This window comes from Barbus barbus (assembly GCF_936440315.1).
Source record: "Barbus barbus genome assembly, chromosome: 22".
NCBI lineage: Eukaryota > Metazoa > Chordata > Actinopteri > Cypriniformes > Cyprinidae > Barbus > Barbus barbus.
The window spans coordinates 30931618-31003706 of NC_136750.1; the positions used below are offsets into that span (position 1 = coordinate 30931618).

Sequence of the window (72089 nt, forward strand, 5' to 3'; positions counted from 1 at the left end):
CTGTAATATAATCAAATCCAAACTAGTGCTGTCAAACGATTAATCGCTTTCAAAATAAATTGTTTTTCTTCACATAATATATGTGTGAGGTGTATATTTATGTATATATAACTACACACACATGCATGAATATACAGTATTTAAGAAAAATGTTAAATATAAATATATTTATATATAATCTCAATTAGATGAATACAAATATATTCTAAATATGTGTGCATTTACATAAATATAAACAGTACACACACACATTATGTAAACAAAAACTCTTATTTTGGATGTGATTAATCGTTTGACAGCACTAATCCAAACTAATTTTGAGCCTGACTTTATCTTCATATTTTCACCTGTAGTGTCTCATCTTGCTGAATCTGTGAGGAATATATATATATATATATATATATATACCCTGCAGCCCAAGACTGGTCGTCCACTGAAGCTAAGCAGGGTTGAGCTGGTCAGAACCTGGATGGGAGACCTCCTGGGAAAACTAGGTTGCTGTTGGAAGAGGTGTTAGTGAGGCCAGCAGGGGGTGCTCACCCTGTGGTCTATGTGGGTCCTAATGCCCCGGTATAGTGACGGGGACACTATACTGTAAAAAGCACCGTCTTTCAGATGAGACGTCAAACCGAGGTCCTGACTCTCTGTGGTCATTAAAAATCCCATGGCACTCATCGTAAAGTGTAGGGGTGTAACCCCGGTGTCCTGGACAAATTCCCTCCACTGGCCCTTTTCTATCATGGCCTCCTAATAATCCCCATACACTTGATTGGCTCTCTCTCTCTCCTCTCCACCTGTAGCTGGTGTGTGGTGAGCGCACTGGCGCCGTTGTCCTGTGGCTGCCGTCGCATCATCCAAGTGGATGCTGCACACTGGTGGTGGTTGAGGAGAGACCCCCACACATGATTGTAAAGCGCTTTGGGTGTACAGCAATACACAATAAAGCGCTATATAAATGCATCATTCATTCATTCATACAGAATCATCATCAACCTGACGGAGTTTTAATCAGAAATCACCAGTGAGAAACAATGAATCATATATATATATACACACAGCAGAAATATTACACAGAAACAGAGGAGTTTAGATACATATTGTACATGTTTTAGACTCCAAACCGTAAAGCGTCTTCCTCCGACGGCTTTGTAAGACGTGCAGCTGAAGGCATGAACGCATCGGGAGCAGATGGGAATCTGCCGCAGTGGGAGTTTGGACGCGACACGTGAGAATCAAGCTGGAAATCTGGGATGGAGGAGTCACAGTCACGCCATCTGAACCCTCAGATGTAGAGAGAGCCGTCGGCCGGCCCCACGTATCCCACGCCGATCAGCAGCACGTCGATCAGTGTCCAGATGCCCAGGCCTCCGAAGCTGAAGAGCTTCCCCAGCCCTTCCCTCCACTGGCCCAGATAGAAGCGGTCCGCACCGAAGCCGCCCAGAGAGATGCTGCGCACACAGAGCGTCCGGTGAGCATGCACCGGGACCACAGCCACAGCAACGTGCCTTAATGCATTACCAGCATGCCAAACTCAATAAGCATTCAGCGTTTTCCTCACGTTGTGTTCTTATTCTGAACTCATATCTCATACGAGTGTTGATTTTTGGAAAAATGCTGGATTTTTGACATCAAGATTTTTTTAAGCTCTTCTTGGCTTGAAAGCAATTAAAGATAGAGATCTACTGTAAATTAGAAAAATGTTGGGCATGACCGAAAGTTTAAGTGGGGTGTAAATATACTCATCTAATTTGCATATTATGACGTCATCAGGGCGGCCATCTTGAATTTCATAATATTCCAACAATATATATAGTTTATAATAACACCAACAATAAAACTGGAGAAAGTACTAAATTATTACTATATTACTATACTATACAGTAGTAAAACGCATGTGAACAGCAGCCTACTTTTTGATCAGTTCATCAGTAATATTCAGGAAATAATAGATATTGAATAGCCTAAGGGAAAATCCATATTTATTTGTGTTAAACGCGGGACTACTTTCAGGAGCTGTGTAATATCACTACGCCTGCTGCACTCAGTAAAGTTCCTTGATTATTACGCAGGAACGAGAGTATAGTTCCTGGCCACAACGGCCTAGAAAATCACAACTTTTCATTTTCCGTCGGTCTTAGTACACGATGTAACTACAGAAGAGTCAAGCTTTAAATAGGAAAATTATGAAAACTCTTTGGTCATTTTTGAGCGAGATGCTAATGGTATAATCAGATTCAATGATCTATGCTAAGCTAAGCTAAATGTCTTACCCGGAGATCAACTGAATGGATTCAAAGACGGTAAAACTCAACTGTTTAACTCTAGGGGAGGTGTAAAATGAGCCTATTTGCAAAAAAAGTGCAGTGTTCCTTTAATATTATTAAAGAGATTTTTAAACAACAACAAAACAATACCGCAACAGCAAGAAGCGTCTCTGTAATAAAACACGAGTTTGTTTGTTCATCACAGGATCACAGAGAGCGAACAAAGAATTTAAACCTAAATCCAATCCAGATGAAAGTACTGAAGCTCAAACAGATTTATCACATCATACTAACACACAACTCTCATGCTTGTGATTGAAATGCGTGTGAAGTGGATCACCTGAGGGCCAGAGCCGTGGACCACTTATATCCCCCCGTCCAGTTACAGAACAGCCGCTTGTGAAACAGCCGCTTACCTGCGAACACAACAGCACAAACACACCTGAAGGAAAACAGCACTCAGTCTTCAGCTGAACACAAAAGAAGATATTGTGAAGAATGAGGGAAACCAAGCAATTGCCGGTAGCCACTGACTTCCGTAGCAGGGATAGAAATATAATGGAAGTCAATGGAGACAAGCGACTGTTTGGTTCCCAGCATTCCTCAAAATATCTCCTTCTGTGTTCAACAGCAGGTTTGGAAAGACATGAGAGTGAGTAACTGATGATGGACGTTTGCATTGAGTCATGACGCTTTCCTCCTCTCATTGCATTTAAAGGGGTCATCAGATGCAAAATGCACTTTTACATGTTTGAACTCAAATGTGTGTTGGTGTGTGTATACAACCACCCTATAATGATAAAAATCCACCCTGTGCTTTTTTATTTAAATCTCCATAAATCAAAACCCCTCTCTCAGATCAAGAATGGCTCCTAAGTGATTGAAGTGATTTGTTGTTGAATGTAATAATGAACACAGCAGACTGATTTACTCCCGACACCTGAGCCGCTGAAGACGCAGTGGATTACGATTGTTTGTGAAGGGAATGCACCGATCCCGATCTACTTAAATGCGTCTATGGTCACGTAAATGATTCGTAATCCAGCTTCACCTCCAGAAGAAGTGAGTATAAGGTTATTTTATGAATCTTTGTGTGTGTGTGTGAGTGATTGAGTGAGTGTTAAGTGTGTGTGTGTGTGTGTGTGAGAGTGTGTGTGTGTGAGTGAGTGAGTGAGTGTGTGTGTGAGTGTGTGTGAGTGTGAGTGATTGAGTGAGTGTTAAGTGTGTGTGTGTGTGTGAGTGAGTGTGAGTGATTGAGTGTGTGTGTTAAGTGTGTGTGTGTGTGTGATTGAGTGAGTGTTAAGTGTGTGTGTGTGTGTGAGTGAGTGATTGAGTGAGTGTTAAGTGTGTGTGTGAGTGAGTGTTAAGTGTGTGTGTGTGTGTGTGAGTGAGTGTTAAGTGTGTGTGTGTGTGTGAGTGAGTGTTAAGTGTGTGTGTGTGTGTGAGTGATTGAGTGAGTGTTAAGTGTGTGTGTGTGTGAGTGTGAGTGATTGAGTGAGTGTTAAGTGTGTGTGTGTGTGTGAGTGTGAGTGATTGAGTGTGTGTGTTAAGTGTGTGTGTGTGTGATTGAGTGAGTGTTAAGTGTGTGTGTGTGTACCGAGGCAGTGCACGTGCTCCAGAGCTTCACAGCTAGCGTTATAGCGTCTGCGGGGACACGACACAGTCATGCAGCTGGTGGAGTTTGAGCAGCGATACTGTGACGGATCCAGCTGCCAACAGAAGCGACAGTCCAGCGTCAGCGTGAAGTTCTGCTGCGGCAGACTCTGCTCGTTCTGAAACACACACGCAGAACAACAGACTGGAAAACACCTCTTAACTAATGCATTAAGCATCTGAGCTCTTTATTTTCACTTATTATTAAACAACCAACAGATTATTTATGAACTCAAATGCTTTAAAATATGGTGATCTTGTTGATTTCAGAATTGCACAGATTATTTATAAAGCACATAATCTACTTCCCAAATGTATTTATGGGCTTTTAGAAATAAGAAACTCATTCACATATTTAAGGTCAAATATAAATAATAGATATGTATCCATCAAAGTGTAGAATAACTGTGGTGAGGAATTCAGAACGTGTTCCTCAAACAATGTTCAAAAATAATCTGATAAATAATATATAACTCTAAATGAGTAATCTGTATATGGAATATGTAATATAATTTAGGGTTATTAAAGTTAACAAAAACATGTTCATTATTAGAAATACAATCAATGTTAACTGAAATAAAATAAAACAAAACTTATTTTAAGATAGCTGACAAGCATTTCTCATTTTTATTTAGTTTACTTTGTGTACTAAAATAACAAATTAAAATAAAAACTATTTTAAATTATATATTTAAAAACAACAAAAACTAATAAAAATGAGAAAATTAATAGAAAATGTCATTCAAAATTTTGACAAACTGTAACAGTATCACACTGATATAAAAATAAGACTGAAGGTGTATTTATCTACTAAACTAAATTTATTTACGTAACTGTCATTTTCAGTTACATATAGAGGTCTTTGTATGTTTAATGTGAATAATTAGTATGAATAATTTAGAATAATTTATTTGTTGAAGTGATACTTATTAAAAAAGGGTCAATAAAACAAGCTTTTTCGTTTAATATGTAAATAAGTCTGAAATTGTGGATGAGGACAGAAATAATTTCTTGACGGTTTTCTAATATTAAAAAATGATCCAATAACTATTTATTTTCCAAAAATGAAGTTTCAAAATGATTTCAGTGGACGACACAGCAATGTGTGATTTATAATGGAGCGAGGCGAGTGTTACGGGTCAAACTGGACACTCTGAGAGGATCTCACCACACAGTGAACGCCGGCTCTGGCTCTGCAGGTGAAGTTGGCCGGCCGGCCGTAGCTGCAGTTGTGATGAAATGCGCAGATCATGCAGTCGGCTGGGAGTCTGGAGCACAGACCGCCGCTGGGACACCTGGACAGGTAGCTATCGGTCACCACCGGAGCAGCTGAGCACACACACACACACACACACACACAGAGATGTTTATGCTGGATGCTCCGTATGAATCTGATGCTCTGGACGGTGCTGGAGGGTCACTCACCGGAGGAAGCGGTCAGGGCCACCGGGCTGCTCATCACCGGGCTCTGCTGCGCTGTATACGGCGGCTCCTGACCCACGTGAGGAGAGCTCAGATACGCTGAGAGAGAGAGAATCAGAATCAGCTTTATGGCCAGGTATGTTTGCACATACGAGGAATTTGTTTTAGTGACAGTAGCTCCACAGCAACAGAGAGACAGCAACAGGACACAGATAATAAATAAAAAAATTACAAATAAAATAATGTACAAATATACAAAAATGGACAATGTGCCAAATAGCACAAACACAATATACAAAATAGACAATTATGTATGTACAGGTATGTTAGGGGCAAATTTGAAATGTAATAAGTATGTGTGTAAAATAAAAAAAAGACACACACACACACAGAAAGAGAGAGAGAGACACACACACACACAGAGAGAGAGAGAGAGAGACACACACACACACAGAGAGAGAGAGAGAGACACACACACACACACACACAGAGAGAGAGAGACACACACACACACACACACACACAGAGAGAGAGAGAGAGAGAGAGAGAGAGAGACACAGACACACACACACACACACACACACACACACACAGAGAGAGAGAGAGATTCATTATTATCATGAATTAATTTGTATTGTACAGTACAGTAGTACCGTGGTAAGAGTGCTCCTCATCCTAGTGTAAATAAACCGTGATAATATTGATGAACTGTAACAGAAACACGGTACTTCCACGGTAACAGAGTCCAGAGGCAGATAACGAGGAGTTTAGCGAGCTCTTACCGATCACACATTTGGAGTAAATGTCCAGCAGCAGCAGAAACAGCATTAAATACGAGCTCATGGTGTTCCGTTCGCGATTAAAAACACATTTCAGTCCGTTCTCTAGCGTCCAGATCCACAACTCCGCTGACTCTACTTCCGGCTTCCGCTCCCGTAAAAGTCCCAGCGGCTCATAGTTCAACATAAAAGTCCCATGAAGCACGTCTTTGCTTTAATGAGAGAAAAAATAACGTCCAATATTTTACTGAAAAAAATTTGCTATCTTGATAAAAAATAAATAATGAACCCCAAAACATTTCCAAATAATATAGTTTACACATGCACTAGATGTAAACAAGGAAAAGAGCATGGTTACTACCGGAAATAAAGTAAAGAAAGAAAGGAAAACATTGTGCTATGAATTGCTCACACGTTCTAATTTGTTACACTAAGTTTAAATTGTTATAATGTTTTCTATTATTTTGATCTATTCATTGTTATTATATTTTTCCACATATATTGCCAATATAGCAATTCTGAATTTAATTGAAAGAAAGGAAGACAGAAGTAGATTTTAAGATGCATAATATCTATACAGCTAGCTCCAGATGTTAGGTCTCTGCTGATGTTTCTAAACTGAGGAAGAAACTTTGCTTCATTAAATGTAATTTGTACACTGGTTTAATGTGACAGCGATGAAAGATTAAGAGAGAGTTATAATGGTCATTAAAACTAAATTGCTTTGATATAAAAGACATTACTTTATAAACTCACACATTATTAACAGACTGAATTAGTTTTCATTTGTAAAAAGAACAGACTAATTTGGAATATATTGTTTTGGTATTATTTATATACTCATTTATATTTATTGATTTTTCTATAAATATTAGATAAAGACGAGCTTCCAAAGGAACAAACGATAAACATGACAGTGATTCTCTGAGTCTTTATTTCTAACCGTCAGAACACAAGACACTTCGACACCAAACCATCATCCAACAAACACAAGCCTTCACTTTCAGAGCATCCTCTTCTCACTCCATCTCTCCTCCTCCTCCTCCTCCTCCGACTCAGACTCCTCCTCCTCCTCCGACTCAGACTCCTCCTCCTCCGACTCAGACTCCTCCTCCTCCTCCGACTCCTCTTCCTCCTCCATCTCAGACTCCTCCTCCTCCTCCTCAGACTCCTCCTCCTCCTCCTCCTCCTCAGACTCCTCCTCCTCCGCCTCTTCCTCCTCTTCCTCCGTCGTCTCAGACCCCTCCTCCTCCATCTCAGACTCCTCCTCCTCCTCCGTCTCAGACTCCTCCTCCTCAGACTCCTCCTCCTCCTCCGTCTCAGACTCCTCCTCCTCAGACTCCTCCTCCTCCTCGTCCTCCTCCTCAGACTCCTCCTCCGTCTCAGACTCCTCCTCCTCCTCCGTCTCAGACTCCTCCTCCTCATCCGTCTCCTCCTCCTCCTCCTCCTCCGTCTCAGATTCCTCCTCCTCCTCCGTCTCAGATTCCTCCTCCTCCGTCTCAGACTCCTCCTCCTCCTCAGACTCCTCCTCCTCCTCCTCCTCCTCAGACTCCTCCTCCTCCTCCTCTGACTCCTCCTCCTCCTCCGTCTCAGAAGTCTTCCTCGGCGCTGCGGCAGCGTGAGTGTCTGAGGAGCATCAGTCTCTGCATCACCTGCTCCACACTCAGCTCTCCGTGCACTTTATTATCTCTGGTTCTGACGTTCACGCTGCTAGCGGCGCGCTCCTTCTCTCCCACCACTGCCAAACAAACACACATCAGCGCATGCCTTCAGAGAAGAGCCTCAAACTCTCTCAGACGCTCAGCTCTCACCCAGGATGAAGTTATACTGCGCCAGCTGCGCGTTACGAATCTTCTTATTCAGGAGACAACCGGAGTCCAGATCAGCATCGGCCATGAATCCAGCTTCAACAAACCTCTTACAGACCTGCAGCGGGAGGAAGATCACTGATCAGATGAGAACAATTCACTTCAGCTCCATTAATAACACAGTATTTCTGCAGCATCAGTATTTGATGAAGCTTGCAATGCAAGAATAGCATTAAATATCCTCCACAGCTACAACACATTTGGTAACACTTTCTATGAAGCCCGTATTTTTAAGGCATTATAATGAATGCATAATGCATTATAAAAACCTTAAAATTATATCTCAATGAATAATCATAACAACAATTATAATACTTTATACTTACATATTTGTGGTTATAACTTTTAAGAGTGATTAATTATAACACACAATGAACACCTTATTAAATCTATTTGATTTGTAATGGATTATATCATATCTTGACATTAAGATCTGCACAGTATCTCACTACATCTAGTGTTTCCTGAGAGGATAATGTGATCAGAGCTAGTTAATACTTTCAACCATATATATACACACACATATACACACAGACATATAGGTATATACACTACTAAAAATAGTTACTTATATTTGAATATTACATATTTTACAAACAAATCTAAATTAATATAAAATATATTTATTTTGCTGAGATTTGATGTTGTGGCAAAATTTAGCATCATGATTACGCAATGACATCATAACGTGATTGATCAACTTTTATCAACAAATCGACCTTCCTTTAGCAACTTTCTCTGAAAAGGAGTTGTCAACACAGCTGCCTGATCTCAGAGCAGATGCTGTACCTGTTTGGCGTATTCTTCAAGAGACGGGTTCACAGGCACCAGCATCACCTGACGTGGAGACAACCACAGCGGCCTGACCAAACACAACACACACAGCTCGAGAAGGCTTTCTGAGAACACACACCTTCACTCTACAAGCTGTCCACACTGCAAATGTGATGCAGGTCTGCAAAGATACGGCTGTAATGCAACTACATCTCATTACATATGCACAGAGGTTAGCCAATGGCAACAGACTTAAGACATTAACATATAGGAGTCTTAAAGACACAGCAGCAAAAGTGCTCTTAATGTAGCAGTGATTTAAGGTGAAGAGAGACGGTTGTAAAGGGTCAAATAATACATTGTTTTGAGAATATTGTATTAAATTTATTTTTTATGAATTTTGTATTTTCAATCTTCATTTTGAAAAGTAATTGTTATGTGCTTCTGCCATATTAGTTTTTGCCTTTAAATTTAGTGTCATTTTATCGTCTCATTTTTACACTGCAAAAATTATTCTTAATTAGTATTTTTGTCTTGTTTTCTTTTATAAATATCTAACCATTTTTGAAATCAAGATGAATTTACTGTACAAGTAAAATGACTTAACATATGTCTTGTTTTCTGTAAAAAAAAATTATAATTTATATATATATATATATAAATAAATAAATAGATAAAATAAATATTGTTAGGTTTTTTTCTTAAAACAAGCAAAAATATTTGCCAATGGGGACAATAATCATGTTTCACCTTTGAATCGAGATTATTTTTCTTGCTTTTCTTGTTTAAAGCAAAAACTAACAACATTTTTTTTCTTCAAAAACAAGACTTAATATCTTAAATCACTTGTCCAGTAAATGCATCTTGATTGAAGGATGTTTAGATATTTATACTAGAAAACAAGACACAAATACTCAGTAAGTCATTTTTTGCAGTGTTTTAGTGCTTATTTGGCTGCTTCTGATGACTGTTACTGACGTTTGCTTACAGCTGATAGTTCAAAATAAGTCTCATTAAATTTCATAAAACACCCCTACTATACATCCATAAATAATATGCATCTTGAACGTGCTCTAAGGAAAACATTTCATTTCTTTCCTTTCCAGAATATGTTATTAAATATGTTTAATAATGTATTTTTGATAGTGCTGTCAAATGATTAATCATATCCAAAATAAAGGTTTTTGTTTACATAATATATGTGTATGTTTATTGTTTATTATATATGCACAGTAAACATACAGTATATATTTTGGAAATATTTACATGCATATACATTTATTTATATTCTTAGATTTAATATTATATATAAATATATTTAATATATACACAACATATTTTTCATATATATATATACACACACACACACACACACATACATACGCATGTGTTTGCATTTATATATAAATAATAAATATACAGCACACACATATACTATATAAACAAACTTTTATTTTGGATGCAATTAATCGTGATTAATCGTTTGACGGCAGTAATTTTTGAATTAACGTTTACTATCAACTAACAGTTTCAATCCAATATAACACTTGATTATTTGCCCAACACCAAAAGTCTTATGACATCACCTGATCTGCAACACTCACATATTAGTTATGATACTAGTATTAATTACTAATGTTATCAAGATGTTTACACAGTTAACAATCTGAATGAGAACTGTAAAAAATATAGTATTTAGTTATTTTCTCAACTTTATTTCAATTACTGAAATCGATTTCTTAGTTTTAGTAAAGACTAATGGAATATATACAGATAATATCAGTTTTATCACCATTTCCCGGCGTAGTTCTCGGTGAGGATGGCGATCATTCTCTCCACGGAGCCCAGGATGGCGCGGTGAATGATGACCGGTCGGTCCTTGTCGTCGCCATCTCTCCTGCAGCGGGTCAGACGATTAAACTCTGAATCACAGCTGTGTGAGCTTCCACAGATCATCTGAGCTCTACTCACCCCACATACGTCAGATTGAAGCGGATGGGCAGCTGGAAGTCCAGCTGAATCGTGGCACACTGGTGATAACGGCCGATGGCGTCTTTAATCTTAATGTCAATCTACAACAAGAGATGATTATTATTCCTGCACGACAAACGCCTGCTTCAGAGGATTTATGTTTGGAGTTTAAAAAACCCAGAATAACATGGAATCAGTGTTAGTAATGTATGCAGACAAACCAAAACTTATTCAGACACCCTCAGCATTTCTCACTTTATATCACAGTTTATTTGCTATCATTTAGAAAATGGTAATAAAATATGAGAAGAGCTCAGAGTTAAACTGCGTCAGAACAAATTGATCTTGATAATGTCAGATAACTTTGATAGAAAGGTATGTAATGAATTGGGTTGAATAGCTGTCCGCTGTTAAATTTAAGAACATAATTAGATAAAACCAATTTAGCTCAACTAATTACCAAGCAATGCTTCATTTAGTTCAGTCTGTGGTGGAAAAACATCACATTAGCAATTAAAGAAAAACACTGAAGCAAAACATGATCAGATCAAAGTGTCTGAATAATGTTTGATCCCAGATTCTTATCAGTTTTACTGGTAGTCCACCGTATGAAGACACAGTTTACTTTATTTTGCTCTCCTCATTTGCATAAATGAACTATAGTGTCCTGCACCCACTAAAAAATATCAAAATCTATATCTGGTGTCTGAATCATTTTTGGTTTGACTATACAGTATATATTCATTTTAGTTTTACCAATTTTATTATGTGCTTTTGGCATTTTTATTAAAAAAAAATATATATATATATATATATATATATTTTTAGCTTTAATTTCTTTTTATTAGTTTTAGCAATGTTAGTACAAGTAGTTTTTAATTTGAAGTTTTTGATCTAATATTTATATTTTATTACCAGCTGTTCTCAAAACCCAAAAAACCCAAATGAGTGAAACTACAGCAATACCACAAAATACTGCTAATAGCATCCAATACAATGCTTTCCAAAAGCTTCTTTTCTATCATTGTTTTTTATTTTTGGAATTTTTGGAAAAGAAATGATAGAAATTAATACTTTTAGTCAGCAAGGATGCTTTAAATTGATTAAAAGTGCTGATAAAAACATGTATAATGTTACAGAAGTTTTCTATTTCAGATAAATGCTGTTCTTCTGAACTTTCTGTTCATCAAAGAAACCTGGAAAATACTACTCAGCTGTTTTCAACATAATAATAATAATAATAATACATGTTTTTTGAGCAGCAAATCAGCATATTAGAATGATTTCTGATGCTAGAAATTTAGCTTTTGAAATCACAGGAATGAATTACTTTTTAAAATATAATTCAAGTAGAAAACAGTTATTTTAAATAATAAAAATATTTCAAAATTACTTTGGATCAAATAAATGCAGGCTTGGTGAACTGAAGAGACTTCTTTAAAAAACAAGAAAAATATATATTTTTTATTTCAGCTTAATTTCAATTAACCAAAACATTTGTTGATTTATGAGGAGCACTTTCCTGACCTTGGGTCCATAGAAAGCCCCGTCTCCTGGATTAAGCTTCCACGGCTCTCCGAACTCATTCAGGCTGTTCTCGAGTTGCTACAAAATACAAACTCAGTTAATATTCCACAGAAACATCTACAACACTCCAATCTTAAAGACAGCAGGGAAAATGCTATTCTGGAACCTTCTCAGCCTGATTCCACACAGCGATGTCGCCCAGAAACGTCTCCGGACGCGTGGAGAGATGCAGCTGGAAGGAGAAGCCGAAGACATCATAGACGCAGCGCAAGAAATCCAGACAGCCCTTCATCTCCGACTCGATCTGAAACACAAGCAGCAAACAATCAGGTTCTGTCTCTGCAAAGATCTAGATCAGCTGCTGAGCTCTTTATTAAAGGCACTGTGTGTCTCTGTGGGATTGACAGCGGAGTACATCAAGCTTTTATTATTCATTTAGTGTGCTAAAATAACTAAAACTGAAATAAATAACACTATATAGAATAAAAAATAAAAAAAAAACTAATAAAAATTACAAAACCGCACAATAAAATTACTTTAAAATTTTACTAAAATTTAAATGAAAAAAAAAATATATATATTTTCTAGTATCTGAAAGACAGTGAAGCGTCGCTGCACCTGATCCATAGTGCAGAATATATGAGCGTCGTCCTGCTGGAAGCGGCGGACTCTCGTGAGGCCCGTCAGTGTTCCTGAGAGCTCGTTACGATGCAAAACACCAAAATCAGCCAATCTGAGGGGAAGTTCACGCCAGGAGCGCGGCCGATGGCCGAACATCAGACTGACAGACAGAGGAACAGGTGGACAGATGAAGGACGGACACAAGCAGATAATGCTAGGTTCAAAACATGAACATTACATCAGCATTCATATACAATCAACATACAGCGGCTAAGTATTAAACACCTCACTATTTCTATCAGTAAATATATTTCTAAAGGTGCTGTTGTCTTGAAATTATCACCAGATGTCGGCAACAACCCAAGCTATCCATACATACAAATAAAACAGAACAAATGGTGAGGTGGTGAGGTGTTCAATACTTATGTTACCCGCTGTATAATTAAAAAAATTAATACAACAATATATGTATTTTTAACTACAGTTTGTCAGTAATGTATTTTAACCATTGCTTTAAAAAAAGTACATATGATTTTCAGCTTCAGTCGGACATTATAACTTGCGATTTCTAGTACAATAATCTAAACACTGGATGATGTCAGTTTCAAAATTCGGGTTTAATTTTTTTGACATATTAGAGTCAAACGTTTTTCTAATTTTTGTCACTCCATAATTCTGAAAATGCTTAGAACGGACAGAAAACACTGTATTTTCTCTGTATTTTGGGGAGATTAAAATGTTGTATATAATCAAGCAAGTTCTATATGAACAAGTCCCTCTGTAAAACCTTCAGGATACAGACAGTGTGGTGTGTGCAAGTGCTCCTGAAGCAAAGATGTACGGCTCAGTGTAGGAGAAAAAACTCTTTTTGAGAAAACAGCCTTTAAATATATGTACTGTAATTGAAATCTATGGACACAAATAGATATAAAATAAACACATAACAGTGTCTTTTGGATGTTTTCTTTCCACTAGTCTGAAAAAAACACTATGAAAAAACTAAAATCCCCAAATCTCAAACTTGACAGATACATGAAAAAACAAACAGTGTTTTTACCTGCAGTGTCTCCCCTTAAACATAAGAAAACTTGCAATACATGCCAATCAACTGGGAAGTATGGCGAGATCTATTATTTAATATTTGAACCCTTATTACATCTAATCCAGCTCAGAGTTCTGGTTTACCAGTGTCCAGGGCAGTTCATGGGCTTCAGAGCGAAGACGTCTTGCTCCACGGGGAAGGAGAACATGTTTTCACTGTAGTGCTGCCAGTGACCAGACGTCTCCCACAGTTTACTGTTATAGATGTTCGGAGATGCCACCTCCTGGAAGCCACGTCTGCTGTACTCCTCCTGCGCGCACACACACACACACACACACACACACACACACGCACACACACACACACACACATCATGAACGGCGCTGTGGGATTCAGCGTTTGACTGTACTTTATACTGAGCTTGTTTGCTGATGTACCCTGATGAACTCCGTCAGCGTGTTGTAGATGTAAGCGCCTCGCGGCAGAAAGAAGCAGCTTCCTGGACTCAGATCATGGAAGAAGAAAAGTTCTTGATCCTGCAAATCACACCACAAGAGAGCGAGATCTTAACAAGCTCCTTCACTCATACTTGAGGAGGAAGTGACATGCATCGCCCCACGGGAGGTGAAGAGACACGTCTGATCAGACAAACTGTCTCCACAGTAAAATACATGATAATGACCTAGAGACCATACGGCACGGCTGTTATATGCAGTATAGGGGCGTTTCATGAGGTAAGAGAAGTCAAAAAGCAAAACCCATTAGCTTTGTGTAATTTAGGAGCTTTCAGCTGGACTGAACACGACGGACACCGACTGATCCTCACAGAAGCCGAGAAACTCACTCACGGTCATTAAGAGACGCATGTCACACGAGGGGAAAAAACCTTCAAGATGAACAATGTGAACGGCCCATTCTCAAATAACATTATGAAAAGCAACTGCATTTTCTGAACAAAATTCATTTTGCATTTCTTTACAAAGCTGCAGTCCATGAAACAGGGTCTGGGGAAGCCAATAAAGAGCAAATAATAGACAGATAATAATCATTAACAATCATAAACATGTCCAATTAAAATAATTATAAAATAAAACACTAACAATTCATGAAATCATAAACATAAAATTAAAATAAAGAATTTAGAATTAAAACAATAAAAACACTACTAATTAATTAAATCATAAAAATGTAAAATTACAATAAAAAATAAAACAACATTCCAAACAAAACACTAAAAGTAAAAAAAAATAACATTTTAAATAAATGAAATTGTTTAAAACATCCAAATAAAACAAACCATAAAATGACATTTTAAAATAAAACATTAATAATCAAGTCAGAAAAATGAAAGTAAAACACTTACTAAAAATGAATTAAATGAAATCTGAGAATGCCTTCCAGTAAATATTCAGCTCAGAGGGGTTCGGCGTGATGAAGAGTTTGTGAATCTGTGGCTAGATCAATAAACCAGAGGCTCTGACTCTCACGCACCTTCCCGATCTTGCGGTGGTCTCTGTTTTTGGCTTCTTCCTGGAAACGTTCCCATTCCTTCAGCCTTTTGCTGTCAGGAAAAGAAATGCCATAGATCCTCTGGAGCGTCTCCATGTCCGAGCGGCCTTCCCAGTACGTGGATGAATTCTGAACAACATCACAATAACATCACACGACAAAGCAGCTTCCCAGCAGAACTGCAGCTCTAAAGCATTTCTACTTGCATTTATGTCACAACCAAGTTGCTAGTGCTGATACAAACAGAAGTATAAGATCATATTGAAACCTGTAAGAGTGATATAAAGGTGTCTGAGTACCTTATAGATCTTGAGTGCCTTGATTTTGCCGGTGTGTCGTACATGCGGTCCGCGGCACAGATCGATCAACGGGCCGCACCTATGAGAGGAAGCGCATGAACTCATGATGGGAAGAGGCTTATAGCATCCGTACGGAGAGATCAGGCATCCCTGCGTTACCTGTAGACGGTGGTGGTGGGACTGGACACCTTCTCATTCAGGATCCGACACTTGAACTTGTTGTACTACAATAATAGAAGCAAATGTCCACAGAAAAACACAGGGAGCAGGTTGATCAGATGATAATACCATGTGATTTAGTTTGGGATCAGTCAGATTTTTAATGTTTCTTCTGCTCATCAAGGCTGCATCTATTTGATCAAAAATACAATATTGTGTGAAATATTATTGCCATTTAACATAACATTTTTCTATTTTAATATACTTTCAAATATAATGTATTTCTGTGATCTGCAGCTGTATTTTCAGCATCATTACTCCAGTCTGTCACGTGATCTTCAGAAATCATAATAATATACTGATTTATAGTCAATGTTGGAAAGCGTTGTGCTGCTTCATATTGTTTTGGGGACCTGTGATATTTTTTAGGATTCTTTGATTAATAAAAAGTTAAAAAGAACACCATTTATTTAAAAAATACATTTTGTGTTACAATATACAATGCTATTCAAAAGATTGGGGTCAGTAATGTTTTGTTTCGGAGAGATGTGTTAAATTAATAAATGTCATAGTAAAGACTTATATTGTTAGAAAAGATTTCTATTTTGAACAAATGCTGCTCTTTTTAACTTTGTATTCATCAAAGAATCAAAGCAATTATGAGTTTCAACAATAAATCAGTATATTATTATGATTTCTGAAGATCATGTGACACTGAAGACTGCAGTAATGATGCTGAAAATACAGCTGCAGATCACAGAAATAAATTCTGTTTTAAAGTATATTAAAATAGGAAACCAATATTAGAAATTAAAATAAGATTTCACAATATTACAGTTTTTTCTATATTTTTTGATTGAATAAATACAGCCTTGATGAGCAGAAGAGACATGAAAAATCTCTCTGATCCCAAACTTTTGAGCGCGGTGTATTTACCATGATAGTAAATAAATAACATCTTTATTTGCAATCTGAAATATGGTACTTTAAACAAGAACATGATTTAAATAAAAATGGTTGTAAATGTAGGGTGGTGTTTAAAAATGATTGGTTTTCTGTTTTTATTTTTCTGAATTACATTTTAATTTTTAATAATGCATTAAAATTGTAACAATAACAGGGACCTATGAAATGTGTTTCATGTTTTCCCAAATGTTGTTTTCTGTTTTTATTTAATTTTTTGGGTTGGGTTCTGTTTTAATGGCTTAATAATTTAAAATTGTAACAATAAAAGGTCCCTATAAAATGTGTTTGAATTTTCCCAAATAATTGTTTTTCCCCATTTCCATTTTTCTAGATTATTCTTTAATGGTTCAACTAACCAAAAAGCATATCGAACCAAAATATGTTTTTCTTCCATAGAAAAACTTTTAATATTAATTTTTAATAATTTATTAACATTGTAAGAATAATAGAATTAAAGGCATTTTATTTTTTACACCAATTTATTTTTTTTTATATATTTTTTCTGGATTAATTGTTTAATTAAATGTTAATAACCAAAAGGCATGTTTAATCAATAGAATTAATACAGATTTTTAAAAAATTATTCTAATTGTTTTCCAGAAATTCAAGATTCTTTGTTTTATGATTTAATACAAAATTATCAAAAATGGTGGTAAACAAATGAAAAAGTAACAAGCTTTTAATTTTTTAAATGAAAGAAAACAAAAATGGAGTGATATTTCTTAAATAATGTTTTAATAAATTATAGTATTATTCTTCTCATCATTAGTTTGAGAAGGACAGTCTCCTGTAAAACAGTAATATATTTCTGCACTAATTTCTACAATGTATTCAAACTTTTATCAGTAGTAAAGACATTAGTTCCCAATAAATGGCCCTTTTGTTCAAGCGATGAACTATTAAAGTGATTCCTCACCTTAAACATCTCCAGCAGCGTCTCCTTGCGGACCTCCAGTCTCTCGAAGGGCTGCTTGTCCTTCATGATGCTCCTGCAGATGTTCTCCAGATCTCCAAACTCGGAGCTGGACACTCCTCTGAGAACAAACAGCAGATACGCTGAGTTTAAAGCAGCTGTGATCAGATCAGATGGACGTCAGACAGCTCCACTCACTTCTGTCCGTCCAGGAACATGTCGTAGTAGAAGCCGTTCTCGATGGGCGGCCCGTAGCACAAGCATCCGCCGTAGAAGCGCTCCATAGCCTCTCCGAGGACGTGAGCGCTGGAGTGCCAGTAAACCTGAGACACAACACCATCTGCTCAAATATATTCACATACAGGAGTCACGCATGGCTGTGTGGAGACTGTAGAGTTACTGACGGCTTGTGCATCCTCGTGATCGAAGCGCAGCAGCTCCAGACTGCAGTCGGCCTCCAGCGGACGATCTAGATCCCACAGCTCTCCGTTCACACACGCGATCACACAGCTGTCTGCCAGAGCCTGACTACACACACACACAGAGAGACACACACACACACACACACAGACACACAGACACACACACACACACACACAGAGAGAGACACACACACACACACACAAACACAGAGAGACACACACACACACACACACACACACACACACACAGAGAGAGACACACACACACACACAAACACAGAGAGAGACACACACACACACACACACACAGAGAGACACACACACACACACACACACACACACACAGAGAGACACACACACACACACACACAGAGAGACACACACACACACACACACACATAGAGAGAGACACACACACACACAGAGAGACACACACACACACACACACACACACAGAGAGAGACACACACACACACACACACACAGAGAGACACACACACACACACACACACACACACACAGAGAGACACACACACACACACACACACACAGAGAGACACACACACACACACACACACACACACACACACACACACACACACACACACACACACAGAGACACACACACACACACACACACACACACACACACACACACAGAGAGACACACACACACACACACACACACACACACAGAGAGACACACACACACACACACACACACAGAGAGACACACACACACACACACACACAGAGACACACACACACATCATCAACACCATCAGAAAGTTTTAAGACACGTGTCACAGAATTAAAGTCGTCGTGACGTATTGTCAAGTATGGTGACCCATACTCGAAATTGGTGCTCTGCGTTTAACCCATCCAAGTGCACACACACACAGCAGGGAGTAGTGAACAAATGCACACACACACACACACACACACACACACACCGTGAACACACACCCGGAGCAGTGGGCAGCCATGCTGCGGCGCCCGGGGAGCAGTTGGGGGTTCGGTGCCTTGCTCAAGGGCACCTCAGTCGTGGTATTGAGGGTGGAGAGAGCGCTGGACATTCACTCCCCCCACCTACAATCCCTGCCGGCCGGGGACTCGAACCCACAACCTTTGGATTACGAGTCCGACTCTCTAACCATTAGGCCACGACTTCCCCAAAAGCTGAATAATCAATCAAAGTTTAACAAAATATGTGCAGGAACGTTCCACAAAACAGTAAGAAATTCACAAAAGTCATGGGTTCAGTTCCCAGGGAATACATCGTCTGATAATAAATGCAACACGTCAGTTTGGATAAACGCATCTGCCTAATGTAAATATGAAATTACAGAAACGCTTAAAAAAGAGTGATGGATCTATAGACCTCAAAAAATAAGAGTGATAAATGTGTATATAATGTATATGTATATATATATATAGAACTAAAACCATAAAAAAACATTTGCATTCCATTACTTACAAATAAAATAAACAATAACAGAAATAAAGAAAACAAAAAAAACTGCCAAACATAAATTGAAAAGTATGTAAAAGCAAAATGAAGTACTGAAAACACTGATAATATGTAGATTTTTGTGGGACAGGACTATCATCGTTAATAAAACCATAAAAACATTTCTGTTACTTCAAATAAAATAATTAACTAGAAAATAAAAACATACATTAAAATAACTAATTATCCTTATGAAAATGTTAATTGTTTGTCCACCTCAGAAGGTTTTTATTTATTAAAAATATTAAAATTAGAAAAGAAATATTCAACAAAAAAAGAAATGTATTTTATTTCAGCAAGCTGCCAAGCAGTTTAACTCGACGTAAGGAAAAGTACATAGACTACATAGACATAAAAACAAAGCTAAAACTAATAAAAATGCTACAAATGAACAACAAACTTAATACAAACACAAACATGTGTCCCTGCAGCACAAAATCAGTCATGAGTAACACAGGTATATCTGTAGCAATAGCCAACAATACATTGTATGGATCAAAATTATACATTTCTCTTTTATGACAAAAATCATTAGGATATTAAGATCATGTTCCATGAAGATATTTAGTGAATTTCCTACCATAAATATATAAAAACTTCATTTTTGATTAGTAATATGCATTGCTAAGAACTTCATTTGAACAACTTTAAAGGAGATTTTCTCAATATTTAGATTTTTTTGCTCCCTCAGATTCCAGATTTTCAATAGTTGTATCTCAGACAAATATTGTCCTATCATAACAAACCATACATCAATGGAGAGATTATTTATTCAGCTTTCAGATGATGTATAATGCTCAATTTTTAAAAATTGACCAGGGTCATATATAAAAAAATATGGAAAATATTATTTGGAAAATATAAATGGAAAAATAACAATTAATTTTAAATATTGAGTAGAAAAACACAGTAATATCTGACGCTGAATAACAGTGAATTGGAGCAGTTTGTGCTGGACTGCTGGAGAGCGAGAGCAGAGCATCATGGTGTGTCAGGTTTGAGAGAGGAGCAGATGCAGGTGGAATGGTGTTTTAGCTCTCACCTGATGGAGCAGGCCAGCTGATACGGGCTACTGACCCAGGCTGTGGCCCTCAGCATCTGACCATCGGGCAGCTGGACACTGATGGAGTGACCGCCAGCCGCCCGCTCCGCCAGAAGAGCATCGCTCTCCTTCTTCAGCCGCTCATAGAGCTGCAGACGCTCAGAGACGAACACCGGCCCCGGGTCCAGCTGCTCCGGTCAATGAGAGAGAGAGAGAGAGAGAGAGAGAGAGAGGGAGGGAGAGAGAGAGAGGGAGGGAGGGAGAGAGAGAGAGGGAGGGAGGGAGAGAAAGAGAGAAAGAGAGAGAGAGAGAGAGAGAGAGAGAGAGAGAGAGAGAGAGAGAGAGAGAGAGAGAGAGAGAGGAGGGAGGGAGGGAGGGAGGGAGGGGGGAGAGAGAGAGAGAGAGAGGGAGGGAGAGGGAGGGAGAGAGAGGGAGGGAGAGAGAGGGAGAGGGAGGGAGAGGTCAGTGGTCAGTATATGGTCTAACATGAGCTCTGAGAGCAGCTGAGCTGTTAAACATCACATGAATGACACTGATGCAACGACACAGCAATCACACTGACCTCATTAGTGTGTGTGTGTGTGTGTGTGTGTGAGAGAGAGAGAGAGAGAGAGAGAGAGAGAGTGTGTGTGCGTTACCTGTGTCTGTGTGTGTCTCTGTGTGTGTGTGTGTGTGTGTGTGTGTGTGTGTGTGAGAGAGAGAGAGAGAGAGAGAGAGAGAGAGAGAGAGAGAGAGAGTGTGTGTGTGTTACCTGTGTCTGTGTGTGTCTCTGTGTGTGTGTGTGTGTGTGTGTGTGTGTGTGTGTGTGTGTGTTAATGCACCTCTGCCTTCACCTTCTCCTTCTTCTTGTTTTTCTCTTGAGCATCTGAAGCACTGGATCGAGACGGAGCAGCATTCTGCTGAAACACACAAAACAAACCAAAAACACATTCAAACATTATACTTGGGTATTAATGAGCTTATTTCTGGGTTTCTAGTTTTGCAGAATGACACGAATATAAGCTTCCACTTTTACATTAATGCATTTAACAATGCTTTCATCCAAAGCAACTTACAAAACAGGAACCAAGCAAACTAATTTGTTATTTTTGGATTGGATTTGTTGTTGTTGCTTTTTAAAAAAATATTATTTTTAATTGCAGTTGGTTTTTATTATTCTTGCTTTTAAAGATAAAGATTTAAGATGATAGACAGACGATAGACAGATGCACCTTTGCATGTTTTTTCTCCTTTTGTTCTTCAGGTTTGTTCGTCCTCTGGATCTGATTCTGGTTCTGGATCTGGTTCTGGGTCTGATTCTGGATCTGGTTCTGGATCTGGTTCTGGTTGTGCTCAGGTTTGTTCGTCCTCTGCTCCAGCAGCTGCTGTTCCTCTCGGAGGCTCCGGTGGAGGTGCAGAGCGCGGTACCGGAGCTTCTCGTTCTCCGCTCGCAGCGCGTCCAGGCTCGGGTCGCCGGTCAGTCCGTCCTGCAGGCGGTGGATCTCACGACTCAGCGCCTCGATCTGCTCCTCCTGAGCGGACAAACGAGCGGCCATGCTCTCCGCCATCTCCAGCCTCACCGCAGACCGGATCCGCACCGAGAACACCGGATATAACCGCTAATAACAGCCGGTGATTCCAGCAGAGAGCGCTCGGTGGCTCAGACTCATGCATTACACGATCTGTTTCTGTTCTATAATGCTGCTGTTTTTATTTTATTTTACCTGTTTGCTAATTCTATTTAATTTGGCTATTTATTGCATTGTTTTCTTGATTGTGAAGCACTTTGGTACAACATTTGTGCTTTATAAAAACTTAAAATTCACTTTTTTTGTCTGATTGGAGACACTTGAGAAGCATAAAACAATTGCTATCTGAAACACAACCGGAACCCCCCCAGCTAAATATACCAAATATTATTTATTATTTAAATCCTATTTTCTTTAAATATTGTCAAAAATCCAAAGGCTGATACAAATACAGAACAATTATCCACATAAAAAAGCATTTTAAAAAAGCAAAGTAATTAATTAAATTGTCTATTGTTATCAATTGTGACCGGTGCTGAATAAAGTAACAGAACAACAATTTACACCTAAATAGACTTTAATAGTCATTTATTTTAAAACACAGTAAAGAGTTGAAAGTTAAAGCATTGCGTAAACAACCAATCAGAGGCGACGCCCCGCCCATTTTGACAGTCTAGCGCATAGACATAAAGATCTCTAGCGTCCACGCGCTCCGCTCTATGATGCGCAGCTGTCACGTGACGCTATTAATAACCATAGCGTGACACACGAGATCAGAAACACGCTCCAGAGTCATTTATAGCCGTTTCTCTCCTGTGATCAAAATAATAAACACTGACAATAATGACAACAAAAGTGAAATGTTTATTTATAAACTGCAGTAATTGAATTTATTGTGTGTGTACGTGTTTGCATTAATCGATATTAGGCTCAGTTGCAGTACTCGATCTGGCCGGCAGGTGTCAGTGACGTGCGCGCTCTCGATTCCTGTGCGTGACAGCGGCGATGACGTCAGCGCGCGGAAGTAAACAGACTGCTGCGCTTCAAATTAAACACGTTTATGAAATGTTTACGATCATCTGACCGTATATTAAATAATGCGTGGTTATCATTCATAAAGTCAACGGTCCGCGGTTGAATGACTGTGATCAGGGCAGAAGAAAGCGCTGTGAATGTGATTGATTATCGATTATTGATTGGGAATGGCTGCTCCTCCGAAGCTCAAAGACTTTATTCTGACTGAGAAACTGGGAAGCGGCTCATATGCGACAGTTTATAAAGCTTTCAGAAAGGCGAGTGATGATCGATCTCTGATTATTGATAGTCTGTTATTAGCAGAAGAATAGATGAGCTGCTTCAGTTATTAGTGTGGTATGATTGTTTGATTGATCACTGGCATGCTCTGATTGGTCAGACTGACAACAGGGAGGCGGTGGCTGTGAAGGTGGTCAGTAAGAAGAGCCTGAATCCAGCCTCGATGGAGAACCTGCTGACAGAGATCGAGATCCTCAGAACAGTCCGGCATCCTCACATAGTGCAGCTCAAACACTTCGAGGTACAAGACCCAGCCTTCCCTCACCCTGCAGCAGAACACTTCCTCTGGTATCTGCTGTTACTCACAACATACATATCATCATACTGTCCCTAATGTAACACATTACTGTAACTGTTAGGTATCTGCTGTTACTCACAACGTACATATCATCATACTGTCCCTAATGTAACACGTTACTGTAACTGTTAGATATCTGCTGTTACTTACAACGTACATATCACCATACTGTCCCTAATGTAACACGTTACTGTAACTGTTAGGTATCTGCTGTTACTCACAACGTACATATCATCATACTGTCCCTAATGTAACATTACTGTAACTGTTAGATATCTGCTGTTACTTACAACGTACATATCATCATACTGTCCCTAATGTAACACGTTACTGTAACTGTTAGATATCTGCTGTTACTTACAACGTACATATCACCATACTGTCCCTAATGTAACATTACTGTAACTGTTAGATATCTGCTGTTACTCACAACGTACATATCATCATGCTGTCCCTAATGTAACATTACTGTAACTGTTAGGTATCTGCTGTTACTCACAACGTACATATCATCATGCTGTCCCTAATGTAACACATTACTGTAACTGTCAGATATCTGCTGTTACTCACAACATACATATCATCATACTGTCCCTAATGTAACATTACTGTAACTGTTAGATATCTGCTGTTACTCACAACATACATATCATCATGCTGTCCCTAATGTAACACATTACTGTAACTGTTAGGTATCTGCTGTTACTCACAACGTACATATCATCATGCTGTCCCTAATGTAACACGTTACTGTAACTGTTAGATATCTGCTGTTACTCACAACATACATATTACCATACTGTCCCTAATGTAACACATTACTGTAACTGTTAGATATCTGCTGTTACTCACAACGTACATATTACCATACTGTCCCTAATGTAACACATTACTGTAACTGTTAGATATCTGCTGTTACTCACAACGTACATATCATCATACTGTCCCTAATGTAACACATTACTGTAACTGTTAGATATCTGCTGTTACTCACAACGTACATATCATCATACTGTCCCTAATGTAACACATTACTGTAACTGTTAGATATCTGCTGTTACTCACAACATACATATTACCATACTGTCCCTAATGTAACATTACTGTAACTGTTAGATATCTGCTGTTACTCACAACATACATATTACCATACTGTCCCTAATGTAACACATTACTGTAACTGTTAGATATCTGCTGTTACTCACAACGTACATATCATCATACTGTCCCTAATGTAACACATTGCTGTAACTGTTAGATATCTGCTGTTACTCACAACGTACATATCATCATACTGTCCCTAATGTAACACATTGCTGTAACTGTTAGATATCTGCTGTTACTCACAACATACATATCATCATGCTGTCCCTAATGTAACATTACTGTAACTGTTAGATATCTGCTGTTACTCACAACATACATATTACCATACTGTCCCTAATGTAACACATTACTGTAACTGTTAGATATCTGCTGTTACTCACAACATACATATCATCATACTGTCCCTAATGTAACACATTACTGTAACTGTTAGATATCTGCTGTTACTCACAACATACATATCATCATGCTGTCCCTAATGTAACACATTACTGTAACTGTTAGATATCTGCTGTTACTCACAACGTACATATTACCATACTGTCCCTAATGTAACACATTACTGTAACTGTTAGATATCTGCTGTTACTCACAACGTACATATCATCATACTGTCCCTAATGTAACATTACTGTAACTGTTAGATATCTGCTGTTACTCACAACATACATATAATCATACTGTCCCTAATGTAACACATTACTGTAACTGTTAGATATTTGCTGTTACTCACAACATACATATAATCATACTGTCCCTAATGTAACACGTTACTGTAACTGTTAGAGATAGTCTGGTGTCAAAACCAGGCACAAGACAAGGACTGAAATCAAAGAGTTTCTTTTAATAATCTAATAACTGAGAAGAGCACAACCAAACAAATCCAAAGTAATAGCAGACAAAGAAACAGGAGATCACAGGCTTTACATACTGAACGAACTCAGGGACCCACAACTAATTCATCAAAACCAAGGAAACAAACGAGACATAGAGACTAAACTATCATACATGTAACAGTAACACATTAATGCTTACATATTTACACAGTGTCATTAATGTTAATGTAATATAGTCATTGAAACATTTTTACGCAATTAATTGCATCCAAAATAAGAAATTTTGTTTACATAATGTGTGCTGTGTATATTTATTATGTATATAAATCCACACACATACAGTATATATTTAGAAAATATATACAATAATATATTTATATTCATATAGTTTATATTATATATACATATTTAATATATAAACGTTTTTATGTATATGCATGCATGTGTGTATTTATATATAGATAATAAAAATTCTCAGTACACACACATATATTATGTAAACAAAAGCTTTTATTTTGGATGAGATTAGTCGTTTGACTGCACTACTCAATAATGTAAAATACTACATTAACTGTTCTATTTAAAATGATATTTTGACCATTTAGTTGAATAATTGAATAACCAACGACAGACAAAGCTGTAAAAACTGTCACTCCACAAATCCAAAAACACAGATGTGTCCGAAGATCCGAATAGACACAAAAACTTTGATAAATCAACATAATACATGATGTCATGGGTCACTATTTTCCAGTGACACACAATTAGATCAATTAACCTCAAAACTGTTTTGACTGAATAAATCTTTCAGATGTACTTATTCAGATGAATGACAAAACTGGACCCAGTGTAGCCATTCACCAAAACTGCTGATATGAGCTTTTGTGCCAGCAACTGAAAAAATGAAGGAGGGTGGCTCATCTTACCCCCTGTTACCCTGTTACCTCTTAATGCCAAATCCTCATTCCTCTGTCTGTCTGTCAGTGGGACAGCGAGAACATCTATCTGATTCTGGAGTGGTGTTCAGGAGGAGATTTGTCCCGATTTATACGCAGTCGCCGGATTCTTCCAGAGAGAGTCGCCCGTCGCTGCTTACAGCAGATCGGTACACACACACACAGACACAGACACACAGACACACACAGACAGACACACACACACACACACACACACGCACAGACACAGACACAGACACAGACACACAGACACACAGACACAGACACAGACACACACACACACACACACACACACGCACACACGCACGCACATGCACGCACGCACGCACACACACACACACACACACACAGGCACACACACAGACACACACACACACACACACACACACACAGACACAGACACACACAGACGCACACACACACACACACACACGCACACACGCACGCACATGCACGCACGCACGCACGCACGCACGCACACACACACACGCACACACACAGGCACACACACAGACACACACACACACACACACACAGACACACGCACGCACGCACGCACGCACACACACACACACACAGGCACACACACACACACGCGCACACACACGCACACACAAACACACACAGGCGCACACACAGACACACACAAACACACACAGACGCACACACACACACACACACACAGGATCTATATTGATAAAATGACTGATACAGACTGATTCAGATAAGAAGACATGATGTGTCTCGTGTGTGTGTGTGTGTGTGTGTGTGTGTGTGTTTAGCATGCGCTCTTCAGTTTCTCCATGAGAAGAACATCTCTCATCTGGACCTCAAACCACAGAACATTCTGCTGAGTGGAAACGTGCTGAAGCTCGCAGGTGAACCTTCATGACCGTTATGAGCTTGCTGTCAGCAGCACTGTTATTACACCTGAAGAAAAGACAGTAGAAATCAGGTCTAATGCACTGTTAATATGAAGCAGGGATTGATTTCTAGAGGCTCACAGGGTGTTCTGGTCACATGTCTGATGCAATTTTGACTCCTCATCATCTCATAATAACATGAATATCCGGCTGTGTGTGTAGATTTTGGCTTTGCGCAGTACATGAGCCCCTGGGACGAGCAGCAGGCTCTGAGAGGCTCTCCGCTCTACATGGCTCCTGAGATGGTGTGCAGACGCCATTATGATGCTCGTGTGGATCTGTGGTCCGTCGGGGTCATTCTATACGGTGAGACACAAACATCAAATTTAATAATTGATAAGAAATATTAATAAGATTTAAAGGAATAATTCGGTTATTTCATCCCTTGCTTACCCTAATGTTGTCCCGAACCTGTATGACTTTCTTCCTTCTGTCAAACACAACGATTTTTGTGCTCATAATGAAAGTAAGCGTTGTTTGCATTCTTCAATATATCTTCATTTCAAATGTATTACAGGTTTCTGCAAAAAATATTGTGCAGCACAACTGTGTTCAACATTGATAATAATCAGAAATGGCTCTGGAGCACAAAACCAGTCATATGGGTCAATTTTTAGAAATTTGTATTATTTGCTTAATAAATAATCTTTCCATTGATGTATGGTTTGTTATGACAGGACAATATTTGTCTGACATACAACTATTTGAAAATCTGGAATCTGAGGGAGCAAAAAAATCTAAATATTGAGAAAATCTCCTTTAAAGTTGTTCAAATGAAGTTCTTAGCAATGCATATTACTAATCAAAAATGAAGTTTTGATATATTTACGGTAGGAAACTTACAAAATATCTTCATGGAACATGATCTTAATATCCTAATGATTTTTGTCATAAAAGAGAAATGTATAATTTTGATCCATACAATGTATTGTTGGTTATTGCTACAAATATACCTGTGCTACTGATGACTGCTGTTGTGCTGCAGGGTCCTATATATTATTATGATTTCTGAAGATCATGTGACACTGAAGACTGGAGTAATGATGCTGGAAATACACCTTTGATCACAGAAATAAATGACAGTTATTCACATAGAAAACAGATATTTTAAGTCGTAATAATATTTAATTATTTTTTATGGATTTTTGATCTAATAATTGCAGCCTTGTTGAACAGAAGATACTTCTTTCAAAAACATTAATAAATGTTATTATTCCACATTTTTGACCAACTGTATGTGTGTTTTTTGAGAGCAGAAGCTTTATTTGGACGAGCTCCGTTCGCCTCTCGCTCATTCACTGAACTAGAAGAGAAGATCCGCAGTGAGAAACCCATCGAGGTGAGAGTCAACATCTGACTCACATAAACAAAGGAGTTTCCTTAGCATAATCAATGGTATTTACATTCAAAATAATGTTACAAAAATCTAATTTTGGTTAAAGGAATAGTTTACTTGAAAATAAAAAAATGCTAAAAATGTGCTCTCCCTCATCTGAGATGTAGATGAGTTTGTTTCTTCATCAGGTTTGGAGAAATGTGTCTCTGCATCAGTGTCTCAGCAATGGATGCTCTGCAGTGAATGGGTGCCGTCAGAATGAGAGTCCAAACAGCTGCAGAGCACCCATTGCTGAGACACTGATGCAGAGACACATTTCTCCCACACTAATGAGTGGCCGGGCACTAGATGGTGCGGCTGTACCAGTCATTGCTGTGATCTGCTCTCTGTGTGTTTAGCTGCCGTCTGGAGCTCGAGTTTCTCGTGACTGTCGAGATCTGCTGCTGCGGCTGCTGGAGCGAGTCCCCGACCGCCGCATCACGTTTGACGAGTTTTTCCTGCATCCCTTCGTGGATCTGGAGCACATGCCCAGCTCTGAGAGCCTCGGGAAGGCTGTGAGTGCCACAGAGTCAGCGCAGATGAACTCACACTAACACTCTCACATGTTTATTTTAGTCCTGAAGAGGCAAAGCCGCCGCTGCTCGTCTCGTGTCAGACCACACTTCAGCAAATGTGTCTCGCAGATGCTGCTCTACAAACACTGGTTCAGTGCAGTTATATCACACGAGTCTGTTGGTTTGTTTAGAGCTGCTTGCTGCCACTGATTTCCTCTTTCAATTAGATTCTTATTCATAGGCTCTTGATTCAATTCAGATGTATTTATTTATTATTTTGCATCATATCATCATCAAAGGCTATACTTGTGGCAAACTCAAGAATTTTTTTAACAAAATTAAAAAAATAATAATAATAATTTTTATTTTTGAGTAAAAACGTTTCCTAGTATTTTATATAGCAAAACATTTTATATATAATATGGATTCTGTTCAGACTATAAGTAGGCCTTTTATAGTTATTATTCTAATTAGCCATACTCATTTAGAGAAATGTCTAGTCATCTGCATTGCAGTTTTTTTGAGTGAAACTGTTGTCAAATCCACTTAAAAAGGCATTGCTTTTGGAATCTTAAGAATCAAATGTTGCAGTTCAAATCACAATTAATCAAAAATGAGTTTGAGACTTTATTTCTCTGTTGATTTAGTTTGTTAGCATGCACTTTTCTCTAAATGCATGTGTAATTATGACAAACGTCAGATAAACTCGTTTTTCAATACAAACATCTAAAATGTCTAAACTCTAGATGCCTTTACATTAGAAGCAAAATGACTGAAGATATTACATGTTGTTTTCTGAAAGATTTTTTAAAGATTTTGTTAGTTTTGGCTTAGAACAAGAAAAATATCTGACAATGACTTAAGAAAAATCATCTTAACTCAAAAGGAAAACAAGATTTTTCTTGCCCCTTTTTTCTCATTTTAAGAAAAACTAAATTCAACTAAATATTTTTTGTCTTGTTTTTCAAAACAAATATCAAATTTCTTAAGTCAATTTACATTTACTTGGAGCATAATTATTCAAGATATTAAATCTTGGTTTCTGAAAAATGAAACAAAATAAAGTTAGTTTCTGCTTAAAACCAGAGAAACATCTGTCCGTGAGATCAGAAAAAATAAAATAAATTTAAAGGGAAAATAAAGGGACTTCACTGACACGTTTGCTCTTGTTTTAAGTGTAAACTAACTTCATTTTGTTTCATTTTTTCAGAAACAAAACATATGTTAAGTAATTTTGCTTCTCAAATAAATGTATTTTGATTTAAGTATGTTTAGGTGTTTTTACTGGAAAGCAAGACAGAAATACTGAGGAAGAAAGTTATGTTTTGTGGTGTGTGACCTGTATTTGTCCTCTAGAAAGCGCTGGTGTTGCAGGCGGTGCAGAAGGACCAGGATGGAGAGCGATCGGCTGCGTTATCTCTCTACTGTTGTGCACTCGAACACTTGGTTCCTGCCATTCACTGTAAGACACCAGCTTCTCCGTCTCTCTGTTACTCCAGTCTCAATTCACTCTCATCATCTCTGCCTCTGCTTTCAGATGAGACAGACAGACAGAGGAAGGAAGCACTGAGACAGAAGGTAAAGAAATCATGTCGTTCCAAACCCCTGGGAACTGGGGCTCAAAATAATAAAGAAGCAAAGTTAGTTCATAACAATAATCTAATTACTAAGAACAGTAGATGTGACAGATTTGTTTTCTCTCAGGTGAATCAGTATGTGTCTCGTGCCGAGGAGCTCAAAGCGCTGGTCCGGTCAGACAACAAGATCAGTTTTGAGGAGGCAAAATCAACCAGGAACATATTAATAGGTAAGCAGTGCTGCATTATTAATATTTAATATCTCAGTGCAGTTCTGACGTTCAGATCTTCGGTCGTTCACAGAAATGTCTAGAGATCGGCCGCGTTTGCTGACGGCGCTGGAAGTGGCGTCCACTGCTGTTGCCCGGGTAACTGTTGCGATGGCTCATTTGCATGTGTGTCATGTGAGCTGCAGTGTTGCATGATGGGTAATAGAGTTGTGATGTGTGCAGGAGGAGAGCGGCGCCGAGGACTACGATACGCTCGATCTGTACCAGCAGAGTCTGGGCGAGCTGCTACTGGCGCTGGCGGGTAAATCCTCATAAAAACTCACAGTGCAGAAGTTTCACTTGACTCATTTTATAAAACACAGATGTCTTACCATCCAGAACACCCTAGCAACCACCTAGAAGGGAAGGGGAGTGGTGTGTGGCCAAGTATGGTGACCCATACTCAGAATTTGTGCTCTGCATTTAACCCATCCAAGTGTACACTCAGTAGTGAACACACACCCGGAGCAGTGGGCAGCCAATGCTGCGGCGCCCGGGGAGCAGTTGGGGGTTCGGTGCCTTGCTCAAGGGTCTCACCTCAGTCGTGGTGTTGAGGGTGGAGAGAGTGTTGGCTATTCACTTCCCCACCTACAATCCCTGCCGGACCTGAGACTCGAACCCACAACCTTCAGGTTACAAGTCCAACTCTCTATCCATTAGGCCATGACTGCTCCTCGAAAAAAGCCAGAACATCAGAGCAACCACTGAGCAACAGCCTAGCAACCATCAGAACACCCTGGCAACTGCTTAGCAACGGGTGTAAACATTCAGAACACCCTAAGACCCACCTAGCAACAGCCTAGCAACCATCTTGAACACCCTTGCCACCACCTATAAACAACCCAGAATACGATAGCAACCTCCAAGCAACAGCGTAGCAACCATCAGAATACCCTTGGATTTGCTAAGCAATGGGTGTAAACTCTCAGAACACCCTAAAAACACCTAGTAACAGCACACAATACCATAGCAACCACCGAGCACCAGCCTAGCAACCATCAGAACACCCTAGCAACTGCTTAGGAACAGGTGTAAACACTCAAAACACCCAAGCAACCACCTAGCAACAGCTTAGCAAAAATTCAGAACACCCTAGAAACGACCTAATAACAACCCAAAATACCATAGTAACCATCAAAGCAACAGCCTAGCAACCATCAGCGCACCCTAGACACCACCTTGTAACAACCCAGAAAGCCATAGTAACCACCAAGCAACAGCCTAGCAAACATCAGAACACCCTAGCAACTGCTTAGGAACAGGTGTAAACACTCAGAGCACCCAAGCAACCACCTAGCAACAGCTTAGCAACTATCCAGAACACCATAGCAACCACCTAGTAACAACCCAGAATACCATAGTAACCCTGGTGAGTGAGTTTTGAACAAATGTAAGATGTGGCTCTTCATAATGTGATCAGCGGAGGCCGTCAGGCGTCCAGATGTAGGGGTGAGCGGTTGCCAGGTCAGCGTGTGTGGTACGATCATCTGGATCTCATTGAGAGCAGCTCTTTATTAAATACTGTTAGTCTCAAACTCCTCGAGAGCTCTTTGCGCACCGCTGTTGATCTGTTATGACGCTAGTGCAATCAAAACAGCCGCTGGCTGCCTGATAATGAGACTGCTGGTGAAACATTCCTCCATTACTCGCTTTACTGTTGCTCGTTAGTGAGTTAAGTGTACGGGTTTGTTTAGATCACTAGGATTTACTAATAACAAAACCAAAACAAATAGAAAAAAAATCCCACAGACTGAAGAAAAGACTCTTTCATTGGCCTAGCAACCGCATAGCAACATGCTAAAACCCTCAGAAAACCATAGAAATTAGCTGAAACCCTCAGAAAACCAAACCTGATGTGTGTGTGTGTGTATGTGTGTGCATGTGTGTGTGAGAGTGATGATCTGATGTGTGTGTGTGTGCATGTGTGTGTGTGAGTGATGATCTGATGTGTGTGTGTGTGCATGTGTGTGTGTGTGCGATGATCTGATGTGTGTGTGTGTGCATGTGTGTGTGTGTGCGATGATCTGATGTGTGTGTGTGTGTGTGTGTGTGTGCATGTGAGTGTGTGTGCGCATGTGTGTGTGTGTGCGATGATCTGATGTGTGTGTGTGTGTGTGTGTGTGCATGTGTGTGTGAGAGTGATGATCTGATGTGTGTGTGTGTGCATGTGTGTGTGTGTGCGATGATCTGATGTGTGTGTGAGTGTGTGTGCGCATGTGTGTGTGTGTGTGCGATGATCTGATGTGTGTGTGTGTGTGTGTGCATGTGTGTGTGAGAGTGATGATCTGATGTGTGTGTGTGTGCATGTGTGTGTGTGCATGTGTGTGTGTGTGTGTGTGTGCGATGATCTGATGTGTGTGTGTGTGTGTGTGTGCATGTGTGTGTGTGAGTGATGATCTGATGTGTGTGTGTGTGTGTGTGTGCATGTGTGTGTGTGTGTGTGTGTGTGATGATCTGATGTGTGTGTGATGATCTGATGTGTGTGTGTGTGTGTGTCTCCTGCAGCTGAATCTCAGGGCCGGCGCAGGGAGCTGCTCCACAGCGAGGTGAGACTAACATCATCTGACTGTTTATTCTGTTTATGAGCTCAGCCACTGTCACATGACTCACACGCATCTGACGCATTCAGCAAAATCTAAATAGGAAACTAAAATCAAATTTGAAATGTTAAATAAAAACCCTAATAGTCTATCATTGATACTAAAATTATACTGACCTCCTGAAGATGGGCTGGACGTTCTGTTCCTTCAGTGAAGGAGGTGGAGACAAACTCAGCTCAATGAAGAACCTGTTGTTTTAATGATCTCACCGCTGTGATATTCAGTTAAACGTTGTGTTCCTCAGCTAAAGAAACACCTCCATGCTCCGAGAGAAAACAGACTTTCACAAACCCTGCTCCTCGCTCGCTTAAACCATTGATTACGGTCTGCTAGATCTAGTGGGGTCATGTGAATCTCACAACCATCTATTACCTGACCACAAATACCATGTTCGGAGTTATGAGTTGAATATGATATAAAAGGAATATATCAGTTCATTTATGCCCTGATTTTCTCTCGCAGATTAAAAGTCTGATGAGTCGAGCTGAATACCTCAAAGAGCTGATCAAGGTAACCGCTGTCGTGTCTCTCGCTCTGCTCGTTTACTGAAGCATCATCTAAAGCGTGTGTTTGCAGATGCGGGAAACTCAGACGGATGAATCGCTGAAGAAAGACGCCGCTGCTGAATCTGTGAGATCCTGTAAGTACAGATCATATTCATATAGAGAATAACATGTCCTTCCCTAGCTTCATGTTTCATAATAAACCTTCATAAACCTTTGCTAGGGAGAACAACTGCTCATCTAAACCATTTCACGTGTTCCTTAAAGTTACAATTACAATACATAATAATAAATACATAAATGTGAATAAAATAAATATTAAATATACTAAATAAATATTTTTTCCATTTGTAAATGAAATACCAAACCAAATAAATTAATAAAATAATAAATAAATGTAAAAATAATAGTAAAAAAACATTTAAATAAAATAAATACATTTAATAATTAAATAAATTTAGAACACATCTATCTTTGATTTCGAATCACTTTGTATTTTGTTGTGTATAAACCTGTTCATCCGTACAGATACGGTCCCTGATCTCTCTCTCTCTCTCTCTCTCTCAGCCTGTTGTTTACAGTGAGCTGCGGGTTCTCGCCATGGCAACGGATGCCGCGTGTCACATGACCGGAGGATTCACAGCATCTGATTGGCTCCTGGCAGACGGTCAAACGCAGTCACTCTCACTGAACTGTCTGATCTGGTTTGTGTTCGTCTGGACCAGATCTGAAATCTCTGTGCTGAGAAACAGACCTTCACACCTGAAGGAAAAGATTTAAACCTTAAAGGATTTAAACGCACTCTTCACTTTCTCTCACACACACACACACACACACACACACACACACACACACACACACACACTACAAAGGGAGTGTTTAGCGTCAGCAGAATACTGTGTTAGATAAGCTGTGATTGCTGATGATCGTGGGGTTATTTATTCAGTCTGATTTGAATGAAAGCATCATCTGTATCTCTCTCTCTCTCTGAGTGAATATTTTCTTGCGTTATGAATTTCTGTTGGCCCTAAATTGTCATTTCCTCTCTGCATTCCTCCAGTAATATAATTCCTCCCCTGCGTTCCTCTTTCCTCTCTGGAATAAATCAGCCTGCAGAAACCATCATCATATTCACTCGCAGCACAACAACCAAACATCAGTAACTCTTTACTGCACACGAACTAACAATGAACAACACTTCTGAAGAATTCATAAAGCTTTGTTCATTTCACCATTCACTAATGCATCTTTCAGATCAAAAGTTGTATCTGTTAATATTATTTAATAGTCTTGAACTGACCGTTGTATTTTTATTAACTGACATTAAGAAACATTAACATGCATTAACTGTTCACTAATATTAACTAAAACTTTTAACAGATTTGACTCAAATAACTTCTACTGTATCTTCTGATCAGTGCAGAAAAGTGAGGCTCTTCCTCTGGATTGTTGTCTTGTTTTTCAGTGCAAATGTTTAAAAAATGAATTGATTTTATGATTAAAACAAGAACAAGATCTGTCATTGGGGTCAGAAAAATCAACTTAATTCAAAAGGACAACAAGCTCTTATTTAGCATTGACAGATATTTGTTCTTATTTTAATCAAACTCACTAATCATAAACAAGACTACATGCTTTCATGTTGCATCTCCAGTAAATGTATCTTGATTTAAGGATGTTTAGACAGTTGTACTGGAAAACAAGACAAATATTCTGAGTAAGATATTAATGTTTTGCAGTGCATGCAATATTTAATGCCATGACTTTATGAATTTCAGACTTTCTGCTCTGATTTAAGAGATTTTAAGTCCTTAATTAAAAAATTTTAAGACCTGCAGAACTGCATGCTATTTATTCAAACTACTTACCTTCAGCAAGTATGACATTAACAAGAAAAAGCCAAAACCTGGACATTTTAGACAGTTTAGAAACCCTGGAAATATGGTCACCCAACAAAACATTTCAGGACAAATATCTAAACATCCTTAAATCAAGACAGAATCACGTAGGAAGTAAAATAACAAGTCTTATATATATATAAAAAAAAGGCTTACAACAAGAAAAATGTCTTCCAATGGGGTCAGAAAAATCATCTTGGGTCACACTTTAGTTTAAGGAACCAGTTTTACTCTTAAGTAACTATTAACTATGACTTTTGCCTCAAACTCCTAATTTGCAGCTTATTAATAGTTAATAAGGTAGTTAAGTTTATAGGTGTGGGGTTTAAGGATTGTGGGATCTAAAATAAGCCCATGCAGAATAATAAATTAATTTGCCCTTTATAAGTACTAATAAACAGCCAACATGCTTGTAATATGCATTCTAATAAACAACTAGTTAATAGTGAGAATTGCTGCTTAAAATAAACAGTTTTCCCTTGAATTTATTTTTCTGAGCCCATTTTCAGATTTTTTTTTTTTTACAAGATTTAATTTAGATTCTCAAGTAAATGCATCTTGATTTAAAATATTGAGATATTTGTCCTGCAAAAACAGACTGAAGAGGAGCGTTGTTTTTTGCAGTGTAGTGATGATTTACGTAACAAACGGCAGTAATTAAAGGCTTCTTCAACGGAAAGGTCAGCCTGCGGTTTAATCAGATCTCATGAGCTGGAGTTTCATTCGAGAGGACAGGTACGGATCGCAGCTCTCAAACACACAACGGCCCTCTGTGTTCTGCCTGCTCTGTCTCAGAGAAGCCTTGGCAGCTCTACATCAGATGAACTGAGGACCGATTGTGAGAGTGAGGAGAGACATTAATCCTTCAGAGACTCTCACACACACACACACACACAGAGAAAGATACAGACACACACATGCACATAGAGAGAGATACAGACACACACTCTCTCTCACACACACACACTCAGAGAAAGATACAGACACACACACACACACACATAGAGACAGATACAGACACACACTCTCACACACACACACACACACACACACATAGAGAGAGATACAGACACACACTCTCTCTCACACACACACACTCAGAGAAAGATACAGACACACACACACACACACACACACACACACACATAGAGACAGATACAGACACACACTCTCACACACACACACACACACACTCAGAGAAAGATACAGACACACACACGCACATAGAGAGAGATACAGACACACACTCTCTCTCACACTCACACACACACACACACACACAGATACACGCTCACAGAGCGATACACACACTCACTCACTCACACACACACACACACACACACACACACACACACAGATACACACTCACACACACAGAGATACACACTCACTCACACACACACCCACACACAGAAAGATACACACTCACACACAGAGATACACACACACACACAGAGATACACACTCACACTCACACAGATTTACAGAGACACACACACAGAGACACTCACACACACACACAGAGATATATACACACACAAGCTCTCCTTACATTGACGTGCACGTTGTGAATGGGACACAATGCCGTCTCTACAATGGCTGGTGTGGGGGTTGAAATCTGGGTCACAGATAAATGAGAAACGGGGCCCCGAGCTGCTCCTCCTCCTCCGACAGTCTCCCTGCTTTTGTTTGTTTTGATTCTGTTCCCGGCCGGTCGGTGGGGGTTTCAGGAGGAAAGAGGGGCTTTAGTGTCGAGTTAGTCGGGTTCCTGCTCGTTGTTTTCCAGAAAAAGCCAAAGAGAGCCTCTGGCATCCGTGCTATGGCTTTCCACAGACTTCCAGCACACAGACGCTTCGAATTAAAACGTGCAGCATTAAACACAGCTCTCCAATCAGAACATTAGATTGTGTCATGAATCTGAAGCAACAGAACAGAGCAGAATATACAAATATCTCAACATTCTTAGATCAAGATGCATTTATGACTTCACATATTACATCTTGTTTTCAGAGGAAAAAACCCCCAAAACAAAATTAAGCTTGTTTAAAACAAGACAAAATATCTGCCAGTGAAGTAAGAAAAAGAAACTCAATACAAAAGGAAATGGCAAATATTTGTCTATTCGAGTAATTTTGTTTCTTCATTAAATGTTTCTTGATTTAAAAAGTTTATATATAGTACTGGAAAACAAGACTAAAATACTCAGATTTTTTTTTTTTTTTTTACTATATATATATATATATACATACACACATACAATACAAAAATTATATATATTTTAATTTATTTATATATATATATATATATATATATATTATTTATAATTTTTGTATTGTAAAAATGTATTTCTTTGAGTATTTTTTCCTTTGCAGTATAAACAGACACAACATGAGGAAATTTGTTAAATTGACAGCGAAAATACATACATTCTACATTTTGGATTAATGTATATTATCTGTGTCCCTGCAGCACAGAAGCAGTCATCAGTAACACAGGTATATCTGTATCAATAGCCAACAATACATTGTATGGATCAAAATGATACATTTCTCTTTTATGACAAAAATCATTAGGATATTAAGATCATGTTCCATGAAGATATTTTGTAAATTTCCTACCGTAAATATATCAAAACTTCATTTTTGATTAGTAATATGCATTGCTAAGAACTTCATTTGAACAACTTTAAAGGAGATTTTCTCAATATTTAGATTTTTTTGCTCCCTCAGATTCCAGATTTTCTAATAGTTGTATCTCAGACAATATTGTCCTATCATAACAAACCATACATCAATGGAGAGATGATTTATTCAGCTTCAGATGATGTATTAATCTCAATAAAAAAAAAATTGACACTTAAGACTGGTTTTGTGCTCCAGGGTCACATATAGCTATATGAAAGAGGATTTTGCACCAATGACCTCATTTACCAACAAAATGTGTTGCTGGTTGTTGAAGTAACTTTTATTGATATATTTAATTTATCAGGTCAAACCTGGTTGTAAAACAGTGTTCATTGGATTTGGACATAAATATCCCATGTTTTTCAGACGGTAAATTAACTTAAGACAAGTCTCCATCTTACATCTCAGCATGACGTTTATTTTCTTAATTATTCCAAAATGTATAAATAAATTATTTTTCTGTGCAAACTTCAAGCCCCTTTAAGAAGTTCAAGAGATATTAAACCAGAAGCACACTCAATGCAAGTACGCAGACACAGCTACGAGTTTCCTTCCAGTCAGATGCATTCACATTCAATAACTGCTATAAACATCAACAGATTAATTATCTCGCTCTGCAAGATCCTCTTCAAATGCAATGACAGTAACTGACCTAAAAGAGAAAACTGACCATAGAAAAACAGTTCATGTCTGCTATAGCATCCCTTGAGGCAACATTGAGAATGAACATTTACGTTCGTGTACTTACATAAAGTGTGCTTCTGCTCTTAAGAGTTTAGATAAACTCTAAACTTTAGTCTTTGTAACATTACTAATAATTCATTATTTGCAAAAAAAGAAAGATCAGTAACACTTAACTTAAAGCCATTAGGTATAACCCATTATAAAGGTATTTATAAATGTGCACTGTAATGCATTACATCTTTTCATAAGTAATTCTTACTTAAGTTAAAATGCATTATACTATTTGAAGGTTTGTTCATCATGTGTTTAAATGCATTATACTTTCTAACCCGGTTTCAATGTATTTTAATGCATTATAGCTCTGGTTGTAATTATTCAAGAGATCAAACAGTGCACGTACTGTGTGCATTACTATACAATAAATTTATAATGCATCATATATAATGGCTTTAAGTAAGGTTTAAAACCATTGAAACCTTGTATGGAGAAAACAGATTCAAGCTCCAATAAAATACAGGCAGTCATTCAGGCATTTGGTGTTGATTTCCAGCATACATGAACAGTAGGTTTAGAGACAAATGTGATGGTGAGCATGCTGTCAAACGCTCAAAACCAAGACCTGATAGTCCTATAGGATAAGGTCAAGCCAATAAACCTGAAGTGTGAGAGAGATCGAGAGCGTTTAACAGCTTCTGAAGGGCCTCTCCACCTAAATGAAGCACTTGATCTCCAAACCGGCTCCTTTATGTGCCCGCACACTGCAAATATTTGAAGAAAGAATGAGCGTCCGCTGTGCAAACCCTTGACGTGCGTCCACTGTTTGCCTTGAGACACTTCAAGTGGCACTGAGGTGAAAACACGGAAACAAAGACCTAATGAGAGTACAAACACCAGGCGTTCAATCCACCACGCTTTAAAGCGTGAACGCCAGAGCAAATGCAGTGCACAGCAAAACCACGTGTTGAGAAAGAGTCAAAGCGCTTGTGAACGACATCACCGCATCAGCATCAGTCGCCTCGCTCTCTGGTCTCGCCTCGTAATCCTCGTCCTCATATGCATCGTCCGTCCCATCGTGGTCCATGGGTACACTGTTGTCTCCTATCGAACACAGTTTGACCATGTTCTGTTTGACCACCTCACAAAACGGCCTCTCCAGACCGTCACAGACGCACTGATTGAGCAGCACGCCGTTGGGCATGAACAGCAGCTCCTCGATGGTGGATTTGCACCGAGATGAACACTTCCTCCCGTTAAACAGCTGTCCGCAGTGGGATAGATATGCGGTGAGGGATGACTGACAGCTGGGCTCGTCTTCGCATCGCTGGCGCGCTTCGGTGCAACCGATCCCATCGGCATCGCCCGGATGCGCCCGCGGCAGACAGGGCTCGACCGCCCGTTTGGCTCTTAGGCACTCGGAGTCGATCACACAGTCGCAGGTCTCCAGAAACGGGCCGTTAGCGGTCTGGTTGAGGCGGATGAGCGCGCTGATGCAGTGGCTTGGACACTGGCGTCTGCTTCCGCGGATGATCCCGTCGCATGCCGTCAAATACTGGTTATAGGCAAGCTCACAATCACGTTCTTCATGACATCGCATCAGCGCCTGCCAGCAAACCATCTGTGCATCCAGCATCATCGCAAACGAGAGAAATGCGACAGGAACGATGCTCCTCTCCATTTTGCCTGCGAACTCAGATTAGGTGCATGCTTGCATCAATCGGTGAAAGCACAACATGGTGCGTCACAGAAAAGCATGTATTTACTCCACAATGAGGCTTTTCAGATTGAAAGTTCAGCAGTTATCCGTGCAATCAGTTCAGTTTGCTCCTATCCGGTTGAGTGCATTTCAAATGCTTATCCGTAAGAATGCTCCTGTGTTTGGGGTTTGCATGTTATTTGGAATGTGTTTTCTGCTCTCGGGGTCCTGTTGCATGCTGCACGTCTTTGTCCCTCCGGCTCTTTCACGCTCGGCTGCGCATTTACGCACGGAGACCCCTCCTCCAAAACTCCCTCCGCTCCTCTCTTCATTACGCATTCTGTTGTTCTATTGGTCGCGGACGGGGGATTGCACAGTAAGGCCGTTTTTGGCAAAGCTCACCTCCTGTACAGGATAAATAAAATGTTTATAAATTTCATGAAGCCGGCGAGCTGTGTGGTCTCTCTCTGCATTAGATTACAGAACCCCATCAGCGCAAGAGAGAGTGAGAGAGAGAAAGAAATGCATTCCTCTGCTGGAAGCTCAACATCTGCAAACCGCTTCTTCAATTTAAAGCGCAGAAAAACAAATCTGTTTCTCTTTAGCGCAAACCCAAGAACAAGCCCCTGTATAAACCAGCCCCCGTCGCTCTCAACCTCCTTCTCGTTTTAATCGTGCCCTGATGGAAAAGAAAAGGGCCACAAAAGTGTTTTCTGGACCGTTTCACCCTCTTTGTGTCCGGTTGGCCATGCAGCAGCCCGGAGGCCCATCAATAGAGAGACTTTCCACAACAATATATTTTACTGCCCTGTCCTTTCATAGCGCACTTGAGATCAGCGATTCTCTGCTATTCAAATGGAAACGGCTCTGATTGGAGTGCAAAAACTATGCAAAACTGCGAGCATCCACAGAGTCTGGTAGCTAGCAGAGAGGAGAAAGTGTGTAGGAGAGACCCCCGGGGCTAGTTGTCACACAAAGTGTGAGGCAAAAGATTTTAAAAACATAGCTTACAATTTATCTCCAAATTAAAGTAGGTTTGTAAAGATACAACACTGAGGTGAAATACACTAAATCACACATGGGTAGTTGACATGACATGATACAGTACATCTAGCTGTATTTCTAATTGTGGCATAAATGCTATGCATGCATTTTTTTAATAAAAGAATGCATTGTAATTAAACTGTTATGATGCATGTGTATAACATCTAAAAACTGATTTAAAAAACACTTTAAAGCAAGACATCCCAAGTAGGCAGGATAAAAAATTCACCTTTAATGAATTATTTTGTCATTGTAATCTGCAAACACAAATAGATAAAGTCTATTTTGAATGTTTTCTTTCCACTAGTATGAAGCAATGTGTTATTAAAAGCCAAATAAACCAAAATATCATCAATGCATGAAAGAAAAATGTTTCCTTAAAGAAATAGCATTTACCTAAACTCAACATTTGTTTGTAAAATGCTTATTTGTTATGTCAACTACCCACCTATATATAAAGCTGCTTGCGCTAGTGACTCGTGTCCAATGCCTCCACCTAGCGGTCAGAAACTGTACTGCGGCGGCTGCGCTGCGAAAACATCACAGAAGCTGAAATTACATCACAGGCTTCACAATCTTTGTACAAATATATTTATTACAGTTTCAACAGTCAAAAATCAGCAAGGTCTGGAAATTACAGAAGAATAATTACATAAATGCATTACATTGGTAATTACGTTACTTATGCAGTCCAGAGCGGAAACAACTATCAAGGGCATAAGTAAAACAAACAACAAAAAAATTCTTGCCATTTATAAAGAAATAAATATATTATAATCTAATGGGTTAAATAAAATAAACAGGAAAGTCAGTTTAACCCTTCACATTGGCTATCAGCTCTGCCCTGTAGAACAGAGATGGAAATATTGCTTTATGTTTACAGCTTATATTCAAAACCAAATCCCTGCACGGCTTCACTCAAAAGATGACAGACACAGAATCAGAATAAAACCCTTCATCCAGACGCTCACCTCAGCAGCAGAGCATTTCAAATCATTATTCTGAGTCTCCTTAAGAGGGAACAACCAGAAAGAAAAAGGTCAACATCTGCATCACGACGACACCAAACCACCTGCACAAAACGGCACCACTCAATGAAAGGTCAAAGGTGACGGTGTTTAGGGGAATCTGGGTTCTACCTCCATTCCTGCTCCCGTAAGCCCTTCAAGACACCCAAAAGTCATGATCCCGTTAGACTATTGTGGTAATAAACACCTTCAGACTGGAGCAGGTCTGGATGGGTCAATCTCCAGAAACACGTCACATTTCATCCCAAAGTCAAAAATGACTAAGAAATTACACTTCCATAATGGAAACTAAGGATATTTTAGGACAATTAAAGGGATAGTTTACCTAAAAATGGAAATCATGTCATTAGTAACCTTCAAGAATATTGGTAAGCAAACAGTTGACAGTAGCCACTGACTTCCAGTTGTTTTTTTCATACTATGGAGGTAAATGGGTACCAGAAACTATCTGCTTACTAACATTCTTCAGAATATCTTCTTTTGTGTTAAACAGAATAATGCTGGTAAGCAAACAGTTGACGGTAGCCATTGACTTCCATTGTCTTTTTATCCATATTTTGGAAGTCAATGGCTACCGTCAACTGTTTGCTTACCAGCATTCTTCAGAATTTGTTTAGAACAACATGAGGGTGAATAAATGACTGAATTTAAATTTTTGGGTGAACTATCCCTTTAAGATGAATAATTTATGCAAAATCTAATTTTTTTATGAGGTGAAATGTGACCCGATCGTGTTTTTGTGAGATTCTCCAATAGTTGATGAAACACACATGACATTTAAACTCCTAGAACGATATCAGCATCATGAAACAAACACTGCCCTACACGTCACACCGGATATATGAATATGGATGTTTGTCGTTAGACACGGCAGCTTGTGTGTGAGTGTGTGTGTGTGTGTGTGTGTACGCATGTTTGTGTATGTGTGCGCGTGTCGTGTGTGTGTTTGCGTGCGTGCGTGTGTGTGAGATGGAGGAGATACAGGAATGAGGAGAGAAGAAACGCTTCCAGGTGTGAAGATGCGGTGAGATCACATGACGCAGCACTTCTCCGCCGAGTTCTTCAGATCCTCCAGTGTGGCCTGAGCTTTGCCCTTCAGGTGGCCCATGTCCACGTTCTGGATGTTGGTCAGGTGACCCAGGACAGACTGCTTCTGTTCCTCCTCCTGGTTGTCTTCGGCGATCATCTTGGCCAGTTCGGTGGGAAGCTCGACGTCGTTTTGCGCCCCCTGGATCTGAGTCTCATCCACCTCGTTCTGAGAAACAGAAAACCACGGGAAAGGGGAATAATCAATGACATGTTACCCTGGACCACAAAACCAGTCATAAGGGTCATTTTTTTTAAATTGGAAAATCTAAAAGCTGAATAAATAATCTTTCCATTGATGTATGGTTTGTTATGATAGGACAATATTTGTCTGAGATACAACTATTAGAAAATCTGGAATCTGAGGGAGTAAAAAAATCTAAATATTGAGAAAATCTCCTTTAAAGTTGTTCAAATGAAGTTCTTAGCAATGCATATTACTAATCAAATGAAGTTTTGATATATTTACAGTAGGAAATGTACTAAATATCTTTTTTTGTTATCAACATTTTTTTATTTTTCATACATAACACAACATAAAAAAAACAATATATTAAGAAAATAAAATAATAAAATAAAACAACAGACACATACTCAACATCTCAAAGTCCAGTCAAAAGGAGGGAGAAAAGGAAGGACAGAAAAAAGAAACCCACAGAAGTCACTCCTCCATACAGTCACGTATTTCAAAGAGAAAGCACTGCCAAGCATCAATGGTAGAAGGCTTGGCTCCATTGATTCGTGCTGTGGTACATTCACAAGACACTATTTGCAGGAGGCTACGGATCCAATATGTTTTCCCACACATATGCGGTGTAAACCAGTTCTGTATTATGGTCTTCTTCGCAGCTGTAAAACCAGCAAACAACATTCTCTTTTGCATCGAACTTATACAAAGACCAGAATCATCATTAAGAAGACACAAACTTGGGTTAACTGACCAATCAATTTGCAGTAAGGATGATAAAACCAGGTTTACATGTGTCCATAGACTGCTAGTGATAGGACATTCCCAAAACATATGCAGAAAAGTACCTGATGATGTAGTATTACATATATGGCAGTTGAAATGTGATTGTAGTTTCATTTTGAATCTTTTGTAAGGAGTTATGTATGCTCTATGAATGACTTTGAAGTGAATAAGACGATGCGCCAGATTTTTAGATGTTAAACTGAGATTAGACCACACCCTCTCCCAGTCCACAGATACATTAAGGTCAGATAATTCCCTATTCCAAATAGTTTTAATAGAGAGAGGTTTTATAATGCAATCAAAAATCTTATTATATATTAAGAAAGCAGATGGCCGACCAGCAGATGGTGCAATCCAGTCCCGCATAGGATGAGAGGAAACGGCAGAAGACCAAGGAACGCCATACGCTTTGAGAGCGGAACGTAATTGAAGAAAGACAAAATATGCAGATGCTGGTAGACAAAATTTAGCTCTTAACGTCTGAAATGAACATAGGCCCTGGTTATCATATATATCACCGCACGTGTTTACACCTAAAGAAGACCAAGAGGGTTGGACAAATGGGCGATTTCCGCATACAAAATTAAAATTGTGCCATAAAGGTGTACTATTACAAAATTTGAAGGGTCCTCCAATCCGACGTTCAACCGTTTTCCAGATTTTAATAGAATTGGCCACAACCGGACCAAATTTATAATTATCCCCTTTTTTCCCTGTGCCAGTAAATAAAATATCTTGGAGTCTATTTGGTTGAACCTTGTCAGCTTCAGTCACTCTCCAAGAAACTGTGGATTGAGGATCAACCCAAGTATGAAGAGCCTTAAGCTGGAACGACCAATAATACAGTTCAACATCTGGTACAGCCAGTCCTCCTGCGCTATTAGGATGTTGTAATGTGGTAAGTTTAATTCTGGGGCATTTATCATTCCAGATAAATTTCGTAATTATGGAGTTGATCTCCTTAAAGTAACCTGGAGGGGGAGAAAGCGGTAGCATAGAGAAAAAAAATTAAATCGAGGTAGCAAATTCATCTTAACAGTGGAGATTCTTCCTTGGAGGGAAACGTTAAGATTCTTCCATCTTTGAATGTCATTCTTGACCTTAACTAAAATATTATTAAAATTGTCCCTGGCAATCTTATGAATGTTTTTATATATGGTAACGCCCAGATAGGTGAAAGAGTCCTTAATAGGGATGAATGAGGGAATAGAAGAATTAACTTTAATATTGTTAATTGGCATTAAAGCAGATTTGCTCCAATTTATTTTATATCCTGATAAGCTACTAAAATGATCAAATTCCTTAATTATATTAGGGACTGAAATATCAAAGTGGTCTAAATATAGAATAATATCATCAGCGTATAACGAAATACTATGATTATGATCATGAATCTTAATCGATACTTCAGACTTCCTGATGGCTTGTGCTAAGGGTTCAAGAGATAGACAAAACAATAAGGGGGAAAGCGGACAGCCCTGCCTCGTTCCCCGCTGTAAAGGGAATGGGGGGGAAATAACATTACCAGTTATGACTGATGCTGCAGGTGAGTGGTATAATGTCTTAATCATAGAAATGAAGTGTTCACCGAAGCCGAAACATTGCAAAACTGCCCACATATAATTCCACTCTAGCCTGTCAAAGGCTTTTTCTGCATCAAGTGAAAAGACTGCACAAGGGGTTGGGTGGGAGTCTGCAAAGTCAAGAATATGAAGGAGTCGACGCATATTATCAGATGCATTACGCCCCTTGATGAAACCAGTTTGGTCCTCCTTGATCAGACTATGAATTACCTTCTCCATACAGGAAGCAAAAACTTTAGCATAAATTTTTAGATCACATGAGATAAGCGAAATTGGTCTGTAGTTGGAACAATCTAATGGATCTTTCCCTTTTTTAAGAAGTAATGAAATCAGTGATGCTTTTTGATCTCTATGAAATACCCCATGTTCAATTGCAAAATTAAATGAATTAAGCATAAGTGTCCCTACCAAATCCCAAATTTCTAAGTATAATTCTGGGGGGAGACCATCTAGGCCCGGCGATTTGCCCTTCTGAAGGCTTTTTAAAGAGACATGGAGTTCCTCCAAACTTAATGGGGCCTCCAAAGATTCTTTATCCATCTGTGAGATCCCAGGCAGTTCCAATTTATCTAAATACTGCTTACAGATTGATTCATCAAAATCTGTTTCGGCTTTATATAGATTTGTGTAGAAACCTTTAAATATTTCATTAATTGCCACAGGGTTTGTGGTGACCTGATCCTCCGGTGATTTTATTGCGCTAATCTATGCCTTAGACTCGCATTCTCTCAACCTAAGAGCCAATAAATGACTAGGTCTCTCCGATTCAAAATAATATTTTTGCCTAGTCCTATGTAAAATAAATTCCGCCTTTGATTGTGAAAGCAAATCATATTCTTCTTTTAAAGAGGACAGCTGTGTAGCCTGTTGCTCAGTAAAATGTTGTTTTTGTAGGTTTTGTAATGATTGGATTTTATTTTCTAATTGTGCAAACTGGCGGGTTTTCGCTTTGGCAAGAGTAGAAGAGAAAGATATACAGAAACCTCGTATAGCGCACTTAGTCGTCTCCCACAGTTTTTGAGGATCCACACCAGAGGGCATATTAATTTCCAGAAACTCCTTAATATATTCTTTTAAAGAAGTAATGAAAGTCTGATTACTTAATAATGATATGCTAAAGCGCCATCTAGGGGACTTGGCTTTAACATCGGAAAGAGGAACACTGCACAGCACAGCAGAATGATCAGACAATAAAATTGGTAATATAGAGATGGAGGAATCAGACGAAATTAAAGATGGGCTGAGAAATATGTAGTCTATCCTAGAGAAAGTCTTGTGTCTATTAGAGAAAAAAGTGAAGTCCTTAGATTTAGTATTCTGAATTCTCCAAAGATCGATTACGTTAAGCTCAGTGATAAATTTATTCAGTAATTTAGAGGATGGATTGGCTGTTGTATCAGATTGAGATTTATCTAAAACGGGATTTATGACAGCATTAAAATCCCCACCCACCACTAGAGGGCAATCAATCTGCTCAAGCAGAGTTTTGGAGATCTGTGAAAGGAATGCATGTCTGTCTCATTCGGACCATAAATAGAGATCAAGGCTAACCTATTATTATATATTTTGCATCGGATAAAAACACATCTACCCTTCTCATCACTACCAAGGTGTTCAATTGTTAAATTTAACTTCCGGTTAACAAGAATAAGCACCCCCTTAGTTTTATTTTGAGCGCAGGAAAAAGCTGCTAATTTGTAATACTTATTCTGGAAACGTGCCACGTCGGATTGCTTTAAATGTGTCTCTTGAATTAGGGCACAGGAAATAGATTTACGATGTAAATATTCTAACACACGAGTTCGTTTAACAGCAGAATTTAACCCATTCACATTTAGTGATAAAATATTTAGAGTATGCATTGAATATATAGCGTGTAAACGTTGACGTGTATTTTAGATACCAAACCTCCTAGATGAAAAATCCCTTTAGAAATAAGGTAAAATAAATTAAAGTACAAATGTCTGTTGTAAAAAGTAAAAACCACATAAAAACATGAACAACCGACAACCTTAAACACGGAACAACTCAGACCGCACATTACCGAGAACATAGGTCTGACTGAGCAACCAAAAATAGTGATGGTTCGTGACCGATCCACTCCAACGCAGGACATGTCTCCCAAAAAGCTCGTACTGCCAGAAAAAAATATTTTAAATTAAACCAACTCTCCATTAGTCCCCTCCAAAAAGAAAAAAGGGGTGTCAGTCTTGCCAGCAATGAGATCGTTGTACCGAATATATAGGAAGTTAGGAACAATATCTCAGTAGTAGAGTGGAGAGAAGAAAAAAGCAAAAACCAAATTTAGTCAACGTCCATGTCCGTTCTGCCATCATCCGCTCCTGAGCCGCTGGGACCATGTTCATCCCGACCATCAAACTCCTCCCGCTGGGCTGGAGAAACAGCGGCCGCCGTTCCCCCGCGCAGAGCCGCGGCATACGTCTTCTGCTGGGACAGGGAGCTAATAAAATCCTCCGCTTTCTGAGGGGAATCGAAGCTTTTCTGTTCTCCCTTGTGCCGTAGTTTGATTACGGCTGGATAGATGAGGAAGGGCTGGAGACCAAGCGCCGTCATCTTCTTCAAAACCGGACCAAATGCCTTTCTCCTGATCACTGTAGCTGGACTAAAGTCGGGAAAATAGCAGTGTGACATTGTTCTGTGTGCATTTCACCGGATAAGCCTTTCGAGCACCCTTCAGGATATCTGATCTGTCATGCCATCTCAGTACACGGAAGATGAGGGTGCGCGGCCGATCGGAGCCCCTCCCTCCGTCATACACGCGATGTGCCCGGTCGATCTCAATGTCACGGCCCTTCAAGGAAGGAATCCACTTAGAAATATTAACTCTGAGGAAACCAGCCGCGTCGGATCCCTCAGCCCCCTCTGGCAGCCCCACCAGTCGTACGTTGTTCCTCCTGCACCTGTCCTCCATATCCGTCACCTTCTCGGTGAGTCGCTCCAGCTGATTTCTTAAGCCCGTGACTGTCCTCCTATCCTCACGTGCAGCTGCTTGAACAGAATCTACGCGGTCACGTGTCTGCTTCGCCGCGGTAGTTATGGTCTCAAACTCCTCTCTTAGCTCTTTAACAGACTTGTTGGTCGCTTGTATGTCTTCACGCAGTTCGCGTAATGCTGGAATCAGCACAGAGTCCATCGCCTCTCTTACTGCCAAATTCACAACCGAATTCAACGTGTTTTGCTGCTCTTTAAATGCTAGTTCGATGCGGCTAGCAATAGCCTCGTCGAGGTCTTCTCTGGAGATGGCGGAATCTCTGAATTTATTCTTCATTGGCGATTGCTCAATCTCTCTTTTCCGATCCCCTTTGTCTGCCTTAGCACTCATGACAGGTCCAATGCAGAGTGGTTCAGATTTTACTGACAGGATTATACAAAATATGGCAAAGTGAGCAGAGCGAAAGATTCAAGCCTGCATCGCCGTCGAAGGGTCACGTGATCCCCCGGAAATGTACTAAATATCTTCATGGAACATGATCTTTATTTAATATCCTAATGATTTTTGTCATAAAAGAGAAATGTATAATTGTGATCCATACAAGGTATTGTTGTCTATTGCTACAAATATACCTGTGTTACTGATGACTGCTTCTGTGCTGCAGGGACACATATATATGTCAAACTTCACTCCGAAATCAAAAGAACAATAGATTACATAAAGAAAGCACTATTAGTGTTTTTTTGCATTTACATTTATTCATTTAGCAGATTAACTTTTACATGCATTTTTTTAAAATAAATCACCTCAGAAATCACATAAAAAATATGTGGTCCGTTTTTACAAAACCAGTCAGAAAAGGAGACAGAAACACTCTTTGCATGATTCTGTGTGTTTGCTGTCATGTTGTTGGCAAAATGGTCTCTTTAGGATTCATGCCTTGACATTATTTTCAAGGTTATGCACATTTTTATTTTGGTAATCATCTTTTATTATGGATAGAATTATTATTTAAATTAAAACCAGCATAAATTTGATTCAGTACTTCAATTACTATTTAAACATTTGACAATTAAAATAATACATCATTACTTTTTTGCATTATTATGATGACAGTTTTCCACTGAGTACTGGAAAATGGGTGGTAAATTATGATTTAAAAATATTTTATCAGATCAAAATCAACAAATTAAATACAGCATATAAAGTATAAACATTTTAATATTTTCATAATATTTCTCTCTTTTTTTGCATTACAGTAACAATATTTTTTTTCTCATTACATTACAATAGTGAATTTTGGGGAATGGATTATTAATTATGATAAAAAATAATGATTATTTAAATTAAAAATAATTAAAAATAATTATTTTCTTTTTTTTTTTGCATTACAGTAATGAAAATGATATTTTTCCCCTCATTACAGTACACTACTGAGTTTTGGGGAATGGGTTATTAAATATGATAAAACAATGATTATTTAAATTAAAATCAACTTCTTAAATTAAGTACATCAAGTATTACCATTATGCATGATCATTTATCATTAAAATAATATTTTGGGATTCAATTTGGAAAATGGGTTATTAATTATGATACAAAATGCAATAGAAATAAATAGGCTGCAGTATCTTTATGCACAATATTCTTTCTTTTTTGGGGTGAAATGTGTCTGTTCCTATGCGATTCAGCCCAGCGTGTTTGTTTCGCACAGACGAGCAAGGCGTTCGTTCCTGCACTTTATAATTTTTAATTGTGTGGGCAGATAACGGGAGACAGAGAGTGTGATTAATTGTTACCTTTGGCAACCTGTATTTGTCTCTGAAGTGAGACCTGACTGTCGCCCTCTCCGCCTTCTTCTGGGCAAAACTGGCGTCTCGCTCTTGCCTGAGGAGAAACGAGAACAGAGGCACGTCACACACACACACACACACACACACACACGGTAATGTGAGGTTCAACTGGGTTATTCAAGGGTCTTTTGATCATTTATCCACCTACGCAAGTCTGCCATATCAATCTCAAGCTAATAAGCATCTCTATATTATCATCTGTCAGATTTGTAGTTTAAACAGCAATGGTTTCTCAGATGATTGTTGGTTGACGTGTTTTAGGACTCATTTTTGGGATGGTAATTTGAATAATGATCATATAAGACATTCCTAACATTTGAAAGGCCTTAACGGATCTGAAAAAGATTTACGAGAGACGCTGTTTTTCTGGTTAAAAATAATCTCCATCATGACAACTTTCTGTTCACTTTAGCATGAACTGAAACCAATTCATGTTCACAGAGAGAGATGCATGTAACGTCGTTCTCAAGGATTAAACTGAATACCTTCAAAGAGAGCATTAAACAACACTTCAGACTGACTGGATGTCTAGTGTAATTTGCCACACGTCTGGTGGACTGAAAAACTGCTTACAGCAACACTTGATCCATCACAGAAAGCTGAAAATATTTACAATAAATGTGCAACCGTGCACTGATAAAACCATCTACAGTAAACTTACTTAAGATGAGGATTGTATTTGAATATATTATTTATTGTACTTCCTTTCTAAGGTTAAAAAATAAAAATAAAAACTGCATGACCGGTTGAGTTTTAGTATCATTGATATACTTTTTTGGTTATTTTTTTTTTTATTTAGTTTTTGATTATTTAAAAAATATTTTAAAATATTCATTTTCATTTTTGTTAAACGTTTACAAATTTTGTTGTGTTTTTAATTTTTTTGAATAAATGTCTATATAAATTTTATTTTCCTTATTCAGTTTTACTTTTTTAGTAGGCTACTTCAATATAAAATTAATATATGAAACAAAAAATAAATACATGAACTAAAAAAAAGTTTTTTTTATTTTTTAACTAAAACTAAAAATGTAAGAAAAATGACAAAATTACTAAAAACGTAACTAAAAGTTAAACGAAAAACTGAAAATAAAAAAATTAAATGTGATTCAGAATATTAACAAAAACTAAAATTAATAGTATGTTTATGATACCAACATAACATTTATTTATTTATTTTTGGAAAATGTTTTTTTTAAAAGTAAATATTTTAAATTAACGATAATAACCTTCTGTGGTACAGGAAACTAGATAGCATCTTAAAAGTTGGAAATAATCGACAAAAATATTTCAAAAATAAAAAAATTATTAATATATGTGATGCTATAAAAGTTTAACCTTGGGCTGAATTACAGCTGATTGGTTAGGCATTATTAAAGGTCATGTGAGGTGAAAGGTCAATCCGAATCTCCAGGGCTGAAGCAAAGGTCATGACAGAATGAACACATTTAGCACAACAGACATACAGTGAGTGAACAACCAGCACATTATAATAATGTTCAGGGCGGCCTGGTATTTGGAAGGTTGCTGGTTCAATGCCTTTCGCATGTTTGTATTGAACCAGGACCCTTCTTTAATGCTTACTCCAGAGGGATGGTCCCTATATTAAGTGTACTTGAAGCTAAAGCATCTGCTAAATGAGTCCTTACTAGAGCAGAAGAGTAGGAGCGGGAGGGGGATATCTCAGGGATTTAGACTCGCTCTGACAGTCGGCTGATGCTCATCCACTCGGTTCACTATAACAAACCACTAGTTAAAATAATCCCCATATCAATAAACCTTTGAGAAGATGGAGCTGGTTTGGCTGATTCAAGAGATTAAACACAGGACCCCAGTCCAAGCCAAGCGTCTTAAACCAGCTGTTCAAGTCAGATCTGCTCTCTGAGGACACAGCATACGGATGAGCTCGGCACACATCTGAAGTCTGTGAAATCTGAATTCTCCAAATATGGCCGTTCCACCTGTTCCTGCACTGGCTGTCTGTCCTTCATGAGCTGATATCTAAAGACAAAGCGTGAGAAGAACGCCAGAAATGCTTTGGCTGCAGTACTTCATCATCATCAGATGCTTCTAATGGCCTTGTATGTTGGTTTTTCCCAAAAGCCAAGGGTTTTCCTAGTTTTATGTCTTCTGAATGGGGAGATGCTTTTGGGGTTTGAATGAAATTGGAGTAAAATACTAGCCTAATTAAAATCATTTTACCTGAGGCATACTAACAAAATGAGATTTTAATGAAGCTTACAGCAGAGAATTGGATCTATATAAGCGCCACATTTCCATCTAAATCAGCATTTTCATCATCTGTGTTTAGTTCATTAATATTCCTCTAATAGCAATGTCTAGGTCCTTTTCTATGCAATTAGAGGCAAATAACTGATCATAAGTATAGGAGCCTGATAAACATGCTCATTTTAGAAGATTTCAGATGGAAATAGAGGTTACATGAACTCTTCTTATATTTTACTACCATAAATAGTTTGATGGTAATAATGGAAATATTGACGCTATTCCTTCAGATCCTATAATATTAATCACTCTAAGTGTTTAAGAACAGTTATAATACATTCAGATCTTAATTAGGAATAAACAAGCAGAATTTAAAGTCTGCCGCGCAGCATTCGTGATGAAAAGGTAGACTTGTAATGATAAATAATGATAATATAATATATAAATACTGTGAAAGATGATTAATGTGTGAGTGAGCAGGAGTCCTGAGGGAAAGCTTCAGCTCGACAGGAATATGATGAAACGCAGAGATTAGTTAGAGAAAGCAGGTAGATGCTTACTTCTCCTCCTCCAGCTGCTGCTGGTACTGCTCGAACTCTTCTGCGGTCATCCCTGCACCGGCGGCGGCGGACCGGTCTCCGTCACCGCTCTCTTCTGTCAGACCTCCTGTCAGACTCTTCAGCTGACCGCCGACTACGTGTTTCACCATGAAAGCCATCCTTCAATACTACAATGCTCCTTATTCGCCCAAAACTGCTATTAATTCCAGTCAGGTTTGTCCGTCCGGTGTTCAGCTGAGGTGAAGTGAAGTGAAGTGAACTGGATTCATCTCTTCTTCATCTGAGTCTCAGCAGCGGTTTGACTCTTCCATCAGAACCAATCCCGTGACTCTCTTCCCGCCCAATCTCACGCACCGCCGGATTAAGCGCGCGCGACTTGTCAAAAGGCATCGCGCGACGGTTTGCGCGCCCCCGCGTCAGAAAGGATTCAGAGCATCTCTGCAGCAGCATCTGGAGGAAGAGCTGATCCTGGGAGAAACTCATGAGTGAAGTTAAATTCAACATTTATATAAAGTTGCGTTCCGTTCGTTTATTTGGAAAAGGGCTAAACTCTAATCTGAGAGATTCCCAGCATCACCTCCACATGGATTATTATATGCAATATTAATAAAGAAACGGAACACAGATCAGACATATTTTACATCCAGAGCGTTTATTGTCCACACTGACTGCTAAAACTGTGCAAAGAAATAAGTCAAATATAAAAACACACATAATAAAAAACAAACTATGCTGCAGAAGTAGATACAGTATGTGACCCTGAACCACAAAACCAGTCATAAGAGTCTTTTTAAAAGCTGAATAAATAATCTAATGTATTGTTGGCTATTGCTACAAATATACCTGTGCTACTCATGACTGCTTCTGTGCTGCAGGGTCACTTATACACTATCAAAATATAGAAATATGTACATCTGTATGTGCAAGTGTTCAATATTGACTTGTTATTGACATGCAAACTGAGATGCAGCTACTTGATAATAATAACAGCAGTAACATTTACAGTCAAACATGCATTCTGTACATGTAGTAAAACCATGGTTAATTTTCGTAAGGATAGCTCTTTGTTTTCATATGAACACAATGCACTTGCATACTGTATCTCAAATGCAATGCAAGCCACTTTGAATGAAGCGTCTTCCAAAGGCATGTAAATGTGAAAACTCATTACATGCATGCATGATATAAATACAGCTTCCATTACCCCAAAATTAATCAACACCAGATGATAAAAACAAACCGTACATCTCTGTGCGTCGTGATAAAGTCTCTATTTTTGCCTGTTTCTCACTTTCTCTCTCTCTGACACCCCCCTCCCTCAGGACTGAATCATTCCCGATCTGCTCTACTAACAAACTGTTCTGTCGCTCTTGCTGAGAGCAAAGACTATATCACGAACACATTCATCTGTGCTCCATAACATAGTAAGAACCTGCAAAGCTCTTCAGGCTTTTACTGGAGATCATCCAGGAAAACAATGTGCAGCGTTTTTGTTCTCATATCAGCCAAATGTTCTCATGGATTTGCATGCATGTCAACAGACAAAAATGTTATGTTTACAGTAATAGGGTGACACATGGCCTAATTATGCATGCTTTATTAAACCAGAGGCAAACCAAATGTCTATTTTGGCATATATAATATGCATCAGAATAAAGCCAAGTAAAAATTTGGCTTTAGCATGAAAATAATTGTTAAAATTATAGACATATAAAAACGTGATAATTTGACCTATTGCATTATGATAATGCATGCCACAAATAAAATCAGCTAGTAAAACTAAAACAAAAAAACTATTTGTTTTTAATATAGCTAATGCAAAATACAGTTCCATGGCCCGTGAAAAACATTTATGGATGCTAAATTTCATCTGCCACTGGCAACCATGGTAAAAAGTCCATTTTGGACCCTGTATGCATGACTTCACAGGAAGTCGATAAACCTCATCATCATCCAGTTAACAGCCAGCAGCGCCGGCCAGACTACGAAACACTCTGCAGGGCTACATGATGGGTACATGTGAGCAAGCATGCATGCAACCGTTATATAATAAAACAACACGGATGCATCCTCAGTAGGCTACAGCTGGTTCAGTGTCTGTGTTAAAGCAGAGCTGAGGGTTGGCCGTTTGTGAGGACGAATGAGGTTAGTAGGATGAGGACAGTCAGTTAAACGCTGATTTGGGAAGTCAACGGCACTGAATCGAAATAAACTAAAGCCCTATTCAGATGGGACTAATATACTGGGGTGACCTTATGTCCTTTTATTCCCCGGACATGTCTGAACTGCCTGAAATGTCTGGGTTTTGGCCTTGTTTTCCTGTTGTTTTTATACTTTCTTAAGGTGATGACTGAAAAGTAGTTTAACCAATAGCCGGATAGCATGCAGGCATTATACATAATCGACCAATTGTGACACATAAAGAGGCGGGGTCTACAGAGAACAGTTAAACCAATGCAAATATGTAACCCTGGACCACAAAACCAGTCAACAAGTGTCAATTTTTCAAAACTGAGATTTATACATCATCTGAAAGCTGAGTAAATCATCTTTCCATTGATGTATGGTTTGTTATGATAGGACAATATTTGTCTGAGATACAACTATTTGAAAATCTGGAATCTGAGGGAGCAAAAAAATCTAAATATTGAGAAAATCTCCTTTAAAGTTGTTCAAATGAAGTTCTTAGCAATGCATATTACTAATCAAAAATTAAGTTTTGATGTATTTAAGGTAGTAAATTTACTAAATATCTTCATGAAACATGATCTTTACTTAATATCCTAATGATTTTTGTCATAAAAGAGAAATGTATAATTTTGATCCATACAATGTATTGTTGGCTACTGCTACAAATATACCTGTGCTACTCATGACTGCTTCTGTGCTGCAGGGTCCTTATATGTGTACGGACAATGTATGAGGACTGTAGAGGGACCATTAATAGGAAAACAAAGCCAAAACCTGAACATTTTAGGCAATTTAGGTACGATCACTCAGCACATGATCTTCCATGACAGCCACATTCATTCAACAAACTCCCGCTTTAGTAAAAACTAGAGATTTCAGTTCCATCCCAATAAACACAAACTCATCCACATTCTAGCTTCATAATTCCAATTCAAAGATCATTTAAAGCTGATATTGCACAAGCAAGCAGGTTTCCACCAGTCCAGGACATCCAGTTGCATCTAAAAATCCATCACAACAAAGCCGAATCATCTCCACACGGTTCAGTGGACAGAGCAGAGGAGCACAGCAGAGACCTCATGCTCTCCGGCGAAAGAACAGCAGCTCACGTCAATCCATCACGCACTTCATTCACCTAATGGATGCCGACAGACGTAAACAACATTTACGAGGATGTAAATGACGATTAAAGCAATCGTTTATCCCGAGTGAAAATTTTCTGATTGTTTGGTCTAAACTTGCAGGAATATTTTACAGTACATACCAGGTCTATTTTGACTAATATAACATGCATCCAAGGTCTAATGCAAGCAATGCTTTACTTTACTTTAATGCTTTATAATGCAAGTTAAACTGATTAAACCATATAATAAACATCTCTCACAACTTGCAGGCCTTCAGACCACTTTCTCCTTTCATTATCAAGAACTACCGCATATTTTAGAGGCTTGTTTTTTTCTTCTTCATGTGTAACACAGAATATTCTTCATCCAAAATGGAAATACAAACAAAATCAGAACAGTTCCTTTTTCATCAGCAACCTCTGTTTCTGACCTTTGTTTGCTACAAATATAAATGGAAATAAAATCAATCAAATAATGTCATTGTAATACGATCAAAAACATATTTTTCTAATATATTAATCAAAGTAAAATACAGTTTCATGGTCTGTGAAAAACATTTATGGACAGTAAATTTCCCCTGCCATTAAAAAAAATAAATAAATACAATTTTATTCACCATTGCTTGGCTTTTTGTCAAACACAAACAATGAAATAAATGCTACTAATATTTTTTAAGGAAAGTGGTTGCAATCAATTTATTTTAGCTACATTTAAATAAACAAATTTATTGAAAGTTAGTCAACCAAATCTGTTTATTTAAATGTAGCTAAAATAAATTGATTGCAACCACTTTCCTTAAAAATTTTTGTAAATTCAATGAATTATTTTTTTTAGTGAACACAAAATTCGTAAAAAATACGGTAACAACATTTTAGGTTTAACGGTTTTAACTTAAATTTACAGTTAAATACCGTAATTCCATTACCTGATATAATGTTAATATACCATCCTATTGAAGTACTGAAATCTGTTTTATATCTTTGAAATATACTGATAACCACCGAAATCAGGAGGTGATGAGAAAGTCACACGATGAACCAAAGCCCATCACAAGCAGCTTTTATATAATAAACATATATAGAAGGTGCACAGTGTCATTCACGCAAGCACTAAACACATCATGGTGAGACTGAAATATGCAATAAACATTCATTTAACAACATTAGATGTAACAAACAACCCTAATAAACATAACTGATAAGAAAAAACTAAGAAGAAACAGTTATTTCAGAGAAAAACCATCAAATTCAAACAAAATTTGAAATGCAACGCAGGGAATTCTGGGAACGTCAGTTTACGGGTTTTCCCTTTACATTTTACAGGAACTTACCGTTAACCTTTTAACACATTTTTAATGTAGCATTTTCACAGTTTTTTACTGTTAAAATCACGGTCATTTTTTCCAGTGATTTGTTTAGGATGTTGGATTGTAGGAACACAAATATTTATAACCCAGCTGTAATGTTTTGTCATTTAGCTTGGATTGGAACACATCCGGCATCTCTACAACTTGTTTACCATTGCAGGCTCATCCAGTGGATGAGTAATGATAAATTCATGTCCTATAAATGGGAAGATGTAACAGCATGAGGGAAAAAAAAGGTCCACACATGATGCCCAAAGGACCATTTGGTCTCCATGGAGATGCCCATTAATTACCTGTGAATAAACGCAGCATCCTGCGAATAGCAGAAGGAGAGTTATGCAATCCAGTAAAGGACTGGTCTAGACTAGCCTGTGATGATCTCATTCTCTCTCTTTCTCCCTCCCCATCCTGCATCCTTCATCTTTTCTTTTTCTGTCATGTATGCGCTATCCTTCCTCTCTCTCTCTCTCACCTCTTTCTATTATCAGTGGCTTCGAGGGACCGCAGGACTGCTGGCTGGGGCTAAATGGGATGCGAATAGCGGAAAATTCTCTTTCAGCCGACTTCCTATGGACAATCAGCACAGAGCGAGCGCGAGGGCCTAGGAGCGTTGACAGGGCAAAGCCGGGTGACACAGGGACACGGTGAGGGATGTAAAGCAGCAGTAAACAGACAGAAGGTAAAGTGAAGAACTCTGATGAAGGAGAGGATCAGATGTGTCACTGTTGGTGTTGGCTTCTGCTGGGCTTCATTCTTAACCTTATTCCACAATGTTCATACTTTACCTCCGGGTTAGTCATTAAAGAGTTCACACATTCTCATTTACAAACTTAAAAGATAAATAACACTGATTTTACAAGTGAAGCATGCAATAAGCATGTGGCATGTTTTAACAAGAGCCGTGGAAATGACACATACATTTGCTCCAAACAACTCAATTCTTCTGGTTCAACCAAACATTTGCAGGTTAGGGTTAGGATTAGGTTTGTTTCTTCATCAGGTTTGTAGAAATGTGTCTCTGCATCAGTGTCTCAGCAATGGATGCTCTGCAGTGAATGGGTGCCGTCAGAATGAGAGTCCAAACAGCTGATAAAAACATCACAATAATCCACACCACTCCAGTCTATCAGTTAACATCTGGAGAAGACTAAAGCTCAAACTAATCCAGCATTTTATGACTAAAATAAGAGTCCATAATCCATAATAACGCTTCCTCCAGTGAAGAAGTGTTCTGTTCTGAATCAGGAGAGAAATCTGCACAGATCAAGCAGCGTTTACAAGACAAAACAGATCTAAACGTTAAAGCTTTTGTCTTCTCCAGATGTTAACTGATGGACTGGAGTGGTGTGGATTATTGTGATGTTTTTATCAGCTGTTTGGACTCTCATTCTGACGGCACCCATTCACTGCAGAGCATCCATTGCTGAGACACTGATGCAGAGACACATTTCTCCAAACCTGATGAAGAAACAAACTCATCCTGATCTCAGATGAATTGAGAGTGAACACATTTTCAGCACATTTTATATTTTTAGCGATCTACTCCTTTAAAATGATTCCCATCACAATTAGACATTTTAATTTTTACAACATCTTATAAACATATTCTCTGGGATTTTTTTGCACTAAAGCAAGGGTTCATAACCAAGAGTTAAAGGTGATGCTAACCTTGCAAAATTACTAGCATGAAATGTTGCTTAACCCAGGGTTAAATGTACAGTCAGAGTGAAAAATTTCCCAAAATCCTCTCTCAAACCTAAATAGTGTTGTTTTCATGATCGTAACTAAAGATGTCTTGGAATGAGGCATCACACACAAATCCAATCCAGAAGCCCATTAATTAGATCACTCATCTGTCTTCTGATGTAGAGGAGTCAGTGTTTGTTCACTGCTGATGCTGAAACTTCAGATGATTCATGTCTGGAAGAGATGAGTCAGACTATTGCATGCATGCACATATAAACATGATGCTTCTCTTAAAGAAAAGAATACCTCATTCTGCATTGACGGACAACTTGCATTCCCACTGCTTCACCTGACAATACTGGATTCTCTCTGAACTAAAATCACGGTTGATTCCACACTTTCTTTCCTCTGAGAGAGCCAGCAAGCCTCAAACAGGCCAGAGACCTGTCTGTAGCAAAGCAGTACCATCTATCTGACAGCATGCCTAAAGGTGTTAGTGTTGTGTGGGAAGAAATTCGCATTAAAGTGCCTCTCGCACACACGTGACCAGAATCTCACGTCTGGGTCATTCTGGACTTCGCAGATTACAAGAGCTGCCATCCAACATGCAATGCATCCGTTGCCATGGCTGCATCAGTCTAAGGGACCGCTTATGTAAACACAGACAGTTCAGCTCTAACTCAAGACCAGTGTGCCGTTCCTAGTAGATGAAGATGAGTGTTCCTTACAGCTGAGGGCTGAGCTGTAGTTTCAGGAATACAGCGTAAAGGGGTGGCTGCCAGTTTTAATCATGCAATAAAGAAATGAAATGAAAACGTGCTGGGGATTTGCTACAAACGCATTTCTACAAACCTGATGAAGAAACAAACTCATCCACATCTTGGATGGCCTAAGGGTGAGGATAGTTTAATCAAATTTCCATTTTTGGATGAACTATTCCTTTAAATATATCACTTATTCCAGTTTCCCACAGCATTGCAAACCATGCATACCCAAACCAGCTCACTTTAACCCTCCTGTTCCAGCACCTTTTCCCCGGTCCGAAGTGTTTCCCATGATGGGGATCGCTTTACGTTGCGTTTGGGCTGCGACTGCGTATACCACTTCAGAACTGCCCCAGGCGAAGGCAGGTGGCGGCACATGCTGCAGAACCTCCCGAAGCGGTGGTGCTCGCTTCAGCTCCTTGTATGGTGGTGGCGCCCAGCACTATACTCTCAGCCTGTCGTGTCGCGGTCAAAGAGACTGTTACCACTGTAGAACCTCCAGAGGTGGCGGCAACCGCTGCAGAACTTTCGGAGGTGTCACTGTCCAGTCACAGCTAGAAGGGCTGTCCCTGAACTCCTGTCCTGCCCTGTCATGGCTATAGAGGCCGTCTGTGAATCCTCGTCCTGCCCTGTCACGGCTAAGGAGGCTGCCGTTGGGGAACAGTGCAGGATGATTTGTAGTGCATGAGCATGTAAACATACATATATTGCTGAGTCTTTTGTGGGATTGTGTACACGCAGCAGTGTGTGTAAAGTGTCTAGTGCACATAGAGGAGAGTGTGTTACTACAGGTGGTTTGTACAGGCCCACTCACCTGTGTGTAGCACACTTCGAATTGCACAGAAAAGTTCCATACAGTTTTTTCTTTGGTGTGGTAAGGTTGGGGGGGGGGGGGGTGTTTGGGGCGGGGGGGGTGCTCCATGTTTCAGGAGGTAGGGGTTTGCATGGGGTTTCAGAGGGGGGCGGGGTGGTTTGAGTTCAGGGCTCTCACAGCCTGTGGGAAAAAGCTGTTGAGCAGTCTGGCGGAGCGGGCTCTGATGCTCCGGTACCGTCTTCCTGATGGTAGGAGCTGGAAGAGACTGTGGGAGGGATGGGTGGAGTCCTTCACGATGCTGTTGGTTTTGCTGGAGCATCGTGTAAGGAAAATGTCCAGGATGGAGGGGAGAGGGGCACCGATGATCTTTGCAGCTGTGTTCACTGTCCACTAGAGGGTCTTGCGGTCAGCAGCACTGCAGTTCCCGTACCAGACAGTGATGCAGCTGGACAGCTCTCACTGGTGCCCCTATAGAATGTGGTGAGGATGGGTGGAGGGAGACTTGCTCTTTTCAGCCGGCGGAGAAAGTGTAGGCGCTGTTGTGCCTTTTTGGAGAGTGACATGGTATTGGTGGTACAGGTGAGATCCTCTGTGATGTGCACCCCCAGGAATTTAGTGCTGCTGACTCTCTCCACAGTCGAGCTGTCGATGGTCAGTGGGGGGTGGTCAATGGAGTTTCTCCTGAAGTCCATCACAACCTCCTTTGTCTTCTCCACATTGAGGGACAGATTGTTAGTGCCACACCATTCAGCCAGCTGTGCCACTTCCTCTCTGTAGTGCGTTTCATCGTTGTTGCTGATGAGACCTACCACTGTTGTGTCATCAGCAAACTTGATGATGTGGTTGGAGCTGAACTTGGCAGTGCAGTCGTGGGTCAGCAATGAGAAGAGCAGCGGGCTGAGCACACAGCCTTGTGGGGCACCTGTGCTCAGTGTGGTAGTGCTCGAGGTGTTGTGGCCGACACGGACTGACTGAGGTCTTCCGGTTAGAAAGTCCAAGATCCAATTACACAGGGAATTGTTAAGGCCCAGCAGGTTTAGTTTATTTATGAGCTGTTGTGTGATTATTGTGTTGAATGCCGAGCTGAAGTCAATGAACAGCATTCTAACATAGGAGTCTTTATTTTCTAGGTGGGTAAGAGTTGTGTTGGGGAGGCTGTTTTTGATGTTGTGCATGACTAGCCTCTCAAAGCATGTCATCATGATTGGAGTCAGTGCTATGGGACGGTAGTCATTGAGACAGGACACAGGTGATTTCTTTGGTACCGGTATGATTGTTGTGGATTTGAGACATGTGGGGACGACTGCCTGGCTCAGCGAGGTGTTGAAGATATCTGTTAGGACATCTGTCAGCTGTGCAGCACAGTCTCTCAGAACACGGCCAGGTATGTTGTCAGGACCCGCAGCCTTGCGTGGGTTAATCCTAGATAGGGTCTTCCTTACATCGGCTGGAGACAGACAGAGCGCCCGGTCGTTGGGAGGTGTGGGCAGTTTTTGTGCAGGTGTGTTATTCTGCATTTCAAACCGTGAATAAAAGTGGTTGAGCGCATCGGGGAGGGATGTGTCCTCCTGGCCTGTGGCAGGGGCTTGTAGTCAGTGATGGTCTGAATGGCTTGCCACAGGCTCCGTGTATCTCTGCTGTCTGTGAAGTGATTGTTGATTTTTTGAGCGTATGACCGTTTTGCATTTTTGATGCCACAGGACAGACTGGCTCTTGCTGTTTTGAGGGCTGCTTTATCTCCTGATCTGAATGCTTCATCTCTGGTCTTTAGCAGCCCACGAAACTCTGATGTCATCCATGGCTTCTGGTTGGCACGTGTGGTGATGGTCTTGGTGACTGTCACATCATCTATGCACTTTTTGATGTAAGCAGTCACAGTTTCAGTGTACTCATGCAGGTCTGTGTGGTTGTTGTAGGTGGCTGCCTCTTTAAACATGTTCCAGTCTGTGTCCTGGAAGCAGTCCTGCAGTGCTGAGGTGGCATTGTCTGGCCATACGGTGATCTGCTTTTGAACCGGTTTGGCAAGTTTGAGAAGTGGTCTATATGCTGGGATTAGCATAACAGTGATGTGGTCCGAGTACCCGAGGTGGGGGCGGGGTACAGCCTTGTAAGCGTTCTTTACTGTTGTGTAAACAAAGTCCAGTGTGTTGTTTCCCCTTGTTGCAAAGTTCACATGTTGGTAGAACTTTGGCAAAACTGTCTTTAAGTTTGCGTGGTTGAAGTAACCGGCTATGATGAAAAAGCCATCGGGGTTATTTGTTTGTTGTTCACTGATGGCGCTATACAGTTCACGAAGCGCGTCCTTAGCGTTTGCACACAGGGGGATGTAAACCGCGACGACAACAATGACCGTGAACTCCCGCGGCAGATAGAACGGTCGACACTTCACAAACATAAACTCCACCAGCGATGAACAGTGTTTTGATAATACCGCAGCATTGTTACACCAGTCTTTGTTGATATACACACACAAGACACCTCCGTGGGTCTTACCAGATAGTGATGAATCTCTATCCGCTCGGTAGCTGGTTAGCCCGTGCTGCTGAATGGCGGAGTCCGGGATGTTGTCGTTGAGCCATGTTTCGGTGAAAACAAACACACAACAATCCCTTGCCTCATCTTGTGTAGACCGACTGAGCTGAATTAAGTCCAGTTTGTTTTCCAGAGAGCGAACTTTGAGAGCATGAGTGTTGGAAGAGCCGGTCTTGTGGGGTTAGCTCTTAGCCTAGCTCGTATACCTCCGCGCTTACCGCGCTCCCGTCCTCTCTCACACTGCTTGCGACGCTGCCTTGTGCGGGTAGCGTCAGTAGGCGAGGCCACGGTCTCGAGGTCCGGCTTCAGCAGTAAACAAAGGCCTTGTAGCTTCTCAGTAGCCGCTGGCGAGAGTTGGTGTTTGTATGCGCCTGTTTGTAAACACCTACAGAGTCCCTACTGTAGGTGAAAATATCATGAAACCCTTGAAGTGCTGTTCACCTCCAGGTCTGCAAGAGAGGCGAGACGCCTTTTTGGGATTCTGTCACCGCTGAGCCCTTGGTTCTATTTCAGCAGCACACAGAGAACAGCAATGGCAGGAGCAAAGATAATTGACAGCTTTCAGAACCAATCTAGTCATATCTTACTCCTATTCACACCCGCCCACTCACACCGACACGTTCTCTAGCAAAACAGCATCTTGTGTTCACAGCTACACATTAACACACTGCATGCATATCTGCTGGTTTATACATAACAAATCTAAACAACCACATGTTATTATGTTCTCAGCAGAAGCCTGACCACCAAAAAGATATGTATAGTGACTGAATTGAAGGAAGGAATGCAGCATAATTATAATTAGAGCTGGTCAGTATTTTTTGTGTGATGGTAGAAATCTGTCAACTGTTTTATTTTGTGATGCAAGTTATTACATAATGAGAAGATACATTATAAAATTTGTGATACTGCAAATATCTTTTGGTTTGGGTCTATCAAGTTCAAATTCATTAGATTACCCCAAATAAGGCACATGGTTATTCAAATGACTCATATTAGGATAGTGATTGAAATATACCATTACGAACTAAATTACTTTTGATTTTGGTCTATAATGGCCAACCCTAAATGCATGCTGGTCCATAATGGATAATCTTACATGTATTTATGTCTATAATGGCTAACCCTTTATGTATTTTAATCTATAATGGCCAACCCTGACTGCATGCTGGTCTATAATGGCTAACCTTACAAACATTTTGGTCTATAATGGCCAACCCTGAATGCATTTTGGTCTATAATGGCTAACCCTGCAAACATTTTGGTCTATAATGGCTAACCCTACAAACATTTTGGTCTATAATGGCTAACCCTACAAACATTTTGTCCTATAATGGCTAACCCTACAAACATTTTGTCCTATAATGGCTAACCCTACAAACATTTTGGTCTATAATGGCCAACCCTGAATGCATTTTGGTCTATAATGGCCAACCCTGAATGCATTTTGGTCTATAATGGCCAACCCTGAATGCATTTTGGTCTATAATGGCCAACCCTGAATGCATTTTGGTCTATAATGGCTAACCCTACAAACATTTTGGCCTATAATGGCTAACCCTACAAACATTTTGTCCTATAATGGCTAACCCTACAAACATTTTGGTCTATAATGGCCAACCCTGAATGCATTTTGGTCTATAATGGCCAACCCTACAAACATTTTGGTCTATAATGGCCAACCCTGAATGCATTTTGGTCTATAATGGCTAACCCTACAAACATTTTGGTCTATAATGGCCAACCCTGAATGCATTTGGGTCTATAATGGCTAACCCTACAAACATTTTGTCCTATAATGGCTAACCATACAAACATTTTGGTCTATAATGGCCAACCCTACAAACATTTTGGTCTATAATGGCCAACCCTGAATGCATTTTGGTCTATAATGGCTAACCATACAAACATTTTGGTCTATAATGGCCAACCCTGAATGCATTTTGGTCTATAATGGCTAACCCTACAAACATTTTGGTCTATAATGGCTAACCCTACAAACATTTTGGCCTATAATGGCTAACCCTACAAACATTTTGGTCTATAATGGCCAACCCTGAATGCATTTTGGTCTATAATGGCCAACCCTGAATGCATTTTGGTCTATAATGGCCAACCTTGAATGCATTTTGGTCTATAATGGCCAACCCTGAATGCATTTTGGTCTATAATGGCTAACCATACAAACATTTTGGTCTATAATGGCCAACCCTACAAACATTTTGGTCTATAATGGCCAACCCTGAATGCATTTTGGTCTATAATGGCTAACCATACAAACATTTTGGTCTATAATGGCCAACCCTACAAACATTTTGGTCTATAATGGCCAACCCTGAATGCATTTTGGTCTATAATGGCCAACCTTGAATGCATTTTGGTCTATAATGGCCAACCCTGAATGCATTTTGGTCTATAATGGCTAACCCTACAAACATTTTGGCCTATAATGGCTAACCCTACAAACATTTTGGTCTATAATGGCCAACCCTGAATGCATTTTGGTCTATAATGGCTAACCCTACAAACATTTTGGTCTATAATGGCAACCCTGAATGCATATTGGTCTATAATGGCTAACGCTACAAACATTTTGGTCTATAATGGCCAACCCTGAATGCATTTTGGTCTATAATGGCTAACCTTACAAACATTTTGGTCTATAATGGCTAACCCTACAAACATTTTGGCCTATAATGGCTAACCCTACAAACATTTTGGTCTATAATGGCCAACCCTACAAACATTTTGGTCTATAATGGCCAACCCTGAATGCATTTTGGTCTATAATGGCTAACCCTACAAACATTTTGGTCTATAATGGCCAACCCTACAAACATTTTGGTCTATAATGGCCAACCCTGAATGCATTTTGGTCTATAATGGCTAACCCTAAATGCATTTTGGTCTATAATGGCTAACCCTGAATGCATTTTGGTCTATAATGGCTAACCCTGAATGCATTTTGGTCTATAATGGCTAACCCTGAATGCATTTTGGTCTATAATGGCTAACCCTACAAACCTTTTGGTCTATAATGGCCAACCCTGAATGCATTTTGGTCTATAATGGCTAACCCTACAAACATTTTGGTCTATAATGGCTAACCCTACAAACATTTTGGTCTATAATGGCCAACCCTACAAACCTTTTGGTCTATAATGGCTAACCCTACAAACATTTTGGTCTATAATGGCCAACCCTGAATGCATTTTGGTCTATAATGGCTAACCCTACAAACATTTTGGCCTATAATGGCTAACCCTACAAACATTTTGGTCTATAATGGCCAACCCTGAATGCATTTTGGTCTATAATGGCTAACCCTGAATGCATTTTGGTCTATAATGGCCAACCCTGAATGCATTTTGGTCTATAATGGCTAACCCTACAAACATTTTGGCCTATAATGGCTAACCCTACAAACATTTTGGTCTATAATGGCCAACCCTGAATGCATTTGGGTCTATAATGGCTAACCCTACAAAGATTTTGGCCTATAATGGCTAACCCTACAAACATTTTGGTCTATAATGGCCAACCCTGAATGCATTTGGGTCTATAATGGCTAACCCTACAAAGATTTTGTCCTATAATGGCTAACCCTACAAACATTTTGTCCTATAATGGCTAACCCTACAAACATTTTGGTCTATAATGGCCAACCCTGAATGCATTTTGGTCTATAATGGCCAACCCTGAATGCATTTGGGTCTATAATGGCTAACCCTACAAAGATTTTGTCCTATAATGGCTAACCCTACAAACATTTTGTCCTATAATGGCTAACCCTACAAACATTTTGGTCTATAATGGCCAACCCTGAATGCATTTTGGTCTATAATGGCCAACCCTGAATGCATTTTGTCCTATAATGGCTAACCCTACAAACATTTTGGTCTATAATGGCTAACCCTGAATGCATTTTGGTCTATAATGGCTAACCCTACAAACATTTTGGTCTATAATGGCTAACCCTACAAACATTTTGGCCTATAATGGCTAACCCTACAAACATTTTGGTTTATAATGGCCAACCCTGAATGCATTTTGGTCTATAATGGCCAACCCTGAATGCATTTTGGTCTATAATGGCCAACCTTGAATGCATTTTGGTCTATAATGGCCAACCCTGAATGCATTTTGGTCTATAATGGCTAACCATACAAACATTTTGGTCTATAATGGCCAACCCTACAAACATTTTGGTCTATAATGGCCAACCCTGAATGCATTTTGGTCTATAATGGTTAACCATACAAACATTTTGGTCTATAATGGCCAACCCTACAAACATTTTGGTCTATAATGGCCAACCCTGAATGCATTTTGGTCTATAATGGCCAACCCTACAAACATTTTGGTCTATAATGGCCAACCCTGAATGCATTTTGGTCTATAATGGCTAACCCTACAAACATTTTGGCCTATAATGGCTAACCCTACAAACATTTTGGTCTATAATGGCCAACCCTGAATGCATTTTGGTCTATAATGGCTAACCCTGAATGCATTTTGGTCTATAATGGCTAACCCTACAAACATTTTGGTCTATAATGGCCAACCCTGAATGCATTTTGGTCTATAATGGCTAACCCTACAAACATTTTGGCCTATAATGGCTAACCCTACAAACATTTTGGTCTATAATGGCCAACCCTGAATGCATTTTGGTCTATAATGGCTAACCCTGAATGCATTTTGGTCTATAATGGCTAACCCTGAATGCATTTTGGTCTATAATGGCTAACCCTGAATGCATTTTGGTCTATAATGGCTAACCCTGAATGCATTTTGGTCTATAATGGCTAACCCTGAATGCATTTTGGCCTATAATGGCTAACCCTACAAACATTTTGGTCTATAATGGCCAACCCTGAATGCATTTTGGTCTATAATGGCTAACCCTGAATGCATTTTGGTCTATAATGGCTAACCCTGAATGCATTTTGGTCTATAATGGCTAACCCTGAATGCATTTTGGCCTATAATGGCTAACCCTACAAACATTTTGGTCTATAATTGCCAACCCTGAATGCATTTTGGTCTATAATGGCTAACCCTGAATGCATTTTGGTCTATAATGGCTAACCCTGAATGCATTTTGGTCTATAATGGCTAACCCTGAATGCATTTTGGTCTATAATGGCTAACCCTACAAACCTTTTGGTCTATAATGGCCAACCCTGAATGCATTTTGGTCTATAATGGCTAACCCTACAAACATTTTGGCCTATAATGGCTAACCCTACAAACATTTTGGTCTATAATGGCCAACCCTATATGCCTTTATCTTGAAAAATAAATAAATAAATAAAATAAAATAAAATAAAATAAGACACTTACATTTCACTGCTGGTTATACTCTGTATAACTGTGTATGTGACGAATAAAAAAATCTTGAATATTGTCTTTTTTAATCTATAATGGCCAACCCTGAATGCATGCTGGTCTATAGTGACCAACCCTAAATGTATGTTGGTCTATAAAGGCAAAACCTAATTGCATGATTTATAATAGCCAACCCTAAATGCATTTAAGTCAAGAATTGCCAACCGTAAATCCATGCTGTTCTATTATGGTTAATCCAACATGCATTGCATTGCAAAAACCAAAATACGAAGAACGTGAGATGATTCCAGAGTACATGTGTGTGTGTGTGTATGAGAGAGAGGAGCTCTCATGTCTCCAAGCCTCAGTGTCTCAGTGAGTAACATGTCTGTGACAGTAAGGCCATCATCTGCAGAAGAAAATCACAAAGGCAGACCAGTGCATGCTAAAGCAGACATCATGCACAGGAAAAGCAGGTCATATGCATGTGCAATGTAAGGATAATGCTGGATTTTTGAATCAGCAGAATGAAGTGATGCTTGCTTTAGCGCAAAGACTCACTGAAATCATCAAGTTATTAAATGCTTTAGGTAGAATGCAACTACTGCACAAAATCTGATGCATCCACCATCCTTAACTACTGTTATCATGAGAAACCAACGTGCAAAAAAAAAAATATATATATATATAATGTGCTTTACATGCAAAGTATCATAATGTTTATGTGCTCAGTGTACAATGCTACAATTCTTTAAACAAAAATGATACTTATGTAAAAATTAGCAGATTGTGATTCTCAGTCTTTTGAGATTCTAGAACAGATTAATGCAGGTTATTGCAAAATGTGTCACATAATTTTGTGATATGGTGGAGTGAATTAACCTAATTAACAAAGTAAGCATCTGCATCCTGAGCTGATCTTTAACATATGGGTTGACAAATAAAACCCTGCAGCTGAACGTCTGTTGAAAGGAGCAGCATATGTACAAAAATATGTATATTTCAGAGAATAAATCCTCCTTTAATTTAGTTTTTTCTCAAGAGCAGCAGGAATCATGTTACTGCTTATGTTAGTAAAACTCTTTTTTCAGCAAGAGATCACAGGGTCTTTTTTAAGCAGCACAGCAATGCTCCTGGGATCAGGGAATGATTCAGACCTCTTACCCCAAAATATAAACCCTGTCATCATTTACTCACCATCATGTCATTTCAGACTTTATAACTTTAAACTGCGAGATGTAAACTTTCAATTCTGAGAAGAAAAGTCAAAAGTTGTTTAACCTGTCAGTCACATGTTCCAATACTTTTGGTAAGATGAAAAATAGGTGGGTTCAAACAAAAGGTGCTATCTTCTAAGTTGTGCATCACATCCAGATGAAAATACCTGTAAATAAAAGCTGAAATGTTAATCTCTCATCTCATATTCATCTTTTGATGTCAAACCCAAATGTTTTCAGTCTGCAGCAAAAATAAAGGAATTGGCCTCACTGTTCCA

The 72089-nt window shown here is 39.2% G+C and overlaps 5 protein-coding genes across 7 annotated transcripts; 1 reads left to right on the forward strand and 4 right to left on the reverse strand.

Moving 5' to 3' along the window:
* Positions 1–977: 977 nt before the first annotated feature.
* LOC306888593 (TM2 domain-containing protein 3) lies at positions 978–6278 on the reverse strand. The gene is made up of 6 exons (XM_079447020.1): positions 6122–6278; positions 5343–5438; positions 5086–5246; positions 3862–4036; positions 2605–2680; positions 978–1448 (listed from the first exon to the last, which is right to left on the reverse strand). The coding sequence occupies exons 1-6, from the start codon at positions 6180–6182 to the stop codon at positions 1283–1285; spliced, it is 735 nt and encodes a 244-aa protein (XP_079303146.1). The 5' UTR covers positions 6183–6278; the 3' UTR covers positions 978–1282.
* A 752-nt stretch (positions 6279–7030) lies between these two features.
* Positions 7031–22313, reverse strand: LOC306888584 (threonine--tRNA ligase 1, cytoplasmic-like). Of its 2 annotated transcripts, none has more exons than XM_079447007.1 (20): positions 21953–22313; positions 21563–21637; positions 20742–20929; positions 18172–18295; positions 17966–18090; positions 17771–17888; positions 15889–15953; positions 15730–15808; positions 15413–15559; positions 14359–14457; positions 14065–14231; positions 12877–13039; positions 12425–12562; positions 12259–12336; positions 10732–10832; positions 10553–10657; positions 8776–8848; positions 7930–8044; positions 7507–7856; positions 7031–7184 (listed from the first exon to the last, which is right to left on the reverse strand). In XM_079447007.1, the coding sequence occupies exons 1-19, from the start codon at positions 22286–22288 to the stop codon at positions 7708–7710; spliced, it is 2445 nt and encodes an 814-aa protein (XP_079303133.1). In that variant the 5' UTR covers positions 22289–22313; the 3' UTR covers positions 7031–7184; positions 7507–7707. The 2 variants fall into 2 exon arrangements, with proteins under 2 accessions (XP_079303133.1, XP_079303132.1); XM_079447006.1 differs by having other exon boundaries at positions 21563–21640; positions 21953–22310.
* A 918-nt stretch (positions 22314–23231) lies between these two features.
* On the forward strand, positions 23232–36358 carry LOC306888589 (serine/threonine-protein kinase ULK3-like). 2 transcript variants are annotated; one of them, XM_079447014.1, is made up of 16 exons: positions 23232–23541; positions 23664–23804; positions 26789–26909; positions 27543–27638; positions 27846–27989; positions 28940–29022; positions 29418–29573; positions 30930–31035; positions 31111–31151; positions 31278–31380; positions 31454–31518; positions 31603–31681; positions 33925–33965; positions 34482–34529; positions 34596–34659; positions 35090–36358. In XM_079447014.1, exons 1-16 carry the CDS (start codon positions 23452–23454, stop codon positions 35104–35106), a joined length of 1395 nt encoding a protein of 464 aa, XP_079303140.1. In that variant the 5' UTR covers positions 23232–23451; the 3' UTR covers positions 35107–36358. The 2 variants fall into 2 exon arrangements, with proteins under 2 accessions (XP_079303140.1, XP_079303141.1); XM_079447015.1 differs by having other exon boundaries at positions 34583–34659; positions 35090–35221.
* Positions 36359–39365: 3007 nt separating this feature from the next.
* Positions 39366–41733, reverse strand: LOC306888592 (growth arrest-specific protein 1-like). Its single transcript, XM_079447019.1, has one exon. It carries the CDS (start codon positions 41461–41463, stop codon positions 40702–40704), a length of 762 nt encoding a protein of 253 aa, XP_079303145.1. The 5' UTR covers positions 41464–41733; the 3' UTR covers positions 39366–40701.
* A 1372-nt stretch (positions 41734–43105) lies between these two features.
* LOC306888594 (complexin-3-like) lies at positions 43106–55154 on the reverse strand. Its single transcript, XM_079447021.1, has 3 exons — positions 54788–55154; positions 51948–52035; positions 43106–44808 (listed from the first exon to the last, which is right to left on the reverse strand). The coding sequence occupies exons 1-3, from the start codon at positions 54943–54945 to the stop codon at positions 44584–44586; spliced, it is 471 nt and encodes a 156-aa protein (XP_079303147.1). The 5' UTR covers positions 54946–55154; the 3' UTR covers positions 43106–44583.
* Between the last annotated feature and the right edge of the window lie 16935 nt (positions 55155–72089).

Bases quoted from the DNA above. Each gene is read 5' to 3' on its own strand.
- LOC306888592 (XM_079447019.1), bottom strand. From the start codon at position 41,463: ATGGAGAGGAGCATCGTTCCTGTCGCATTTCTCTCGTTTGCGATGATG.
- LOC306888594 (XM_079447021.1), bottom strand. From the start codon at position 54,945: ATGGCTTTCATGGTGAAACACGTAGTCGGCGGTCAGCTGAAGAGTCTG. The intron at 52,036-54,787 runs GTAAGCATCTAC...GTTTCTCCTCAG, and splicing joins CAGCAGCTGGAGGAGGAGAA to GCAAGAGCGAGACGCCAGTT. The intron at 44,809-51,947 runs GTAACAATTAAT...TCTGTTTCTCAG, and splicing joins ACAAATACAGGTTGCCAAAG to AACGAGGTGGATGAGACTCA.
- LOC306888593 (XM_079447020.1), bottom strand. From the start codon at position 6,182: ATGAGCTCGTATTTAATGCTGTTTCTGCTGCTGCTGGACATTTACTCC. The intron at 5,439-6,121 runs GTAAGAGCTCGC...TCTCTCTCTCAG, and splicing joins TTACTCCAAATGTGTGATCG to CGTATCTGAGCTCTCCTCAC. The intron at 4,037-5,085 runs GTGAGATCCTCT...TGTGTGTTTCAG, and splicing joins GAGCCGGCGTTCACTGTGTG to AACGAGCAGAGTCTGCCGCA.
- LOC306888589 (XM_079447014.1), top strand. From the start codon at position 23,452: ATGGCTGCTCCTCCGAAGCTCAAAGACTTTATTCTGACTGAGAAACTG. The intron at 26,910-27,542 runs GTACACACACAC...GTGTGTGTTTAG, and splicing joins TCGCTGCTTACAGCAGATCG to CATGCGCTCTTCAGTTTCTC. The intron at 31,381-31,453 runs GTAAGCAGTGCT...GGTCGTTCACAG, and splicing joins AACCAGGAACATATTAATAG to AAATGTCTAGAGATCGGCCG.
- LOC306888584 (XM_079447006.1), bottom strand. From the start codon at position 22,288: ATGGCGGAGAGCATGGCCGCTCGTTTGTCCGCTCAGGAGGAGCAGATC. The intron at 18,296-20,741 runs GTGAGAGCTAAA...GTGTGTGTGTAG, and splicing joins CAGCTGGCCTGCTCCATCAG to TCAGGCTCTGGCAGACAGCT. The intron at 13,040-14,064 runs GTAAACCAGAAC...TCTGTCTGTCAG, and splicing joins ATGAACTGCCCTGGACACTG to TCTGATGTTCGGCCATCGGC.